At 40.5% G+C, this 72,089-nt stretch overlaps 1 protein-coding gene and 1 non-coding gene across 2 annotated transcripts; both read left to right on the top strand.

The window, feature by feature from the left end:
• The first annotated feature begins 39,103 nt into the window (after positions 1-39,103).
• LOC131250228 (small nucleolar RNA R71) lies at positions 39,104-39,210 on the top strand. The gene has a single exon (XR_009173154.1). It is a non-coding gene; the product is annotated as a small nucleolar RNA R71 (small nucleolar RNA).
• Positions 39,211-58,933: 19,723 nt separating this feature from the next.
• Positions 58,934-65,458, top strand: LOC131249645 ((S)-coclaurine N-methyltransferase-like). Its single transcript, XM_058250432.1, has 7 exons — positions 58,934-59,013; positions 61,321-61,545; positions 61,966-62,065; positions 62,544-62,654; positions 62,745-62,846; positions 64,201-64,259; positions 65,242-65,458. Exons 1-7 carry the CDS (start codon positions 58,934-58,936, stop codon positions 65,456-65,458), a joined length of 894 nt encoding a protein of 297 aa, XP_058106415.1.
• Positions 65,459-72,089: the final 6,631 nt, after the last annotated feature.

The following is a 72,089-nucleotide window of genomic DNA, read 5'->3' as shown; positions in this document are numbered from 1 at the left end:
GAGTTTGAGTCGAAGTTTCCTTAACTAGTCGGGCAGGAGCTTAGACGAGTTGAAGTAGACCTTAGAATAGTCGAAGATCACGCCAGTTCACTTTAAAAATTTGATTCTCTTCAATCTTGACTTGGTTTCCTTGGATCTTTGGTATGTGAATTCTTCATTCTTGGTCTTTTAAGATCCAATCTTTGGCTTGGTGATTCTTGAGCGTTAAATCCATGCTCTTAGCATCCTTTTCAATCCAAGCTCTTAAATTCACCTTACAACACAAACATGATTAAAATAGAACATTAAGCATTATCATGTTCATAAAACCAAGTAATAAATGAGGGATAATATGCAATATCTGACCCTCAATACAATCACCAACCAGCATTTTGCTAGTCCCAAGCAAAATATGCATAAAATAAACCTCAATGCTCAATGTTCAAAACCTCTTTCAGAAAATAATCTTTTGTGCAATCAAGTATGAATCTGTAAGATCAAGACAATAAGGTGAGATTTTAAAAATCAAGAATCGAATCACCTAGCAATTAATCAAATAGGTCCATTATCAGTTAAGTCAGAGTACAGTTCGCATATCAAGTTTTTAAATGTGTGCAGTGAAGATCAACTTACTTTCCATAAGGATACTATCATTACATCATGTTAGCTATGCTTACCATATCGAGATTAGTTGAGAACTTAAGTACTGATTCCAAACTTATCCCCTTTTTCTTATTTTTCTAATTTTTGATTTTATATTAACAGTCAATTTTTATTCATTCTTTTACAAACCTTGCATTATTTTTGCGTTCTTTTCCAGTCTTTTCACCATATGTTTCAAACAAGAAACAAAAGCATTTGATTCGGGAATTTCATTCACTTAAGGATTAACAAAAGAAGATGAAGAAAACAATCACATATTATTAATTCATTCCAAGCTCTTTTACATCCTTTTTTCTCCTTTGATTCCAAAATAGAATATCCATGAATTGTAATGTAATGTACAACAAATGTGACATATAATATCTAGCAGCATTGCACGTAAGAGCATCATGCACTAGGATGAAGCACTATGCGCTGGTGGCTACTGTGCACTAGGCATTTTGTGCGCTTAGCACTATTTTGTGCTGAGACTCATTGTGTGCTAACAACGTTGGGTGCCGTACAACACCTGCTCCGCACAATAGGTGCAGACCCTACCTCTCTCTTCCCATGATCTGCTCCTTCTCTTGAACTGGACGTTAATGACCCCTTTAGAGGGATCATGGGGTATTTATAGCCCTTTCACACGTGTGATCATGCCACGGTCATTGTGCCGGACCTCTGGTTTGTCGATTCCCCTCTGTGCGGCTTTCACTGCGCGGACCCTGTTGCACGGACCCTTTTGTGCGGACCCTTTGCACGGACCCTGTTGTGTGGATCCCATTGTGCAGATCCCATTGTGTGAATCGTATTGTGTGGATCCTATTGTTTTTTGGCACACAAGACCTTTTTGTGCGCACAACACTCTGCACTCAACAAAAATGTGGTGTTTCTCTCTCTTTTGTTATGCCTCAACAGATGCCCCCTTGATCCTGCATTTTTTATCTACAAAATAAAAATGTGAGATCAATATTTTAATTATTCCAAATAAGTTTACTTTTTTTCTTCATTATGCGCTCTATACAATCTTAGCACGCAACAAATTTGTGGGCAATGACTGGCACACATTGATTTGCACACAACAATTTACGCATAACGATTTGCGCACAACGACTTTCGCACAATAGGACATGCATCAACCTATAAATACAACATCAACACTTGTCTCCTTCTCTTCATTCTCCACCCACCCCAACCTTTTTGTGCGTCAACCCATCCTGCGCACAACAGGACTTTGTGCGTAATGCTCCTCTGCGCACAACAGGACTTTACGCGCAACAGCAGGTAGGGCACAACGCCATGCACTCAACAACCTATACGCAATCATCTGCGCGCAACAGCCTGTGCCTAAATGACTTAGGATTTTTTAGAACTTCTTTGATTTTATCCTTCTTTTCTTTTAATCTTCTAAGACTTAACAGACTTTTATCCTTATTTTAACTTATTCACTGACTCCTATGTAGATTCTTGATGGCTAGCTATAAAAGACCTCTCACCTCCCCAAGTACTGCTGGACCCTTTGACTCGCAACCGGCTAAGTCCCATGGTCGGAAAAGACCCAGATCTGCTAAAGGTTACTCCACCTTCTTTAAGGAACCGACTCCCATCATCATTAATTTCGCCGATTGTAACCAGCACCTGTCTGATCATATTCGCACAGTTGTCCTAATGAGAGAGATAAAGGGACCTCCTACTAAAGGATAGGAATCCAATTGGGAGAACTAGTTGAAGTCCACTGCCAATTTTTGAACAAATGACACTCGTCTATCTACCGTCGAAGCATCTCCTGCTGCCGCAATTTCAAAGAAAGCGAGAGAAATGAGTAGAAATGAAGCTTTCCAAGAAAAGATCCGGGAGCATAACAAGAGGCGTTTCAAGAAGGCCTGGGATTCAATCAAGTCAAATCCTGACGTGATCAAATTCCGTAACCCCTACAAGGATGAGACTATTACCATCCCTTTACTTCTCCAGCGCCATCGGTCCATAATCTAGAGTAAACTAACCGATTATATGACACAAAATAGACTCCTGTACGTGTCAAATTGGGTGATCAAGGAGCCGCAACTTCTTGAAGGTTACCTCACAGAGAAAGGCTTAGTCCAGAAGACAGGACAAATAACATACATGCATTTCCTCACCCCATGTTTGTAATGCCCTGAAATTCAGGGGTCGAGCATAACTCAGCTCCCAAGTTCCAAAACATCACTTATGCAACATATTTAATGATGGATGTATGTTGACTGTATTAGTGCATAAAACATGGAGTAGATTAAGCCAAAACACAGATATGATTCAGGGATAAGTGAATAAAGCAAGCGGAAGACTTATAGTAAAATATGTGTACAAGTGTAAACCCCTGAATTATATATACAAGCGAGATCGTGTGAAAGTGTTAATTAACAAAATTATAAGTATCAATTTACATCATTTCAGTTCCCAAAAATAATCCCATGATCCCGCACATCAGACCGAGGCTCGCTAGAACCCGTCTGAAAACTGCATATAGGAGAAGGCAGCCTCGTCATCATCCAGCTCCCGCTCTGCCTCAGAAGTCGCATCCACATCTGCAACATCAGAACCTAAGACAGAGTCTGGTGGGTGTTTAACACCGCCCCAGAAACGTGGGAGTGAGTGATCAACTCAGTGGAACAATAAGGCACTGGTTAACATGTTATCAGTTCAATCAAACAGTAATGATAAAGCAGGACAATTAAATAAATCCTAAGTACTCTTGTTAATGCAAGGATGAATGCAATATGATGCGTGCCCTCACGCGTACACCCTCAGCGTCTTCATCTTACGTTACGCATGACATCGCCTCAAAGTGCGCCACATCTACAGAGCACATGCAAATGCGGTGCATGGATATGATTACCAAGTTGTTATTAGTCCTTTTCACACAGCCGGATTGGGAAGCTAAGATACCTTCCTCATGTCACCATCCAAACAGTGATCCATACTAGGGTCGTCAATCCTAGACATCTCATACGATCATATATTTGAGGTCGTAGCAAAGGGCTCGTCACCAATCAATGCACGCCTTTCATGCCTTTACTACCACAATTCGGCTCGTCACCTCCTTGCGGTATCCAGGTATGCTCGAGGTCACTACAAAGGGCTCGTCACCAATCAATGTAGGCCGATAGCACGAATATAGTGTCCCATACCACCATAATCGGCTCACGAGTTTAATTGCTCACTGGTCACTACAGGGAGGCTCGTCACCCCAGCGTAGGCCGACAGCTCGACCACAGTGTCCCATACCACCATGTCCGGCTCATGAGTCTTAACGGATCAAGGTACCATGGTTATTAGTATTTCACTGGTAAGTTCGGTACCCTAGATTCAAGCAGTAGCGTCCATACATGGTTAACATACAACGGATAATCGGGTTACTTGACGAACTCGACTAGCACGAGCGCACGTTGGGTTGAACGACATAGAGTGCGCAAACACTCCGCGTGGCCAAACCACTGCCGCCAACTCTAATACGGCTCGGGTTCGTCTAATACGTCCTACGTGGCGAAAGCAATCTCAACCACGAATATAGGGTCAATTACCGATTTCCTGGACTAAGGCATAGTCCCAAACATCTTACACTACTACAGATAATCATATGGAATGTAAAACAGTAATGGAACAATAACTCAAATCATGGTACATACTCATCTGAAGAATATCAACTTAACATAAATGTAAGCATAGGAGATGCTTGAATTTAAATAACTTGGAATGTAACTTGCATAAAGGAAATCATGCGCATCAATAGGAGTGTTGAGAATCACTTCTCAATGCCCGCAATAAGTGTAATAAGTTACACTTAGATCATTCATGCATTTCTACAAACACTTAGCATACATGGAAACAACATACATGACGTATGTTGGAATACATGCACTTAGACAATTCCTTTTACCAAGGAGTTGTCATACATGCATCTAGCATACATACATGACAAATAATCATGGCAAACATAAGTGCATATTTTATACGTATACGGTACTTTATAAATACACATAGAATACACAAATCTCAATATAGCACATGCATATCAGGAAAGCAACGTAAACACAACATTTGACATGTGAAATCTCATCCATAACAAGAATAAATCACTAATTGGGATTGAAAGCCTTGAAAACCATAACCTATACACTTAAAGTCCGCACCTTAAGCAAGGAAAGAACCACCGAACTGATTTAGACGAGTTGTCTTCGTCAACGGCGAGAGAATACCCTAAAATAAGGATAGAAATAAGATACAACAACATCAAAACTAATCTAAGCTCTAACACAGGTTAGGGTTAGGTTAACTTACCCCAAAAGAACTTAGAATCGTCAGAAGAACGATTCAAAGTGAAGGTTCAAAGATGAAGAAGAACAAGGAAGAAACCAAGATGATTCACCAACTTATCTCTCTCACTTTCTCTCTCTTTTCCACTCTCTTTCCAAGCTATGGTTAGAGAAAATCGTATGGAAAAGAGAGCTAGGGTTTAAGGACTATAAATAGGCCTATTTTGATGAAAATAACCCCAGGGTCAAGGTATACTTAGGTTATAACCAAAGTAAGCCTTTCTCGATCCAACGAAGCACTTCTGGTGGGCCTATAACCACGAAAGGTCGGACTTAAGCTCATTGATCATGGATCTAGGTCAGACTGAGTTTTCATACCGACCGGCTCTTCAGATCAGCCGTGGCGGACCACACTCAATTCAACGGTCATGGAAACTCGATCAGGTCCACAAGCACTAGGATATGCCTGGGCCAACTATCCTGATCAGAGGGTGAAATTGGGTCAAAATCCAACGGTCAGATAGCTTAAAATCGTCGCGCAAGCGACACGACTCAGATTTCAATAAAAGCTTAATAAATTCCAACCGTTTTCACACTCTTCACTCCGAGCTCAAGCAAATCGACCCAGAACGTCACATGGACTTGATTTTCGAGGAGATGGTCAAGCCCAACTCGGTGACCGCAACAGCCTAAGATCATCGCCATCGGACTTTCGACGCGCAGTCCAAGTCCGATCCAGATCTTCCAAAAATTCTCCAGAACAACTGGATTTAGCGATGGATCCCAGGTTTCAGAGTAACGTAGCGCTCACTAATCTACACGTTTAGAGCCATGCAAATACAATTTAAAGTGATTGATGCGGATTTCACAAGCAATCGAGTAAAGCGCTAATTACCCCAAAAACAACTACTTAAGGAAAGATTAGCACAAAAATTCCAAGGTCGTTACAATCTACCCCCCTTAAAGAAAATTTCATCCTCGAAATTCATACCTTCATATAATCCTCAAGGATCAGAGGGTAGGTCTTTTTGACCTCAGCCTCAGATTCCCAAGTAGCCTCTTCCACACCATGATGCGTCCATAACACCTTCACAAGAGGGATAACCTTGTTACACAATACCTGCTCCTTCCTGTCGAGAATACGCGTCGGTCGCAGTACATAAGTGGCATCCTCACTCAACTGCACTTACTCCCAACTGATAATATGCGAAGGATCAGGAACGTACTTCTTCAGCATAGAAACATGAAATACGTTATGCACGCCCGCAAGAGGTGTGGGCAAAGCAAGGCGGTATGCTACCGCTCCCACTCGATCCAGAACTTGAAATGGACCAATAAATCTCGGCGTCAGCTTCCCCTTCTTACCGAACCGCAAAACTCCCTTCATAGGAGAGACCTTCAGAAAAACATGATCTCCCACTACAAACTCAAGCGGTCGATGCCTCGTATCAGCATAACTCTTCTGCCTACTCTGTGCTGTCAAAAGTCGACGTCGAATGATGTCAACCTTCTCAGAAGTCACCTGCACCAACTCTGGGCCAAGCAAACTACGCTCACCAATTTCTGCCCAACAGTGTGGTGCTCTGCACGGGCGACCATACAATGCCTCATAGGGAGCCATGCCGATACTCGCCTGGAAACTATTATTATACGCGAACTCTGCATACTGAAGACAATCATCCCAACTGTCTTTGAAATCCAAAACACAAGCTCGCAACATATCTTCCAAGACTTGATTCACGCGCTCCGTCTGCCCATCTGCTTGCGGATGAAACGCGGTGCTGAACTTCAGTTTCACACCCATTGCTTCCTGAATACGAGTCCAGAAGATAGATGTAAAACGCATGTCTCTATTAGACACAATCTCCAGGGGAACTCCATGCAGACGTACTATCTCCTTGATATACAACCTAGCCAACTCGTCTGCAGAGTAAGTAACTTTGATCGGTAAGAAATGCGCCGACTTCGTTAATTGATCGACGATCACCCAAATAGAGTCAAATCCCTTTCTTGTCCTCGGCAACCCAGAAATAAAATCCATAGAGATGAAATCCCATTTCCATTCAGCTATGGGCATGGGCTGCAACAACCTAGGAGGTCGGCGATGCTCTGCCTTGACTTGCTGGCACGTGAGGCAACGAGAAACAAATTCAGCAATCTGGACCTTCATATTGTCCCACCAATAAGACCTCTTCATATCCTGATACATCTTCGTGCTACCTGGATGCATCGCAAGCTTAGAACTATGGGCTAACTCGAGAACCTCACGTCTCAAGTCAGGGATGTCAGGAACACATAACCAGCCACGAAAACGTAGGCTCCCATCAGAACTAACACTCCAGTCGGAGTTCTCATCTGTACCAAACCGCTGCCTCATCTTCACCAAAAGCTCATCATCTGCCTAAGCTGCAACGATCCTCTCGTCGATAACGGGCTGTACACGAATGTGTGCGATAACCTCATACGGCTCAACCACCGTAAGCTTCTGCTCAAAATCGCGCACGAACTCCAACATATCCCACTCTGCTATCATCAGCGGAGCCGCAAACTCAAAAGCCTTCTTGCGACTCAACGCATCTGCCACAAGGTTCGCCTTACCAGGATGGTAAGAAACATCGAACTTGAAGTCCTTCAATGTTTCCATCCATCTGCGCTGCCTCATATTCAAATCACGCTGCGTGAAGATATACTTAAGGCTCTTGTGGTCGCAAAAGAGCTCGAACTCCTCACCATAGAGGTAATGTCTCCAAAGCTTTAATGCGAAGATGACAGCTGCTAATTCCAGGTCGTGCGTAGGGTAATTCTCTTCGTGTTTCCTCAACTGACGTGAAGCATAAGCAATCACCCTGTCCTTCTGCATAAGGACACAACCCAGGCCAACGCGAGAGGCGTTAGTATATATAATATACTTAACCCCTTGCTCTGGCAATACTAGCACAGGGGCGGACGTCAACTTGTCCTTCAGCTCCTGAAAAGCTAACTCCGCCTGCTCACTCCAAACAAACTTCAAATCCTTCCGTGTCACCTACGACAACGGTCCGGCAATCTTCGAGAAGTCCTAAATAAAGCGTCGATAATAGCCTGCAAGACCCGAAAACTCCTCACCTCGATAACCGAACTGGGCTGCACTGCAGCTACCTTGGCAAGGTCGACAGCTATCCCGTCCTTGGACACCACATGTCCCAGGAACTTGACTTCCTCTTTCTAGAAATCATACTTCTTGAACTGTGCGAAGAGCTGATGCTTCCTAAGAGTATCCAAAACTGCTCTTAAGTGCTCCTCGTGCTCTGCCCGGCTCGCCGAATAAACCAAGATGTCATCAATAAAGACAATGACGAATCGGAACAGGAACGGCCGAAACACCCTGTTCATCAGATCCATGAACACGGCCGGTGCGTTCGTCAGACCGAACGACATCACAAGGAACTCATAATGACCGGCCGTCCTAAAGCGGTCTTACGCACGCCCCATCCTTGATGCGCAATCGATGATACCGATCGCAGATCAACCTTCGAGAAGTACCGTGCCCCTTTCAACCGATCAAACAGATCATCAATCCCGGGCAAAGGGTACTTATTCTTCACAGTTACCAAATTCAACCTGCGATAATCAATACACAATCGCAAGGAACCATCCTTCTTCTTCACAAACAAAACAGGTGCTCCCCAAGGAGACACACTGGGCCGAATAAAACCCAATTCCAGCAAACCATCTATCTGCTTCCTCAACTCCTCCATTTCACTCGGAGGCATACGATAGGTGGGTAAAGAAATGGGCGCCGCACCAGGCATAAGATCGATAGCAAAATCAATCTCACGCTGAGGAGGTAATCCAGGAATCGACTCAAACACATCTTCAAACTCCTGAACTACCGGCGTACTAACCAACGCCGATTCGGCCGAACTCTCCAACAGAGAAGAATAAAAATCAATACGAAGAGGGTAACTGACCTGAACTGGAAAAGTAACAGTCTCGCCCTCAGGTCCATGGATCGTCACTGATCTAGCTTCACAATCAATCTCGACTCGCATCCTCGTGAGCCAATCCATACCCATAATAACATTGTAGTGATAAAGCGGTGCGACTAGCAAATCAACACGGATCGATCCACTCCCCAGATCGACCAAACAATCCAAACAACGCTTGCCCAAAGCAGAGGACATCCCCGTAGCGGTAGTAAGCGTCACTCCTTGCATAGGAACAGATCTCAAACCCAAACGCCTAACTGCCGCATAAGAAATAAGAGAAGTAGTGGACCCTGTATCCACTAGCACAGAAATGGGAATACCTTCAATATGCGCTGTCACCTCAAAGGACCTCGGCACCAAGTCAGACATAGGCGCTTCAGCTGAAAGTGCATGAACACGAGCCTGCTGCTGACGATTTGGCGGAGGAACCATGGGCCGCTGAGGTGGCCTGAAACCAGGAACTGCAGGTCTGAAGGATGGATGAGATGGTGCTGATCGAAGAGGGGGAGGAGAAATAACCTGAGGCATCGGACGGCTAACCCTCTGCGGTGGAGTAAAACCACCTGCTCGCATACGGGAGAAGCAGAAACGGTCAAAGTGCCCCACCTTCCCACAATAAGAACATCTAAGATCAGCTCTCATCTGCTGAGCGGGCGGCGCTGAACGCCTAGGACAAGAATCAACTCGCAGCCTCTTGCCGAAGAAAGGTGCACCCTGGAAATCCGGTCGCGGCCTAGGAACCATCGGTGCTCACATGCGGGACGCTCTATCTCTGTCCTGCTCTGCTCGTAAGGACATGCTCACCAGCTCCGCATACGAAGAAATGCTAGCACAGCAAATCTTTGATCGGATCTCAGGTCTCAGTCTCTCAGCGAAACGCCGCATCCTCATCGGCTAATCACCCAGGATCAAAGGAACATACCGCCCCAACTCAGTAAACCGTTTCTCATACTCCGTAACCGACAACCCTCCTTGGCGGAGGCGAAGGAACTCACTCTCCTTCTCATGTCGGTACGTCACCGAGAAATACTTCTCGTGGAAGTGCACCTCAAACGCCTGCCACGACCACACAAAGTCCTCCTCGACAGTGTGAAGAACATTGTCCCACCACAGACTGGCCTCCTTCTCAAACATGAAGGTGGCAAGCTCAACCTGCTCGACCTCAGAGCAGTGCAGCGGTCTCAGCATCTTAGAGATGCGGTCTATCCAATACTCGGCCTCCTTGGGTCTATGAGAACCCGCAAAAGTAGGAGGTCGCAAGCGCTGGAATCGCTCGAATGTGCCGCTGGCACTGACACTGGCATTGGCACTCCTAGATGGAGGCGTAGGTGAAACAGGTGGAGTCGCCCCTACTGACTGAGCAAAGATGCCAGCCATGGAGGAGAGGAACTCCTGCTACTACTGCTGCTGCTGCTGAAACTGCTGCTGCTGCATCAACAACATCATCTGTTCAAACCTATCAGACGGCGAAGCAGACGAAGGTGCATGGCTCGGCTCAGGAACCGAGGGTGTGATTGGAGGAGCCATAGGTGTCGACCCAACACCGGCACGAGATGGACCCACCTGCGGATCTGACTGGCTATCGCTCAAGGGAGGAACCCCAGCAAGCGACTCAATCAGAGAGAGACGGGCCGAAGTCTTCGAACCCTTAGGAGGCATCCCTACATTAAATCAGAGGACGCAACCTGTCAGATTCTAAGTCACATAATCCATCCACACAACAACACAGTACACTACAACTCCAAAGATAAACAACATGCATTCCATTAATTAAAATCGTCGCAATACAAGTAGTGCAGCAATACATGAATCACGACTAGGCAAGCATGAAAACAACAACATCTACAACTTCAAACAACCACAACAACTACAACCACAAACAGCTACAACAACTACAACAACTCTAACTACAAGCCAACAGCGGCTACACATAGAAAGAAAACACAAACAAAGCAAAAGACGGCCACGACGATGCTACTCGTCGGAATCAGGAGATGGAGGCGGAGCACCCTTATCCTGCAAGCAACACAAGATAGACTTCAAAGTCCGAGACATCTTCTTAAACTTATGCTTAACAAAGCCTCGAAGATCAACCATCTCCTGGCGTAAAGCAGCTTGCCCTTCTTCAAGCTGTGTAAGACGGGCATCACTGGCAGTCTGCTCTGTGCCCTGCTCTGGCACCACAGGAGGAGAACTATCACTCAAATCCTGTGCCTCAATCTCTTCCTCGTCTTGCTCTGTTTCTTCCCCAGACTCAGCACCACCCTCAGCATAACTTTCATCATCACCACTCTCAGACTCAGCCTCACCCTCTGAGGCAAGCCGACCAGAACCAACCTCCATCAGCTTAAGAGTCCTCAAATTGATAAAACGAACAGGAACCAGCTTCTCAGCTCCCAGCCTATAGCCAAACTCATGTGCAATCTTACAAATGAGGCGGCCAAATAGAAGCGACTCGGTCCTTCTACTCAAAAGAGCGATGAGAATAATCTGGCGCAGGACGTACGTCGGCACACACAACTTCGCTTCCTGCCTCACCTGATATAGAAAATCCACCATCAGGCGCGTACACTCGCTGCGATTGCTCCACCTTGGATATACATTGAACGTAAAGATGTGGTGAAGCAAACGGAAGTCATCCATCATGAAAGAAGCCAGAAGACTCCTATTCGGCTGCCATTCAACCAGACGACCACACAAGAATAGGGTGCGACGATCCTTCTCGCGCACACTGTCCACATTCTTCTCGCTAGCATGCACTTCACCAAGTGGCACTCTCAGGAGGTGGGATATCAAAGCAACATTGACGATACCCACACGACCACTACCACAAGGAATCTTGAACTGTAGAGGCTCCAGCGAAGGCTCCAGAATGTTGGCATAGAAGGCCCGAACAGTGCTAGCATTCGCGTGATACTCGCCTTCAAATAAGGGACCCCAACCAGCCCCTTCTAGGCGCTCCAATAAGAAGAACTCACCAAAGAGCTGCGGATCAACATGAGCCTCAAAAAGGACTCTACGGCCTTCATAGACTCCATGCGATAACTCCTCCAACAAGGTCCTACTGACAAGAGCTCGAGGATCGAGGTCCCGCTTCGTCTGGAATTCACGCGTGGCGGACGTGCTAGCGGCGGTACCTCTCGGCCTTCGTGCACGGGTTGGGCGGCTCAGCCCGGCTTCATCCACAGGCACTCTCTTCTTCCCCATCAAGGAAAGAAGGGAAGAAATGGAAAAGATGGCCGTCACAATCTCAAAGAGGGCCATGAGAAATGAGAGAAAGAAAGAAATAGGAAGATGGTGAAGCTTCCACGCAACTTTTAGCCAAATAGGAAAAATAAGGACTCAAATGAGAGGGAAAGAAGGAGAAATCAGCAATGAGAAGGAAGATTTGAAGATGGGGTGATGGGTTTGCACGAAAAATGGAGGAAGATGAAGATTTGAGAGGATTTGGAGAGGTTTTGGAAGAAAAGGAAAGCTTGGGAGTAGGTTTTGTGAAGGAAATAGGTAAAAGGAATGGGTTTTAAGGTAAAACCGTAGAGGGGTGGGCCACACTAGGCCTGAGATGCGTCGGCCCGCTGCGGCCCGACCCACTGAGCCCGCTGACCGGCGATCCCTCGCCGAACCGGCGATGGCATCGCTGGTCTCTGGATAGTCTGGCGATGCCTCGCTATTTTGGCGAGGCCCTCCTGGTCCCCCTTGGTCCAAAACACGTGGTTCCCACCCTGGGTCCCACAGAAAATGCCCCGATTGGCCCCTTGCGTAATTTGACGCCTATCGGGTCATTCTGACAGAAATCTAATTCAAATAGCAATTTTTGGAAAGGTTTAAAGATGAAAAAGGGAAGATAGACCGTCTAAACTCATTAATAGAGGGTCTGGGAAAGGTTTCGGGTCGCTGTGTGTGATCAGGTAGGAGTACAGACTCGATCTCGGTGAACGTTTGCAGAAAACCTTCGCCGATAGAAACTACGGAGCACAAACACAAAACGATGATAGACCCGCACCCAAATACACTAAAGTGGCGACAACGTGCGGTGTGTGACCATAACCCAGGTCCGGTTTAATCCAGATCATGCTTTGATACCAACTTGTAACGCCCTGAAATTCGGAGGTCGAGCATAACTCAGCTCCCGAGTTCCAAAACATCACTTATGCAACATATTTAATGATGGATGTATGTTGACTGTATTAGTGCATAAAACATGGAGTAGATTAAGCCAAAACATAGATATGATTCAGGGATAAGTGAATAAAGTAAGCGGAAGACTTATAGTAAAATATGTGTACAAGTGTAAACCCCTGAATTACATATACAAGCTAGATCGTGTGAAAGTGTTAATTAACAAAATTATAAGTATCAATTTACATCATTTCAGTTCCCAAAAATAATCCCATGATCCCGCACATCAGACCGAGGCTCGCTAGAACCCGTCTGAAAACTACATATAAGAGAAGGCAGCCTCGTCATCATCCAGCTCCCGCTCTGCCTCAGAAGTCACATCCACATCTGCAACATCAGAGCCTAAGACAGAGTCTGGTGGGTGTTTAACACTGCCCCAGAAACGTGGGAGTGAGTGATCAACTCAGTGGAACAATAAGGCACTGGTTAACATGTTATCAGTTCAATCAAACAGTAATGATAAAGCAGGACAATTAAATAAATCCTAAGTACTCTTATTAATGCAAGGATGAATGCAATATGATGCGTGCCCTCACGCGTACACCCTCAGCGTCTTCATCTTACGTTACGCATGACATCGCCTCAAAGTGCGCCACATCTACAGAGCACATGCAAATGCGGTGCATGGATATGATTACCAAGTTGTTATTAGTCCTTTTCACACAGCCGGATTGGGAAGCTAAGATACCTTCCTCATGTCACCATCCAAACAGTGATCCATACTAGGGTCGTCAATCCTAGACATCTCATACGATCATATATTTGAGGTCGTAGCAAAGGGCTCGTCACCAATTAATGCACGCCTTTCATGCCTTTACTACCACAATTCGGCTCGTCACCTCCTTGCGGTATCCAGGTATGCTCGAGGTCACTACAAAGGGCTCGTCACCAATCAATGTAGGCCGACAGTACGAATATAGTGTCCCATACCACTATAATCGGCTCACGAGTTTAGTTGCTCACTGGTCACTACGGGGAGGCTCGTCACCCTAGCGTAGGCCGACAGCTCGACCACGGTGTCCCATACCACCATGTCTGGCTCATGAGTCTTAGCGGATCAAGGTACCATGGTTATTAGGATTTCACTGGTAAGTTCGGTACCCTAGATTCAAGCAGTAGCGTCCATACATGGTTAACATACAACAGACAATCGGGTTACTTGAAGAACTCGACTAGCACGAGCGCACGTTGGGTTGAACGACATAGAGTGCGCAAACACTCCGAGTGGCCAAACCACTGCTGCCAACTCTAATACGGCTCGGGTTCGTCTAATACGTCCTACGTGGCGAAAGCAATCTCAACCACGAATATAGGGTCAATTACCGATTTCCTGGACTAAGGCATAGTCCCAAACATCTTACACTACTACAGATAATCATATGGAATGTAAAACAGTAATGCAACAACAACTCAAATCATGGTACACACTCATCTGAAGAATATCAACTTAACATAAATGTAAGCATAGGAGATGCTTGAATTTAAATAACTTGGAATGTAACTTGCATAAAGGAAATCATGCGCATCAATAGGAGTGTTGAGAATCACTTCTCAATGCCCGCAATAAGTGTAATAAGTTACACTTAGATCATTCATGCATTTCTACAAACACTTAGCATACATGGAAACAACATACATGACGTATGTTGGAATACATGCACTTAGACAATTCCTTTTACCAAGGAGTTGTCATACATGCATCTAGCATACATACATGACAAATAATCATGGCAAACATAAGTGCGTATTTTATACGTATACGGTACTTTATAAATACACATAGAATACACAAATCTCAATATAGCACATGCATATCAGGAAAGCAACGTAAACACAACATTTGACATGTGAAATCTCATCCATAACAAGAATAAATCACTAACTGGGATTGAAAGCCTTGAAAACCATAACCTATACACTTAAAGTCCGCACCTTAAGCAAGGAAAGAACCACCGAACTGATTTAGACGAGTTGTCTTCGTCAACGGCGATAGAATACCCTAAAATAAGGATAGAAATGAGATACAACAACATCAAAACTAATCTAAGCTCTAACACAGGTTAGGGTTAGGTTAACTTACCCCAAAAGAACTCAGAATCGTCAGAAGAATGATTCAAAGTGAATGTTCAAAGATGAAGAAGAACAAGGAAGAAACCAAGATGATTCACCAACTTATCTCTCTCACTTTCTCTCTCTTTTCCACTCTCTTTCCAAGCTAGGGTTAAAGAAAATCGTATGGAAAAGAGAGCTAGGGTTTAAGGACTATAAATAGGCCTATTTTGATGAAAATAACCTCAGGGTCAAGGTATACTTAGGTTATAACCAAAGTAAGCCTTTCTCGATCCAACGAAGTACTTCTGGTGGGCCTATAACCACGAAAGGTCGGACTTAAGCTCATTGACCATGGATCTAGGTCAGACTGAGTTTTCATACCGACCGGCTCTTCAGATCAGCCGTGGCGGACCACACTCAATTCAACGATCACGGAAGCTCGATCAGGTCCACAAGCACTAGGATATGCCTGGGCCAACTATCCTGATCAGAGGGTGAAATTGGGTCAGAATCCAATGGTCAGATAGCTTAAAATCGTCGCGTAAGCGACACGACTCAGATTTCAATAAAAGCTTAATAAATTCCAGCCGTTCTCAAACTCTTCACTCCGAGCTCAAGCAAATCGACCCAAAACGTCACATGGGCTTGATTTTCGAGGAGATGGTCAAGCCCAACTCGGTGACCGCAACAGCCTAAGATCATCGCCATCGGACTTTCGACGCGCGGTCCAGGTCTGATCCAGATCTTCCAAAAATTCCCCAGAACAACTGGATTTAGCGATGGATCCTAGGTTTCGGAGTAATGTAGCGCTCACTAATCTACACGTTTAGAGCCATGCAGATACAATTTAAAGTGATTGATGCGGATTTCACAAGCAATCGAGTAAAGCGCTAATTACCCCAAAAACAACTACTTAAGGAAAGATTAGCACAAAAATTCCAAGGTCGTTACAATGTTACTACCCCCACGCTATATACCCCACTCATTTCTTCAAAACGATTCAACAACACTTTCGTGATCGTGACTCCCTGTGGGGTAAAGAAGAATTCAAGAGAGGGGGTCTTTGCACTGATTACTCGTATTACAACACGTGGATGAAGGCGATCTTGAAGAAATATGAAAATGTTCTTGTTGCATCCAAGGTCTATCATGCTATAGAAGCCACTTTGGAGTCCTTTCACAAGGACACGATGATTTATAAGGGCTTTCTAAAGTACCGGTCCTCCACTACAAAGTCTTTCCACCTTCCGGTCGGCGAAGTAAGCATTACTTTTTGGGACCTATATAGGATGGCTGGTTTACCCATTTCTTGATCTTTCCTAGATGAATACATTCCTATGAACGAGGAATTCGCCTATGTCGCCCCCAACAGAACGCCTAAGATTATAGTGCCAACAATCACACTTTTCCGCGAAATGTCTTGTTTCCCTGATGTCCGTAAGATATCACCTATTCAATGGCTTATGCATTTTTCATGGTATTTGCTATAAGTGTTCTAACATTCCCCTTATCTTTCAGATAACATTTGCCCACATACATAAATTGTTAATCCATCTTCCTTCCCTTTTTCAGGTTTCCTGGCAGCCATTGTGCCGAATTGGAAGCCAATCACAAAAAGATAAAGGGCCCAGACGAATTCACCACTGAGACTGAGTTAGTCACTTTCTTGGCTTACTGGTTAAGCTTAGTTGTACTTCCTAGCTTGAAAAGCTCAGACTCTATTTGACCAACCTTATTTGTAGCGGCAGGCGCAATGGCAGAGGGCAAAAAAAATCCCTGGCTCCTCCTGTATTATGCTCATTATATAGAGCTTTTGGACATGTTGCGGCATACTGCTCAAGTCTAGTAATAGGAGTTTCATCTTCTTTCACTCCATGGTACTATTTCTCCGGATGGCTTTGAATTTATTTCCCCTGGACTTATAATGACCTGGAAAAAGCCTATGTCCATCTTGAACATCTACCCCTATGGCATTTTTTGAAGTGAAAGATGATAAAGAAGGGGTATGACTAGATAGTGGATAAAATTGACAACCTGTAATCCATTGACGTCTTTCCTTTCTATTTGGACCACCAGGCTGAAGACAGGGATGTGGAAGATAACAACCTAGAACCCATCGAGAGAACCTTCTTTCTTTATATCTGTTCTTGCAGTCTTCCTCCACGAAAAGGCATAGAATTCTGGAGAGAACCGTACTATCCAAGTCGATTTTCCAGACAATTTGGGTATGATCAAGGTATGCCCCAGGTAGGGGAGGAGGTCACACGCAAACTAAGAAACTACGGAGTCGGCCCCTATAACTGGGCTCTAATATGGAAGCAGCTCTTGACAAGGAATTTTGGCTCCCAATTTCTTCTCCCGAGGTATAATCATCGCGTGATAGCTTCATATTCTTGGATGCAGTGGTGGACGAATCACTACTACTTGGTACGTAGCTGTTTTTCGGTGGATTGGCCTATCTCGGTTCCTCCTCCACACTTGAGAAACTATAGGCCAGAACAAGGAATTGGATATTTTATCCAAAAAGACCATGCTGCTGTTCCTGGACAACTTCGCTGCAAAATTTCCATAGAAGAACCTATCAGAGAAATAAAGCCATCGAATTCTCTAGAAGGATGGATTACTTTTGGCTCTCCTTTAGATTTGTTAAAATGGGGAGAAAGACTGGCTACTCCTCGCGATGAGTTTGAAACTGCGAGTGGTATTCTGCCTTCCCCTACTCCTGAAGGAGAAGATCGGCTTACAGATCTTGCTCCCACCATTCCTCTTACCATAGAACCCATCATCATTACAACTTCTACCACCATTGATCATGTAGCCACTGCAACTACCCCTACCATAGTTCCTCCTGTTGTGAACCGAATTACTATCACTACATCTCCTATAACTCATTCGCGTGCCAAATCATTATCTCCTAAAGTTCTAGCAAACAGGTTCCTTCTTCTACTTGAAGTGTGCGTCTTCTCCCTGTGAAGTCTACTTATAAGGGAAAATAAAGTATATCGGAGGAGGATAGTTCTTTAGAATACTCAGCCAATACTGTAAGCGATGATACCACTTCTTCCACGAGCTTAACCGACGAGGGGGGTGCTTTGCTAAATGAAGATACTGACGTTGAAGTAGATAACAGAGAAGAAGGTGATGTCAGAGCCAAATCTCCACTTCTTGATGCTCCAATCACTTGTCCGGATACTTCTCATCTAATCATAGTGGCTTCTCTAGATGAGGAGTGACTTGACTATGGAGAGTCTGGTTATTCTCCTGGTATAAAATCTTCCTTTCTTTCGATGCCTCATATTCTCCATGTATTGTGGAAACTGCCAATGTAATTGCTCGTGAAACATTGTCATTAAGGGAGATAGAGGTCCAATCATCAGAAATCTAAGCGGAGGTGGAAAACGTACTTCTTCCTCACAACACAAGAGAAATCTTGCCAATAGTCACCGCAACATCTGATTCTTCCATTCACGTTGATAAATCTCCTACTACGTGTCCTCCTCCTATTCAGCCAGTAGCCTGAAGCTTGGAATTCTTCTCTGATCCGGTTGACGTTCTGACTCCAACGACTCTCGACTCAAGCACTGGAGGGGCTCGTGAACTTTCTTTCAATGTTGCTATGACTACAGATGCACCCAGACCTGTAGCACCCGAGGCCTACTCTGTTTAAGCTACTTTCGTTGTTACCCCCAGACAGGGTGTGTATTTTCCTTTTCTTCTTTCCCTTTCTTTATAATGTTATGTATATATCCACCTTCTTTTGAACTCATAATTTTCCTCTTTTTTTAGCCTTGGTTGTGCTAACTCTGAGTTTGTTAGAAGGCTCTAACTCAGTAACTATAGTTTTTTTTATAGACTTTCATTGGAAAAAGGTGTCCCCTCTCATGTTGGGATTCTTCAGAAATTAAATCTTTGTCATCATTAACGCTTTTAAAGACCCAATCCAGTGGCCTCTTTTGGACAGTGCCTTAGCCGTTCTTACCCATTCAGCTTGTCTGGTGCATGTCAATGTTCAGTCCCTTCACGACTCCTTGTCACAGTTTTATGACTCAACCCAAAACTTAGAAGTAGAACGAAGTGTAATTATTACTCTAGAAGTTCTAAATCGTAAAAATGAATTAGTGCTACTCAAGGAGAAGATTTCTCGTTCAGATGATATTCATGCTAATTGTGGCTCTGTGAGTTAGTCTCTTCATGGGAAGTTGAAAGTTTCTGATAGAAATAAGGCAATTATTGATGATCAAATCGCTCTCCTTGAGAGAGAAATTCTGCTACTCTAGGGTCGGAAGGAAGCAGAGGAATTGACTATTCGTCAAATTAAGGAGGAGCTTGAAGCAAATACTTAAGTTGTTGATCTCGAGAAAGATAAACAGATGAAGAATAGGGAAGTTGTTGTTCTTTTGGAATCAGAACTGGATGGCGTTCTTGATCAAGCCAGGATTATTCTTGAAGTCGAGCATACGACTACTGCAGCACAACTTCGGTTGAAGGAAGAATTACAGTGTTACATACTAGCATTAAACATAGTTGAGGATCTATAAGAATTGTATATTTGATATAAATCTCTTGTTTCTTTTCTGATATATAAACAGACCGTGGTGTTTTAAAGTAAGCATGCATTCTTGATAACATAATTATTGATTTTGAAATATATGTTGTTACAATGCAGCTTTATTATCCCTACCTTTTACATTTATGCATTGTACGACGATCCTATATGTGGTGTTCATCTCATTGGGTGGAACTATTTCATTTTTAAAGTTAGTAAGGTTAGTTTGCACACAGTTTAAGCTCTTGAGTAGTGGAGCAATCATAGTATTTTAGACTCAAAAGTAGTTGGAGTCGGGTCTTATGCGAATGGTCTCGCAACTCTCATGAGTTCTCTAGACTTATCGCACTCGGGGAGTTCACAAACCGTGGTCTATCAGAGGAGCACAGTGAAGCTAGTAGAGCCGGAGCTGTGAACTTAATGGGATTTACACAGATGGTTGGCCACAGTAACTCTCTAGAGTTCGAGGGGTGCACAAGGCCACGTTTGGTACCAAGTCCAAGGTCATCAGTCCATCAATGAAGTGGTATTTTTATTGAGAGCCTATCTTCATGAGTTAATACTAAAATCAAACCAAGGACATGGGGGGTCTCATTATACTCACTATTTTTCTTCATCTATAAGTTTGGACCCATTCACAGGAGGGTATTTTCATCCTTATCTATGACGCTATCAGAGAGCTTACAGACGACATTGGTCTTATGCATGACTGGCCATTAAGGACTTCTGGCTTTTGAGGCTTTTAGTCACTGGCTTCGTCCGCTGCCGGCATGGGTATGCATGCGATGTTGCCTATATGGGCTTTTTAGGGCCACTGGCTCCACACTGCTATCCTGGATCATTTGTAGGTCTTACGCATAGTTGGCCATATAGGGCTTGGTTAGGCTACATTAGATGGTGAGTCAATAATTGATATATCGCTATCGCTTACTGTCTTGTTGTTTCCCATAATAATCTGATGATATTTGTTCTTTATATCTAGTGAGCTTGGTGATAATAATCAATTTTGATAGATAACCAATAATGACAGCGATGACTAGGACTTCAACAATAGTGTGGTGCTTGAGAGTTCACCTTTTATTAATCATTTGTGAAGAAAGAATACAAGGTTCTGCCTTTAAAGGCCATTTCACCATTTCATCTGTGATTGCCCCCTTTTGATGTAGAAGAATTATTCTGATAATCTTCTAGGTCAGAATTTCCCCCACTATCAAGGACGATATTTCTTGATGAATCGAGCATTAATCGGTATACTTATGCCTCGCCCATCTTGGTCTGTTACTCTGTAATCTCTATTAGAATAGACTTCAATTATAATATACGGTCCATCCCATTTGGGATCAAATTTGCCTCCTGTTCTTCGAGTGACTACTATCGGCCTTTTTAACATCAAAACCATGTCCCCTTTCTTGAAAGATTGGTGTTTAACCTTTTTATTGAAGGCAACAGGAATCTAGCCTAATATATCTGCAATCGCTACTAAGCTGCCAATCTTTTTTTTATCCAGCAAATCTAACTCTATCAATCATATCCTTACGTTCTCGTCATCTGTAATTGATTGATGCACTGCTACTCTAAGTGAGGTGACTTGCATTTCAATTGGTATGACAGCTTCTACACCATAAACTAACGAGTATGGAGTAGCTTGCGTCGCTGTTCGATGAGTAGTCCTATAGTCCCATAGAGCTTCTTGCAGCTTTTTATCCCAATCAAGCTTATTCCTGGTCACTATTTTCTTTAATATTTTTACAATTGTTTTATTGAACGTCTCTGCCAGCCCATTGGCTGGTGGGTAATAGGGTATCGAGAATGACTGGTGAATATTGAATTTAAGACATAGCTTCTCCATGCCCCTGTTCTTAAAAGGAGTACTGTTGTCCGTGATGATTTTATTCGGGATACCATGGCGGTATATTATTGCGTACCGGATGAAATTAACAACATCTTTCTCCTTAACACTTCTCAGGGCGATTACTTCAGTCCATTTGGAGAAATTGTCCATTGCTGCTAGTATATATACTATTTTCCTCTAGACAACGGTGGGTTTATGGGACCAATAACATCGAGTCCCCACACAGCAAATGGCCAGGAAGTAGCTGACTAATGAAGATCTTCAGGAGGCATATGTATGATATCCCCGTGGATTTGACACTCATGACATCTCGTCGTGTATTCTATGGCATCTTTAAACATTGTCCGCCAATAATATCCCATCCGGTGCACTCAGTGGAACAAATTCCTCCCAGCTGGTGCACTTCACACTCCCCGGAATGTGCCTCTTGCAGCACTTGACCTGCTTCTTCTTCATTCAGTTCACAACCGTACCTCATTATAGGATCTTCTATATAACACCTCATTACACATAATGAATCTTTTTTATCTTTGCTTAATCTGCAGCTTCACCCCTGGATCTTCTGGTAGGATATCGTACTTTAGATAATCAACAAAGGCTGACGCCAGTCTTCTGTTGTCACTTCTAAGAACGATATAGGGAGTGCTTCCACGGTTCCACCAATTATTTTTGTTGAAGGCAAGAATCTCCTTTCTTCAATTATCACTTGTAGGGGCTTCGATCTGGGTAAGATAGTGCTGCTGTTAAGCTAGCCAAGGCATCAGCCTTTGCATTCTCGTATCGTGGCACATGCTTGATTTCAACGTTCTGGAATTGTTCCAACAAACATTGCGCCCTTCGACCATACGACAAAAGTTCTTGTTTCCTTGTTTCAAACTCAGTCATTAACGGATTTATCACCAGCTTAGAATTCCCAAATATTCGCAATGCTTTTATTTTCAGCTCACTTACTATTTCCATTCCAATGATAAGGGCATTATATTTAGCTTCGTTATTTGTGCCCCTAGTGCCCAACGTGAAAGAGTAAGGCAACAATCACCTTGGGAGGTGATAAATACCACTCTAGCACCTGCTCTTTCTTGCTCGGGCAGCTCTATTAAAGAACATCTACCATACATTTGGCAATTCTGTCATCATAACCTACTCATCTGGAAATTCATTGAAGACTACCTCCCTGTCTATCACTGGATGAGCTGCCAGAAAATTTGCTACTGCCTGCCCTTTTACTACTCTTGTCGTTTCATATGTAATCGCGTATTTTGATAATAGTAGCATCCACTTTGCTAATCTTCCTGACAATATCGGTCTTGTCATTAAAAACTTGATGGGGTCCACTCAAGATATCAAGGTTATATCATGGGATAGATAATAGTGTCTTAACTTCTAGATTGTAAATACTAATGTTAAGCATACTTTTTTAATCGGTGTATGATTGCATTTTGCTCTAATTAAAGTTCGTGTCACGCCCCAAACCCGAAAATCGGACTCATAGGAATCCCAATCATCGAATCTGGTGCCGATAGCCTTCGTAGTACCCCATTCTCGACTCCCAGCGTCTATATGCCAGGTTCCGATCCTGGGATCCTACAAAAAGGATTTTCCAACGTGCATTTATCTTGTAAGAAGTATAACCATAAGTTTACCCAAATCACAAAAGCAACATCATCATCATATATTTACTAATATAAACTTTGAATATAATGTTAAAATGGAAATACATATGTCAAAATAAAATTAAAGCTCCAGAAGACCGCTGCACACTCCAAGCTCAACGCCGCTGCGACTAATGCTACCTGCACGCATCTATCGTGCATAAGCTTATAGAAAGCTTAGAGGGTGGTGAAAGTGTGTGCGCAAGATAAGTGCCAAGTACACAAATACAACGTCATAATCATACAATGTCGAAAATACTGGTGAGATCATGAATCATACGATATCAAAGTAAGCAGAAATACTGACAAGTCCATGAGTCATACAATATCAGAGTACACAATACAAATCAACTATGCAAATGAGTAGTCATAAAGAGTCAAGTATCAGATATCGGGGATGCAATGCAATATGTGGTGCGAATGACCATGTAGGAGAGTGAAGTCGGGATGATAGTACGTAGTATCACAGGCTATGGGGTCCATCACAAGGGACTTCTATCCAAACTGGTCCCATACCTAATTTAGATAGTTAGACTCAATGTGTTACTCCTGATCTTAAGTTAGTCGCACGTCCCAATCGAAATCCTAGCCATTGCGAAGGTACACATAACAAATAGTTGTGCACCACCAGCCCAAGTGGATAGTGAATGAATGAATGAATGAGTATGCAACTCCTGCTCCACAAATCAGTACTGTACATGCAAATCGCTGCCCACTAACGTAGAACCATGCAAGTGAAAGAGACCTCACTATCCGCCTGACCAGTAGTCAGCCAATATCTACCCGGCACGTTGATAGCAGAGCCACTCATGAGCTGGTCAAACTTAGCTTAGCTATGCCCCCTACCCTCGGGCGGGTAAGGCCACACCCCTTTCCAACTGACCATGACACAATGGGAGACGCGGCCTCCTGGTATTTGGTATTTGAGTGCTCATATATCCACTCGGTCTCGATGCTGGGGCATCCTCTAGTACTAAGAGGGTTTATAAATTTTCACCTGGGGCTATCTATGGCGACCCGATGCTAGTAATAGATTTTTAGGGTCCCATCTGGCCATTCATGACATGACTATGGAGGCTACGACCCTGATGTCGCTAAGGCATATAGTAATCACAACACACAATGCAAAATGCATGAATCATACAATTCAGTCATGCATTAATCTTACACATACCGTGCGCTCATGTGAGATGATCTCCACTTATCAAGGAGTCGCATAAACCACCGACACTATGACATATGCAATGGTCAATCATATCTCATAACAAACATGCAAATGATGTGTATGGGCATGTATCATGATGCTATGCTGTCACATACTCATAATCGGTATCAATAACGGCATCGACAATCGACCTCAACAATGTGGACATTTAACCAACATTGCCCCTAAGGAATGTCCCACATAGAGCCTAACATATAGTGGACCCATGGCCTTATACAAGGGCCAAATATACAACACCATGGGCCTCACTCAAGAGCTTAATACACATCACGATAGGCTTTTCACATGGGCCTAACATACGTCACAATGGGCTCCATCGCCTAACCCTCAAATGCATCAAAATGGGCCTCATCACATATGTGTCATATACATCACATTGGGCCGTAAACACGGGCTAAATATATATCACAACGTGCCTTAAATATGGGCATTATATTCATCACATTGAGCCTTAAACACGGGCCGAATGCACATCACAATGGGCCTCAAATACAGGCCGCATATACATCACATAGGGCCTCAACAATCGGCCTCGATATCTAGCCTCAACAATCGGAATCAGCCTTGATAATTGATCTTGGCAATTGACCTATACAAGCGGCCTCAACATTAGGAATCAACCTTGATAATCGGTCTCGACAATCGAAATCGACCTCGATAATTGGCCTCGACAATTGAAATAGGAATCGGCCTCAACAATCGACCTCGACAATCAGAATCGGCATCGATAATCGAAATCAGTATCAACAATCGGAATCAAAATCGACCTCAACAATCGGAGTCAGCCTCGATAATCGGCCTTGACAATCGGAATCAGAATCGGCTTCGACAATCAGAATCGGAATCAGCCTCAACAATCAGCCTCGATAATCAGAATCGGTATCGACAATCGAAATCAGCCTAAGGGAAGGTCACAATGTGGACATTTAACCAACATTGCTCCCAAGGAGTGGCCCACATAAACATCATTATATACATTATGGTAAATTCACACATCATATTGGGCCTTGAATACACAACAGGTGGGCCCTGTACCTGAGCCTCAAATACATCACATAGGCCTCTCATATACATCACATTGGGCCTCGCCAAAGGTCACGAACACATCACAGTGGGCCTCCTCACGTGGGCCATATATACAGCAATGTGGGCCTCGCCAAATGGACCACAAATACATCATGATGGGCCTTATATTTGTGTCGCATATACATCACTATGGGCCTTATAACTAGGCCTTAAATACATCACCATGAGCCACAACTCATGGGCCTCAAATATATCACAATGGGCCTCATCACATGGGTCGGGTATATGTCACTTTGGGCCTCAAACATGGCCCTCATGTACATCACAGTGGGCCGCATTAATGGGCCTCATATACATCACAGAGGGCCACATCAATGGGCCTCATATACATCACAGGTGGGCCCCATTACATACTAACAGGTGGGCATCATGGATACATAACACATACCAAAACAGTGGGCCGCTTGCTGGACGTTCAGTCCACCAACGCAGGGGCCACAAGAATGGATGATGGATATAACGCATATCTCATGTGGGCTTCATCAGCTGGAGATGGATGGCATAGATAAAACACAATTATCAAGGTGGGCCCCACCCATTTCTAGCCATTTAATCTCCACTGATTAATGATAGTGGGGCCCACAGGAGTCAGGGATCAAGCTGACATTTGTATTTCCCTACATGCAAGTATGCGTGACCCTATAAATAGATTAGATGGAAAATAAACATCAAGATGGGCCCTAGAAAAGTTTCAATGGTGGACGTCAATGTCTTCATTGCTTCCTGTGGTGTGGCCCAGCGGAGATCCGAATCGGCCTCCTTTTTGGCCTTAGGCCTTAAAATTATCTAGAGAAATGGAGGGATGGTGTGGATTTGATACATACGTCATGGGGTGGCCTATGCAGCATCGTCCAAATGGACAGTGTGTAGGTAAAACACATATACCAAGATGGGTCCCACGTATCAGGGCAGCATGTCCACAAGGTGGGCCCCACGTACTGGAGGCAGCACGGACAGCGAGGGAGAAAAAAAACATACATCATGGAATCCCCACCGTCCATCTTGACACAACACACGTAACAAGGTGGCCTCAGGTCCCAACAGTGGACGGATGGCCTGGATATAGAATATATACACATCAATGTGGGTCCCATTCCCACAAGTGCCACACATGTGGGGTGGGCCCCCGTCCAAATAGATGGACGGCAGGAGAAGTACGTATATCATGGTTAGGCTTTCTAGCATACAACGCTGGAGATGGATGGATGGTGGAGAAACACGTACATCATGTGGGCCTAAAGAACTTCTGACGTTAGCAACAACCACAGCTGCTGGCCCACTAGCAGATGGATGGTATTGATAAAATACTTACCTCATGTGGGATCCACGTAACTTGGACGGTCTGGATGGGTATCAGGTGGCCCACTCATCACGTAGGCCCCATAAAACTTGGTGATGTCACTTCAAACAACCAGTCAATAGCTAATCCTCGTTCGTGCGAGCCCTCATCATTCATCTGGTGGGTCCCACATGTTACAATATGGACCGAACTTTAAGGGAGTGGATGGATGGTGTGAGTGTCACACATGCAGGATGGGACCCTGCAATGGGCCCCACAGCATTAGAGAACATGCTGGACAGTGTGTTGTCTAGCGGTGTATTCCGCCTGAGATTTGAATCTGCCTCATTGGTTTGATGGCGTGGATACACTACATCAAGGTGGGTCCACGTGAGTGTGGCCCACCAGCTTAGAACATCAAGTTGATATTTATGTTTTCAGTTCATCCAGGCTCGTCCAAATGGACAGGCAGCGAGGTGGGGCCCAACATACGGACAGTCTAAATTAGGTGGGCCACATTTCAACACCAAGAGAAAGAAAAAAATAGAGAAAAGGAGAGAGAGATCGGTGGAAATAGGAGGAACCCTGCCACTATGGGCCCCTCTAAACAATACATACATCAAGATGGGTTCCACCACAAGTGGGCCATTAAAATAAAAAAGAATCGATGGATGAACACCCACCTCAAGATCCCTTCTTCCTTCTTCTATCAACACATTCTATAGCTCCAAAGAATGTGATCCAATGGTTGAGATGAGGCCTGGAGGGTGGAGATATGAGGTAGGAAGGTGGGCCATATCGGGCTCTCATCTCCTTGGAAGCCATGAACATCCACTCTCCTTGGTTGCTTGGGAGATGGTGTTTGAAATGAGAGAGAGAGAGAGAGCAGTGATGGATGGATGGAGTGGGTGTTATAAGAAATGGGAATGGAAAGTATGGGTTGGTTTGAATTTGGTGTAAAGGAAGAATGGATGGGGAGAGAGAATGTTGATTTGGGGAAAAAAGAGAATGGGTGCATGTACTTGGGATAGGGTGAGGTGGCATTAGTGTATGGCGGGTGTACTTGACTTGATTAATGTGACGGGTCATAGAGATTTTTTTAAAATTCGCAACACACGGTGTTTCTTCAGAATGAAAGCGGGCCCATATCTCCTAACCCGGGTATCGTCTCAGGTCGTGAGATGCCGCGTTGGAACTGCGGCTATGGTGCGGTCGCAAGGATACAAATATTGAGTCGAGCTGACTCTAATATACAAGACACGACTCAGGATTACGCACAAATGCCGATAACAGTTTACGGGTCACCGAAAATTGACCGGAGGGACCGCGGAGGCCTACAGAATGGTACATGCTAGGATACGGGTCTTACAGTTCATCTTAAATAATAGAGTGCTGCTTCCTTCCCATTTTCATTTACTTGAGCCAACAAGGCTCCTAACGAGTTTTTGGCTGCTGATATATATAAGATGAGAGGTCTTCCTTTTACCGGGGCTGTTAATACTGGAGGATGTTTCAATAGTTCTTTTATCAAATCGAAGGCATTCTGATAAGACTTATCCCATATGAACTCTATTCCTTTCTTCATCAAATGAGAAAATGGCTAACACCTTCCTGCCAAGTTCGAGATAAAACGACGGATATATGCTAACTTGCCTTGCATGCTCTTCAATTCTTTCAATGTCTTCGGGGGTGGCATATCTCGGATAGCTCTAACCTTTTTCGGATCGATCTCGATCCCTCTGTGCCTTACCATAAAACCAAGGAATTTTTCTAATGATACTCCAAATACACACATGCTTGGATTCATCTTTAACTACTTTTTTTTTCTCGATGGAAAACTGAGGTCAAATGCTCACGATGTTCTTCATGATGGTTTGACCTAACCTCCAGATCATCCAAATAACATTCAACATGCTTATGCATCATATCTTGGAACATATCTTACATCGCTCTTTGATACGTTGCCCTCGCATTCTTGAGACCAAATGGCATAATTTTATATCAATATATACCCAAAGGAGTTCTGAAAGCCGTTGCCTCTTCATCTTCAGGTGTCATTCTTATCCAATTGTAACCAGCATAGCCATCCATGAAGGACATAACAACATATTGCGTGGTACTATCCACTAGCAGTTCGGCGATTGGTAATGGGAAATCATCTTTCGAGCATGCCTCATTTAAATCTCTGAAGTCAACACAAACCCTGATCTGCCCATTCTTCTTCTTTACTAGGACTATATTCAATATCCATTTAGGGTATTTAACTTCTCTGATGAATCCAACTTTTATTAATTTGCTTATTTCTTCCTCTATCTTTGGGACCAGATCTGGATGGAATCACCTCTGTGTTTGCTTAATGGGTCTTTTATCTTTAGAGATATTTAACTAATGCATTGTTATTGCCAACTCTAGACCTGGTATTTCTGCATATGTCGAAGCAAAGACATCTTCATTTTCTTTCAAAAGGCTAACATACCGATTAGCTTCTTCTTCTGGCAAACTGGCACTTATAAATGTATTCCTCGGTTCTTCTTCTATTCCCTGATTTATCTCTCTCAAATGTCAATTGTCGGCTGCCCCCCCATCCTCTATCTGCTTTAGAGTTGTCTCAGGCTTTCTAATCATTTTAAGGTCCATTTCTTTTATCTAGTCAACTATTACCATGTTTACTAAAGTTTCTGCGCCCGGTCCTTGGAATTTTTCTCGCTTCTTCTGATTCGCCCCAATCAGAATGTAAATTCCTCTTCCATAATTTAAACTAATGGGTTCTTCATAATTAAAGCCCATTTTCTTCATGATTTTTTAGCTCGCTAGACTATATCTTTCAAGTTCCTTGGGTGTTAATCTTCCATTTCCCACACTACTGTCGACTGCTTCCTCTGTCTTCGCTTCTGAAGGGGCATAGAATTCAATCGGTTTCGGGATTTCGTGCTAGGCTTAACATGAAATCTCTTCGGGATAAGAGGAAACGGTTTAATCCTTTCAGCATACGGGAGTGGTACTGTGTAATTTGACTATAAGATTTTCAATTGTTTTGGTGATAATAACGTCAATGGTGGCTATCCTGGCTGTCGTAAATGCTTTAGTATAAAATAGGACTTCTTTTTCACCTTTTCTATCATGAGCGACTTCGTTTCTTTTAGTTTTACTATTTCCATGTAAAAATTTTCTGGGGTTTTGTTCTCATCATTCTTCTTTTCTTCTTTATTAGCGAATGCAACGTAATAACTTGCATCTGCGAAAAAGGCTTCAGCTTCCTTATACGGTCTCGCATCTGCTAGTACTCTGTGTTGCACCCCATCTTTGCAGTATTTAAAGCACTGATGTAATGTAAAAGGTATGATGCCATACTGATGCATCCATGGTCTCCCCAAGAGGAGATTATATGTCGTTACTGCATTTATGACATGGCAAACAACATTCGTAGTTAACTCTCCTACTTCTAATGTTAATGGTAATCTTACCAAGTGCATGCTGTCCTTCTTGATTAAAACCCTATATCATCATTCCACTAGGGCGCAGGTTTGAGAGTTGTTAACCCAATTCATTCAACATTGTCAACGACAACAAATTTACAGTATAACCATTATCAAGCATTATTTGCTTCACTTGTTTTTCACGGATGTGACCTTCTATCATTAACGGCCTGTTATGTTCTCTGTTGCAAACCAGGTAGTCATCAGGGAAGGAAATGATTGGCATACAATCTTCTCATTCTTCATTCTCCATCTCGGTTAGCAACACTCCCCTTATGTCTTCATCAGATAAGGCTTTAATCAAGCTTTATCGGGAGTATTTTGACAACTTCAGGGCATCGTAGACACTCAACCGGGCCGGAATACCTTTCAAATGGCTTATAATATTCTTCGCCCCCTTTTCCTTTCCCTTTTCGCTGCTATTGTTACTACTGGCGTGATTCTTAACTGTTTCTACTTTCAATTTTTCAATTTCCAAATTCGGTGGGCTAGCCATCTTTTTCCCTGATTGCAAGGTAACCATTGCAACTTTTTCTTTTATTTTTTAATCATTAACCCTTGTCCTTTCTTGATAGTCATCTCGCATGGTGAGCACATTTGTTGTTGCTTTTCAATCCTTTTCTCTCTCTCTCTCTCTCTCTCTCTCTCTCTCTCTTCCAATTATTATTTCCCCCTTGTTTATCATCCTCTGTATGATATGTTAATGTATAACAATTTTCTGTTGGATGCCTTATTATGCGGTGATAATGACAGAAGTTTCTTTCTTTTGTCTTGGATGCTTCTTCACGACGTTTTGACACAGGCAGCTCAATTGTCCCTTCTTTCAACAGCTAATTCATCATAAGAAGTACATCCTCTTTTTCGAATGCAAAACCCTCATGAGAGTTTAACGATTGGAGTTTTTTGTCGTAAAACTTGCCCATGGGGCGATTCGATTCTCTCTCATTTCTGTCCTTTTACCTCTTACTTCTTTTGTATCTTATTTTCTATATTCCCTCGCATCATGACTTCTCTTTTCATGTTCCACTATGTTCGTGATCAATTTCTGGGGTCCTCTTCTGACCAATTCACTATTGAATGCTGGCATTTTCCGAGTCATCAGTTCTAAGGCATGCGTTTTCGTGGCCAAGTCATGGAAAGTCCTGATGTCGGCACTGGTGAGAGCGAATGCCACTCCTATTTCTATAGAGTTTAGGCACATCTTCGCCCGCTATTTTTCCTCTGGCAATTACCTGCAAGAAGCTCCTAAGGTCTTTCATCTATCTATAAATTTTTTAAGCCTCTCTCTCTCTCTCTGTCATACCGAAGTTAACTCTGTGATACTGACATCTCGTTTTGATGAGAAGAAATTTGACATGAACGCCTCTTGCACTTGTTCCCACATCCTTATTGACCCAGGTGCTAAGCCAGAATACCATTTGAATGCTTTATTTGTCAAAGAAGATCCGAACAATCGGAGGCAATATTGCTGCACTGTGGAAAAATTCCCCATATTGGTAATAAAATGCATCAAGTGTTCTTCTGGCTAACCATGCCCATTGAACTTCTGAAAATCTGGATGTTTGAAGTTATTCGGGAACTGAATATCTTCAACTTCTTTTGGGTATGGCGTTCGATATATGAATCTTCTTGTAATCTCACATTCTTTTTCTAACCTAACTGCTTCTTCGATGACTTATCATACCTCTTCTTGTGTCATCACTCTCATCGTAGGGGAAGATTCGTGTGACCCGGTCCTCGACGGCTGTGACCCTTCAGGGTGCTGTTCGCGTTCATTTATGTTTTCGGTCATCGGGGGTGCCGTCATTCATGCCACATTATGTGCCAAGTCCCCAAGGCCTCCCAGAGGTTCCTACATTTCTCCATTAGCACTTTCTGCACTTCTACCATCTCAGCAATGCGATCCTCTGTAGTCGGGGAAGACCCTCGATTTGTTCCGGCCATGTAAATGACAGCTTATCCATTTCCTGACAAGGCGGTAGTTGAGGCCGAATGAGAGTGCATTGATGTTATAGGAGTAGCCGAAAGAGGTGACTCATATGATCTTTGTGTGTTTGTGGGTGGCTAACTGACCGGGGGGACATGGACAGTGGTGATGTAGATTCTGGTGAGCTTGTTAGTAGGGCCTTTCCTTTCTGCTCTCTCGTCCACCGAGAGTTCTTAGTAGGCAAAGCAGGGAAATCTCATATCACTAAAGGGATCACTGGTTGCCTAAGGTAAATTGCTAGCGGAGCAAGTTCGGGATGCTTCTTGGTTATATTTCGCGTTATCGGCCCTCTAGCCCTACTCTGTGGCAAGCCCATTTCTGTTGCAGTGATATTACGGGTCCTTGTCCTTCTGCGAGTGATAACGATCCAGTCATCTCTTTCTTCCTGTGCTACTGGCGAAGCAGTTATGACTGTGGAAAATGCCCATAACTCTGTATGCTTGACTGTCATCGCTTTGCTACATTCAACTTATTTATCAGCATACTCCATGACAAACCCTATCGCAGTGAAGTAGAAAACTGTATTCCTCTTAACAATTTCCATTGATTGGTTGGTTGCGATATCTTTTCTCCTGAGTCCCCTATATTACAAGACTTCGAAAGTTAATATTTAAATTAAGATATATTCTATTTTGGAGATGAAAGGTAGGATGTTCCCACTGAGAGTCGCCATTTTGGCGCCTTAAAGACGCCAAACAGTTGTGATTATCTACCATATAGTCTTTAAGTTAACACTAAGTGAACATAGTATAAAGAGTCCCCACAGAGTCACCATTTGTTTTGAATAAGAAATAAAAGCATTTGATTCGGGAATTTCATTCACTTAAGGATTAACAAAAGAAGATGAAGAAGATAATCACACATTATTAATTCATTCCAAGCTCTTTTACATCCTTTTTACTCCTTTGATTCCAAAATAGAATATCCATGAATTGTAATGTAATGTACGACAAATGTGACTATAATATCTGGCAGCATTGTATGTAAGAGCATCATACAATAGGACGAAGCACTATGCGCTTAGGCTATTGTGCGCTGGGCATTGTTGTGCGCTGGGCACTGTTGTGCGCTAGGACTCGTTGTGCGCCAACAACATTGCGTGCCGCACAACACCTACTCCGCACAATGGATGCGGACCCTACCTCTCTCTTCCCACAATTTGCTCCTTCTCTTGAACTGGATACTAATGACCCCTTTAGAGGGGTCATGGGGTATTTATAGCCCTTTCACATGTGCGATCATGCCACGTGGTCATTATGCGGGACTTCTAGTGCGTCGATTCCCCTCTGTGTAGTTTTCACTGCGCAGAGCCTGTTACGCGAACCCTTTTGTGCAGACCCTGTTGTGTTGTGCGAATCCTGTTGTGCGAATCCTGTTGTTTTTTGGTGCACAATACTTTTTTATGCGCATAATGGTTTGCAGACAACACTTTGCACTCAACGAAAGTGTGGTGTTACTCTCTCTTTTTTATGCCTCAACACCATACATGACCTTTTTGTTGATCTCACTATTTTTTTAACTGGTTCTTTCCATCTTTTAAGGCGGATAAAATTCTCCAGACTTGATTCTCACCATTTATCAACGATTCACATCTAACAATCAGAAATTCTAACATTATTCATAGAAAACAATTTGAATGTGTCTTGTGATTTAGATTAACATAATATTCAAACTTCCTCTTAATCAATTGAGTGCAAGGACCGTAAGTGATAGGCTACTTAGTTGATCAAACTCTAATAATTAAAAATTCGCTTCCTATCTTATCTTCATACTCAAAACAGTCTTAAATACACAACTTATTGCTTTCTAAACAGATAAACATTGAAATTTTTTCAAAAATTTTGTAAATTTTGCTCAAAACTGAGAAAACACTGATTAGTTTACCTAATCTCCCATCCCTAACCTAAAATCTACATTGTCCTCAATGTAAAAGAAATAAGCAGGATTTACAAAAGAGACAACGTAATTGAAGGAGAAGAGATGGAAAGATAGTACCTGATGAAGGAATTTTGAGGCTTTTTCCCAAGGATCTCAACGTGAAGGTGGGTTAGTGTGAAAATTAAACAACTGAAGAGGAAACTATCCTAAACAAACGGAAAGCAAACTATCCTAAAACAGTGCAAACAAACTATCTTATTCCTAAATTCTATGAAAGAAATAAACCTAACTATACCTCCATCAGATTAGGAGATCAATCCTGGTATATAGGATCAGTCAGAGGTATGGACATGTCCTCTGAATCAAATTTCTCAACAGATGGCTTTAATCGATGTCCATTTACTTTGAATTCATTTCCATTGTTCGAATTCTTTATCTCAATAGCCCCATGACGGTAAACATTGGTAATAGTGAAGGGGTCAGTCCAATGAAATCGGAGTTTGCTCGGAAAGAGATGCAATCGAGAATTGTACAAGAGGACTTTCTGACTTAGTGTGAACGATTTTCGAAGAATGTATTGGCCATGAAACACCTTCATCCTGTCCTTGTAAATTTTTGAGTTCTTGTACGCGTCATTCTGGATTTCTTCTAATTCATTCAACTGAAGTTTGCATAATGAGACAACGTTGTCTAAATTAAAATTTAAATTTTTGATTGCCCAGTAGACTCTATGTTCCAACTCCACAGGCAGGTGACAAGCCTTCCCATAGACAAGTCTAAAGGGTGACATCACAATAGAGGTCTTAAATGCGGTATGGTAAGCCCTTAAGGCATCGGTCAATCTGATTGACCAATCCTTATGTCAAGGTTAACCGTCTTTTTCAAGATGTGTTTAATTTTTCTATTGGAAATCTCAGCTTGTCCACTTATTTGTGTATGGTATGGAGTGCTCACTTTGTGGGAGATGCCATATTTCTTCATTAAGTTTGCAAATGGCCTATTACAAAAATGTGAACCTCCATCATTAATGATGGCTCAAGGCGTCCCAAACCGCGAAAGGATGTATTCTTTTAAGGATCTAATGACTATTTGATGATCATTGTTCCACCACGAGATCACTTTAACCCATTTAGTGACATAGTCTATGGTGAGAAAAATATATAAATTTCTAAAAGATTAGGGGAATGATCCCATGAAATCGATGCCCTTGCAATTAAATGCTTCAATGATCAGAATGGGGTTCAAAGGCATCATGTTTTGACAAGACAAAGCTCCTAATTTTTGACAACGCTCACAAGCTTTCAAAACTCATGAGTGTCCTTAAACATAGTGGGCCAGTAAAAGCTGCACTGCAGAATTTTGGCCATGGTCTTTTTGGCAGAAGAGTGACCACCACAGGCCTGATAATGACAAAAGGAGATGACACCTTGGTGTTCATTGTTTGGCACACATCTCCTTAAGATTTGGTCTGGGCAATATTTAAATAGATATAGATCATCCCAGAAGAATTTGCAACCTCGGTGAAGAATTTTTCTTATCTTGCATAGTCCAATGTGTCAGTGTGAAACTATAGCAAGATAATTAGTAATATCGGCAAACCAAGGTGAATGAGAGAATTTAAATAGTTATTCGTCAGGGAACATGTTATTTATATGTGTCGTCTCAAGGAAATCAGAGAGATCAAGGTGGGAAAGATGGTCAGTCACTACGTTCTCTACTCCCTTTTTATCTTTTATTTCTAAATCAAATTCTTGGAGTAGGAGGATCCATCTTATCAGGCGGGGTTTAGCATCATTCTTAGAAAGAAGATACTTAAGAGCCACATGATCTATGTAAATGATGATCTTGGATCCAATTAAGTAGGACCTAAATTTGTCCAAAGTGAACACTACTATAAAGAGTTCCTTTTCCATAGTAGAGTAGTTCATTTCGGCAGGATTTAGAGTTCTACTTACGTAATGAAAAATGTATGGCTTTTTTTCTTTTCTCTGGCCTAAAATCGCCCTAAGAACATAGTCAGACGCGTCGTACATAAGTTCCAAAGGAAGGCTCTAGTCAAGTCGCTGCATGATAGGTGCAGTGGTTAACATGCCCTTGAGTTTAGTAAAAACTTCCTGACATTGCTCAGTCCACTCATATGGTGCATCGTTTTGAAGTAGATTATATAGAAGACGAGATTACATAGAAGACGAGAGAGGTGACTAAAGTCCTTTATGAATCTTCTATAAAAACTGTTGTGTCCTAGGAAGGATCGTACATCTCGTATGTTCTTGGGTGGAGGTAAGTTAGAGATAAGATCAATCTTTTCCTTATCTACCTAAATTCCCCTAGACGAGATGATACGTCCAAGGACAATTCCCTTACGAACCATAAAATGACACTTCTCCTAATTCAGTACCAATTTTTTTCCTCACATCACTTCAGCACACATTTAAGATTCTCCAAACAATCGCTGAAGGATGGACCAAAGACAAAGAAGTCACCCATGAAGACCTCTAAATATTATCCACCATGTCAGAAAAAATACTCATCTGCATCGCTGAAAAGTGGCAGGGGCATTACACAGTCCGAATGGCATCCTTTGGTAAGCAAAGGTGCCAAAAGGACATGTAAACGTGGTCTTTTCTTAGTCTTCAAGGGCTATCTCAATCTGATTGTAGCCTAAATATCCATCAAGGAAATAATAGTATGAGTGACCAGCTAGCCTTTCCAAAATTTTATCAATGAAGGGCAATGGAAAGTGATCATTCCTTGTGACGGTATTTAATTTCCTATAGTCAATGCACATTCTCCAACCAATAGTAACTCTAGTTGGCATGAGTTCATTGTTGGCATTGGCTATGATGGTGATTCCGGACTTCTTAGGAACCACCTGAGTTGGACTCACCCATTGACTATTGGATATCAGGTATATGATACCTACAACCAATAGTTTAAGTACCTCGACTTTAACCACTTCCTTCATGTTTGGATTTAATCTATGTTGTGGTTGCCAAGAGGTCTTCGCATTATCTTCTAGATAAATGCGATGAATATAAATCGAAGGGTCAATTCCCTTGAGGTCCGTAATCGACCATCCAAGGCCTTCCTTATGCTCAATGAGAGTAGAAATGAGCATACTCTCTTGTTTTTACTCAAGATGGGAAGAAATTACCACCGGATATGTCTCATCTTGACCTAAATAAACATATTTCAAATAAGAGGGCAAAGGTTTTAAGTCAGGCTTTGGTGCCTTGAGGTTAGACGGTAGAGGCACTACATCAGTTTGGGGCAATTCTTCAAATTGCGGCCTCCACTAGTTAACTACAAGTACTGGCATGGTATCAAGCATACCACCCCCCTCCCTAATCATATCATCATTAAAATCATGGGAGTGGGCTAGACATGTCTCTATAGGGTCAAAGGATTATGTCAAAAGTGTTCTATCTTCCACAAAAGAGTCAATCATGTTAATGTCGTGGAAATCTTCATCTTCCTCTAACTGTTTGCCCATTTTGAAAAAGATATACAACTCCAATATTATATTTCTAAAAGACAAACTCATGACTCCGTTCCTACAATTAATTATTGCATTTGATGTGGCAAGGAATGGACGACCAAGAATGACTGGAATTTGAGTGCTCATGTCTATGATGGGTTGAGTTTCCAAGACAATAAAATCTACCGGGTAGTAGAATTTATCAACCTGGACCAACACATCCTCAATTATCTCTCTCGGCACTCGAGCTGAACAATCAGCAAGTTGTGATGTGGTCTGGGTGAGTTTTAATTCACATAGACCCAGTTGTTCGTAGATCGAGTATGGGATCAGATTTACCCTTGCTCCTAAATCAAGAAATGTGTGCTCAATGCAGTAATTCCCAATTACACAAGCAATGGTTGGGCTACCGGGATCTTTTTATTTCTGTAGCACATCTTGCTTTAGGATGGTACTCACTTTTTTAGTTAAAAAGATTTTCTTTTGAATATTTTGCTGTCTTTTGGTCATACACAAGTCTTTCAAAAATTTATCAAATGAAAGTATTTGTTTAACCACATCTAGTATTAGGATGTTGACCTTCACTTATTTCAGAACCTCTAGAATGTCCTAAGAATTAGATAGAGGTTTTGGTGCAATTAACCATTGGAGGAATGGTGCAATTGGCTTGCCTTGAAGTTCCGATTCTAACACTTGTGAAGTGTTGCTAGGTCTATCAGTTTCATCTACTTCTGGGTCCTTAGACTCCTCAGCCCTTACCAGAATAAAATTTTCAATTATTTTCCCACTCTTAATAGTGGTGATAGCTTAGCTTGCTCCATTTAATTTGAAGAGCTTGGATCACTTATTTCGTATTGCGGTTTAAGATTGGGGAAATGTTGAGCAGGAAGCATCCCCCTCTCTATAACCATAACATGTGAATCCATCTTTTGTATAAATTTTGTAAGTTCTTGTATTGCTTGGGTAAGCTCCTGAGTTTGTGTTGAATTTTGAACCGGTTCTTCTTGAGGTTTCCCTTAATTTGGAATTTGATTAGGGAATCCTTGAGGAGTTGCAGTTTGTCCATTCTTTAAACTAAATTTTGGATGATTTCTCCAACTAGGATTATATGAATTAGAGATGGGTCCATTGAAAGGTCTTTAGGTACCTCTTAAAAATCTAGTATTATTGGACAATTTTCAGTTGTGTGAATGTTGCAAGCACAAATACCGCAAACAATTTCCTTAGCCTTATCCTTCTTTAGTTTCATGGGTTCGAATTTCCTTATGAGATTAGCCACTTTAGCATTGATGTCATCATCCTCTTTCAGAAGGTATATTCCACCTCTCTCCTTTGATTGAGTGGGCCTAGAGGTGGTGCTCGATTTTGGGGAGACATCCCATGATTGTGCTTTTTCAGCAAGTCTGTCCAAATAATCCCACACATCATTGACATTTTTATTCATGAATTCCCCATTGCACATTGTCTCAACCAATTGGCACATGGAAGATGTCAGTCCATCATAGAAAAAGTGTGTAACGCGACACTTTTCAAAACCGTGTTGTGGGCATGAACTGACAAGATCCTTGAACTACTCCCAACATTGAAAGAATGTTTCATCTTCCTTTTGGGTTAAGTTCATGATTGAATTTCTGAGGGTATTCATTTTTGGTGTGGGAAAATTTTCTTTATGAATTCCCTTTTCATATCATTCCATCTACCAATAGATCGAGGACGTAGTGAATGCAGCCACATCTTGGCTTTCTTTTTCAAAGAAAAGGGAAAGAGTTTCAGCTTAACCGTGTCATCAGACACATTAGGAAAATATAAAGTGGTTATGATCTCATCAAACTCTTTCAAGTGTAAATATAGATTTTCATATTCAAGCCCATAAAATTTTGAAAGGAGTTGGATCACCCCTAGTTGATGCCCATATGTCCTGTATTTTTTAGAAAAACCATGCATAAGGGCGTGCTCACCCTCGCCGGTTGAGGCGGGGGGTGCTTGATGCACCTCATTCTCATCCTGGACTTCCTCAACCTTAGGTTGAGGTGGACTTGGAGGTTGATTGGCCGGTTGATTAATAGCCATAACTTCAATTAACTTTTTGGATCTCGAGTAGTGTCTAATCCTGTGATGGATAGGTAACCCCTCAATCAATCCTCCTTCACTCAAGAGACGTCGAGTGTTATCACGGACCCACTTGGGCATGAAACACTCTCAGCCCTCAATTTCAAACTCTAACCTAAACCTAAAAGAAAGAAGGGAAATAGAAATCTAGAATTGGAAAGAGAGAGAGAGGAGAGAGAGAGAGGAGAGAGAGAGAGAGAGGAGAGAGAGAGAATTAGAAAGAAGTTACCAAATTAGAAGGTTCTATGTTAGGATCCTATAAAAGAAAAAGGAAAGTCAATTAGCTTTTAAAAGAAAGAAATAAGAAACCTAGGTTTCTAAAAACATAAAATAGAAAGTTTCTAAACTAAAATTAGAATTAGATTTAAGAAAAATAGAAAAGGAAAGTTTCTAAAAAAGTTAGTTTCTAAAATAAATTAGGAAAGTTTCTAAACCTAGAAATAGAAAGCAAAGTTAATTTCTAAAATAATTCAGAAAATGATAATCCTAAAAATAGAAAATTGAAAAATCCTAATCTTAAACTAATTCCAAAACTAGTTAATCTCAGAAAAACACAACTGTTACTCCCCAACAACGGTGTCAAAAACTTGTTCACAACCCCAAGTGTAGGGTCACGATACAGTAATAATCTCGGTGAGACCGAGGTCAAATCCACAGTGATTAATCTCGTGTGTATTCTGAAAGTAACTAGAACTAGAACTTAGAAGAAGATATGAATCTAAATCTAAATTAATTGAGAGAGTAATTGTGATTAAAGTGATTAAAACTAACAAATTCAAAAGTGGTAACTAGGGTTTCTAAGGATCCACTTGTATAGATCAGGGATATCTATGCTTAATTCAAGGACACAACTAGAATCAGAGTCCCATCTTATCCAATAGGAAGATATCTCAGTAAAACCAAATCTAAACTTTCTTTGACCTATTTCTCAATGGATGAGAGTTGTGAGAACTGGAAGTGATTCCATCATAAAACCATGCCCAGGAGACAATGGCTCATAATAGAACATACCAATCTCATAACCAAACATAAGAGAATCATGAAGATTAGACGGTATTCTGTCATCCAACCATGTCTAAGGGACGATGGTGAACAACAAGATTTCCTAATTTCACAATCTCATTATATAAAAAGAACATACTCAAAGCAATCGCAGATCTATTGTAATTTCAGTCACAACAAATCATTAAAAACTGAAAGTATTTCTTAAATATCAAACTAGAATCAAAGATAGTTTAACTGAAACATGAATCAAAGCAATAGAAAACATCCCATCACGCTACAAGCTTCACATCTTAGACCTAGCTAAGAGATTTAGCCAATCATAGACATGATTGGAACTAAAACCCTAGAAGAAAACATGAAAAATGACTAAGGAAGAGGAAGAGAACTCTTGGCGACTGCTTCTCCATACTTTTGTTCCACTCCTCAAACCCTAAAAAATACGTAGGGATGCCCTGGGGACTCCTATTTATAGTTGTTTATCACCTCCTTTCGCATCGACTTGGAAAAATCTGGAAACTGCCTCAAATTTACGTAGTCTATGTAAAACCTTCGTAACTCTCAACTAGTCGAGGACTGCCTTCGACTAGTCAAGGGTTACCTTCGACTAGTCGAGGATGATGGGATTTTAAAATCTGATGTTACTAGAGTTTGATTCGAAGTTTCCTCGACTAGTTGAGTAGGAGCTTAGACGAGTCCAAGCAGACCTTAGAATAGTCAAAGATCTTGCCAATTCACTTTAAAACTTCGATTATCTTCATTCTTGACTTGGTTTCCTTGGGTCTTTGGCATGTGAATTCTTCATTCTTAGTCTTTTAAGATCCAATCTTTAACTTAGTGATTCTTAAGCGTTAAATCCATGCTTTTAGCATCCTTTTCATGCAAGCTCTTAAATTCACCTTGCAACACAAACATGATTAAAATAGAACATTAAGCATTAACATGTTCATAAAACCAAGTAATAAATGGGGGGATAATATGCAATATTTAACCCTCAACACCTTTCCATCACTTCCCTTTTCTTTTCATTGCCTCTTTTGTATTATATGCTTAATTCTTTTACATTGAGGACAATGTAGATTTTTCGATTGGGGATGGGGGATTAGGTAACCTAATCAGTGTTTTCTCAGTTTTGAGCAAAAAAATTCAAAATTTTTAATATTTTAAGTTGAAATCTGTTTGGGAAGAGATGAATTGTGTACTTAAGAATGCTTTGAGTATGATAAGATAGAGATTGAATCTTGAATTACTGGAATCTAATCATCTAAGTAACTTATCACCTATGTGCTTGCACTCAATTGATTAAGAGGTTGTTTGAATATCATGTTAATCTAAATCACAGAACACATTCAATTTGTTTTCTGTAAGACATGTTAGAGGTTCTGATTATTAGTATGTCAATCATTGATAGATGATGAGAATCGAGTCTGGAGAATTTTATCCACCTTAAAAGAAGAAAAGAACCAGTTAAAAAAAAAGGAGATCGACAAAGAGGTCATGAAAAAGAATGAAAAGAATGAAAATTTTGGAAAAGAATGCAAAAATAAAAAGAATGAATAAAAATTGACTGTCGATATAAAATAAAAAACTGGTAAAAGAAAGAAAATGGGATGAGTTTGGAATCAGTACTTGAGTTTCAAATATGTCTTGAAGTGATGAGCATAGCTAACATGATGAATTAATAGTATTCATACGTGAAATAAATTGACTTTCACTAAGCACATTGAAAAACTTGATATACAAATTATGCTTCGATGGACAAAGAACTTATTTGATTGGTTGCTTATGTGATTGGGTTCTAGGTTTTCAAATCCTCACTTTCGTATCTTATTTATACCCATTCATACTTGAGTGCACAAAAGATTGTTTTATGAAAACGTTTCTGACATTAAGCATTGAGATTTATTTTGCACATTCTTTGCTCGGGACTAGCAAAATGTTGGTTAGGAATTATATTGAGGGTCAAATATTGCATATTGGACCTCATTTATATCTTGGTTTTATGAACATGATACAACTTAATGTCCTATTTTATTCATGTTTGTGTTGCAATAAGAGCTTAGACTGGAAAAGGTGCTAAAAGCATGGATTTGACAATCAAAGATCGCCAAGGCAAAGAATGGATCTTATGAGACAAAGATTGAATATTTTAAGGTCCCAAGATTCAAGAAAACTAAGTGGAGAAGGAACGAAGCTGAAAGAACAAGTGCAGAATACACATTGACTGTGTCATTAAGCACCATTCGATGACATTGAGGACACATTCGATGACATCAAACACATGTCGATGACATCGAATTTATAAAGAAAAATTGAGTTGGTCGCTTGACAAATTGAAGACATTTTTCGATGACTCGAGAACTTATTTGATGACTCGAAGCTTTGCTCGATGACATCGAAGGCATGCTCAATGACATCGAATTTTCGGTGGAATTTTGACAAAACTTATTAGACATATTAGGCACCATTTTTTATTACTTGAAGCACTCCTCGATGACATCAAAGATCTACTCGATGACCTCAAAGGTCTCTTCGATGACATCGAATTTATTGAAGAAATTGGATTAACTCTCTAGACTTTTTTAAACACATTATTGATTCTTCGAACAATGCTCGATGACATCGAAGGTAGGTTCGATGACATAGAAGGTCATAGAGTCCGGATGAAGTTACAAAAGTGCTGAAAATGCACATACAAAAGACACCTTTGATAACATCGAAGCCTGTTCGATGTCATCGAATGAATCGTGTGAAGTTACGAAGAGTTACGCAAAGTAAGTAAATTTGAGGCGGTTTCTGGATTTTTTCAAAGAGGTGCGAAATGAGGTATTGCTCAACTATAAATAGGACTCTCAAGGGCATCCCTAGGCATCTATCAATTAATCAAATTAGTCTAGGATTTGGAGGAGTGAAGCACAAGGGTAGAGAGTCATCGCCAAGTATTTTTCTTCTTTCCTCCTCAGTTTTTCATGCTTTCTTCTAGGGTTTTAGATCCAATCATAACTATGATTGGCTAAACCTCTTAGCTAGGACTAAGTGGTGAAGCCTGTAGCATGATGGGATGTTTTCTATTACTTTGATTCATGTTTATATTGAACTCTCTTTTATTCTAATTTGATATTTAAGAAATACTTTCAGTTTTTAATGGTTTATTGTGACTCAAATTACAATAGATCTGCAATAGCTTTGATTATGTTCTTTTCATGTATTGAAATTGTGAAATTAAGAAATCCTATTGTTTACCATCATCCCTTGGGCATGGTTGGATGATGGAATCCCTTCTAATCCTCATGATTCTCTTATATTTGGTTATGAGATTGGTATATCCTATTGTAGCCATGCACTCCTGGGCATGGTTTTGTGATGGAATCACTTCCAATTCTCACAACTCTCATCTATTGAGAATTAAGTCAAAGGAAGTTAATATTTGGTTTTACTGAGATATCTTTCAATTGGATAAGTTAGGACTACGATTCCAGTTGTGTCCTTAAATCAAGCATAGATCTCCCTAATTGCTTTAAGTGGATCCTTGGAAACCCTAGTTGCCACCTTTGAATTTCTTATATTTTAGTTAAAAAATTCACAATTACTCTCTCTACATTTCAGATTTAGGTTTACATTTTTATTTAATTCTATTTCCAGTTGCTTTTAGAATACTCACGAGATTAGTCCCTGTGGATTCGACCTCGGTCTCACCAAGATTATTACTACATCGCGACCCTACAATTGGGGTTATGAATAGTAGTACCTGAAGAAAGGGGATTGAAGCTTTTCCAAGGTTCTTAATGTGAAGATTGGTTAGCAAAAAGACTCAAACAAACTGAAATTAAACTATCCTAATCTTAAATCCTACTTAAATAATAAAATCTAACTAGACCTCCATAAGACCTCTAAATATTTCCCCACCATGTCAGAAAATATACTTAACATGCATCGCTAAAAAGTGGCGGGGGCATTACATGGTCCAAATGGCATCTTTTGGTAAGCAAAGGTGCCAAAGGGCCATGTGAAAGTGGTCTTTTCTTGATCTTCAAGAGCTATCTCTATCTGATTGTACCCCGAATATCCATCAAGGAAGCAATAGTAAGAGTGACCAGCTAGCCTTTTCAAGATTTGATCAATGAAGGGCAAAAGAAAGTGGTCCTTCCGCGAGATGGTATTCAACTTTCTATAGTCAATGCACATTCTCCAACTAGTAGTACTCTAGTTGGCATGAGTTCATTGCCGGCATTGGCTACGATGGTGATTCCAGACTTCTTAGGAAGCACTCGAGTTGGACTCACCTAATGGCTATCAGATATGGGGTATATGATACCCACATCCAACAACTTAAGTACCTCGGCCTTAACCACTTCCTTTATGTTTGGATTTAATCAGCATTGTGGTTGCCAGGAAGTCTTCGCATTATCCTCAAGATGAATGTGGTGAGTACAAATCAAAGGGTCAATTTCTTTGAGGTCCGCAATCGACCATCCAATGGCTCCTTTATACTCAATGAGAGTAGAGATAAGGATACTCTCTTATTCTTACTTAAGGTAGGAAGAAATCACTACTGAGTATGTCTCATCTTGACATAAATAGACATATTTAAGATTAGAGGGCAAAGGTTTTAGGTCAAGCTTCGACACTTTGAGGCTAGACGGTAGAGACACTACATTAGTTTGGGGTAATTCTTCAAATGGTGACCTCCACCTGTTAACTTCAAGTACCGACGTAGCATCAAGCATGACATATATCTCCTTAATCGTGTCATCATCCAAATCAGGGAAGTGGGCCATGCAAGTCCCTAGAGTGTCAGAGTATAGAGTCAATAGTGCTCTATCTTCCATGAAAGAATCATCATCATCCTCTGACTATTTTCTCATATTAAAAAAGATGTTGACCTTCAATGTCATATTTTCGAAAGATAGATTCATAATCTCATTCTTACAATTAATGATAGCATTTGATGTAGCAAGGAATGGGTGACCAAGAATGACGGGTATCTGAGTGCTTACATCCACGATGGGTTAAGTATCTAGAACAATAAAATCTATTGAGTAATAGAATTTCTAGTATCAACCTGGACCACCACATCCTCTATCATCCCTCTCAGTACACGAACTGATCGATCAATAAGTTGTAACATGGTCCGGGTAGGTTTTAATTCACCAAGACCCAGTTATTCATAAATTGAGTAAGGAATTAGATTTACACTCGCCCCCAAGTCAAGAAGTGCATGCTCAATCCGGTAATTCCCAATTACATAAGTGATGGTTGGGCTACCGGGGTCTTTGTATTTTTGTGGCATATCTTGCTTGAGGATGGTACTCACTTTTTCTATCAAAAAGATTTTCTTTTGTATGCTTTGCCATTTGTTTGTAGTGCATAGGTCTTTCAAAAATTTGGCATATGAAGGGATTTATTTAACGGCATCTAGTAGAGGGATGTTGACCTTCACTTGTTTAAGCACATCTAGAATATCCTGAGAATTAGATAGAAGTTTTGGTGCAATCAACCGTTGAGGGAATGGTGCAATCGGCTTACTTTGAGGTTCTAGTCCTAACTGATGTGGAGTAATGATAAGTCTATCATTCTTATCTTCTACGGGGTCCTTAAGCTTTTTAACCCTTACCGAAATAGATTTGTCAATTGTCTTTCCACTCCTAAGAGTGGTGATAAACTTGGTTTGCTCCATTTGATTTGAAGAGCTTGGGTCACTAATTTCACATTGTGGTTTGGATTGGGGAGAGGTTGGGCTGGAACTATCCCTTTCTCCTCACTCACTAAGTGTGAGTCAATCCTTTGAATGGATGACGCAAACGTTCCCATTGTCGTTGAGATATCCTGGAATGCTTATACCATATTTTGTTTGAATAGCTCTTGGTTTTGCATGAATTTTTTAACCGCATCCTCTTGAGGCCTCTTCTAATTTAAAAATTCAGTAAGGGCCTCTTGTAGGTTAGCCGTTTGTCCATTCCTCCAACTGAAATTTGGATGGTTTCTCCAGTTAGAATTATATGTATTTGAGGTGGGTCCTCTGAAAGGTCTTTGGTTGTTGTTCACGGCATTCGATTGCTCATTCAATATCTATTGAAAAGCAAGAATTGTTAGGCAATTCTCAGTTGTATGTATATTACAAGCACAAATACCACAAACAACTTCCGCAACCATATCAGATTTGATAAGTTCTACCTTCTTAAGTTCCATGGCCTCAACTTTTCTTGTGAGATTGGCCACTCTTGCACTCATATCATCTTCCTCTTTTAGAACATTAATTCCTCCCATTTCCTTTGATTGAGTAGGCTTAGAAGTGGTGAGTCTTGGAGAGGTGTCCCATGATTGTGCATTTTATGTCAATTGATAAAGGTAATCCCATGCATCATCGGCCTCTTTGTTCATGAATTCACCATTATACATCATCTCTACGAAATGGCACATTGGTGAAGTCAATCCATTATAGAAAAAGCTTATTGTTCACCATACTTTGTAGCCATGATGTAGACATGAATTCGTGAGATCTTTGAACCTTTCCCAACATTGGAAGAAGGCCTCTTCCTCTTTTTGGGTAAAGTTCATGATTGCCTTACTTAAAGTGTTAGTTTTATGAAACAGGAAAAACTTTTTAAGAAATTCTCGGGTCATCTTGGCCCATGTGTCAATGAATCTTAGCTTTAAGGAGTGCATCCACGTCTTAACCTTGTCTTTCAATAAAAAAGAAAATAATTTAAGTCGCACTGTGACCTCAGATACGTTTGGAAAGTGTAATGTAGCAACTATCTCATCAAACTCCTTGATGTGCAAATATGGACTTTTAAAATCTAGTCCATGAAACTTAGGAAGGAATTATATCACTCCAGATTTGATATTCACGTTTCCTGCATTAAGTGGAAAGACCATGCAGGAAGGTGTACTCACCCCCACCGGTTGTAAATAATCGTGTAAAGTACGAGGCGGGGTGCAGTATGCACATCATTTTCATCTTGAACTTCCTCAACTGGTGGTTGAGGTTGAGGTTGATTTGCATCCATCATTTCAATTAACTGAGAGGATCTCAAGTGGTGGTTAATCTTTTGATGGATAGGCAACCCTTCAACTAATCCTCCTTCACTCAAGAGACATTGAGTGTTCTCACGAACCCACTTGAGTATAAAATACGCACAACCCTCAAGTAACTAAATAATTAAACTTAAAAAGAAAACTAGAAAAACTAAAAAAAATAAGAGATCTAGAAAAAATAAGAGAGAGGGTTGGAATAAAATTACCGAATAAGAGTTACTATGTTGGGAATCCTACAAAACAGAAAACAATGTTAGTTTCTAAAAATAATTTTAGAAAAAATCCTAACCTAAAAACATAGCAGAAAAATAAATCTTAATCTTAACCTAATCCTAATACCAATTAATTCTAGAAAAATGTAGCTATAGTCCCCGGCAATGGTGCTAAAAACTTGTTCACAACCCGAAGTGTAGGGTTGCGATGTAATAATAACTCGTGAGAATGAGGTCGAATCCACAGGGACTAAACTTGTACGTATTCTGAAAAGAACTAGAACTAAAACTAGAAAAAGATCTAAATCAAAATTCTAGAATAAAAGAGAGTAATTGTGAATATTGTTTAAACTATCAATTAAAGGTAGGAACTAGGGTGTCAAGGATCTACTTGTAACTATTAAGATGCTACCTTGCTTGATTTAATAAACACAATTGAAATTAGAGTCTTATCTTATCCAATTGGAAGATAAAACAATTTAAATCAAATATGAACTTTTCATTGACCTAATTCTCAATGGAGGAGAATCGTGAAGATTGGAAGGGACCCTACCATGCCCAGAAGACGATGGTGAACAATGGGATTTACCAATCTCACTATCTCAAAACAGGAAAAGAAGATATCAAAAGCTATCACAGCATCTATTGTAATTTGAGTTACAATAAATCATTGAAAACTGAAAATATACCTTTAATATCAAACTAAAAATCACTGAAGTTCAATAAGAACAAGAATCAAAGCAAAATAAATATCCCAACACGCTACAAGCTTTACCGCTTAGCCCTATTTATGAAGTTTAGCCAACCAAAGACATGATTGAAACCAAATCTCTTAAACAAACCATGAAAAATAAACTAGGGAAGAAGAAAAATTCTTTGGTGGCTACTCCACTCCTTTGTTATGCTCCTTGAGACCTTACTAAACCCTAGAAGATGCTTTGGACATCCTAGGGAGTCCTATTTACAGTTATAGAACTCCAACTTTCGCACCTAGTTGGAAAATTCTAGAAACCACCTCAAATTTATGCGCTCTTCGCAGTTTGCTAAATTAAACTTCACTCTGCACAGTTTTTCAAAATATACTTCACTTTGCACAGCTAAAATAGACTCTGAATTTTAGAATATGCTTTTTCAAGATAATTTCAGGAATATGTTTGTTTTTAAGACAATTTCAGGATTCCTTTTCTTCACTTCAAATATTTGATTCACTTCATTCCTCACTTAGTTTTCTTGGATCTTTGGCATGTGAATTCTTCGTTAATAACTTTTAAATCTCCAAATCTTCATTTAGTAATCTTTTGAGCACAAATCTTCCTTTTGACATCAAGTGCACCTTAAGCTCTTGAAATCACATCGCACATGAAAACATGTATAATTAAATTGATTAAGCACTATTGTGTTTATAAAACCAAGGTATAAATAGGGAGAAATATGCAATATTTCATACTCAACACACCCCCCAACCAGCATTTTTCTAGTCTCAAGGAAAACATACATGAAGTGATCTTCAATTCTCAATGTTCAAAGTTCTTCAAGAAAACAATCATTTGTGTAAACAAGTATGAATGAGTATAATCCAAAGAAGTGAGAGTGAAAATTTATAAACCTAGAGCCAAATCAAACGAGCAATCAATCAAATAGATTCTTCATCAATCAATCTAGTGCATAAGTTCATATATCAAGTTTTCCCAATGTGCTTAGTGAATTTCAATTTACCTTCCATGAAAGTATACTATCATTACATAATATTAGCCATGATCATCGCCTCAAGATTAATTGAATAATCAAGTACTGATTTTGAACTTATCCTCTTTTCCTTCTTTTTCTAGTTTTTGATTTTATATTGACGGTCTCTTTTTATTTATTCATTCTTTTCAGAATTTACATTCTTTTACAGTCTTTTCATTCTTTTCCAGTCTTTTCATCATATATAACCTTTTTGTCGATCTCAGTATTTTTTTTAATTGGTTCTTTTCATCTTTTAAGGTGGATAAAATTCTGCAAACTTAATTCACAATCATTTATCAATGCTTCACATACTAACAATCGGATATTCTAGCATAATTCACAGAAAGTAACTTGAATGTGTCTTGTGACTTAGATTAACATGATATTCAAATTTCCTCTTAATCAATTGAGTGCAAGAACAGTAGGTGATAGACTACTTAGTTGATCAAACTCCAACAATTCAAAATTCAATCTCAATCTTACCATCATAGTCAAAACATTATTTACATACACAATTTATCATTTTCCAAACAGATTTCAACTCGAAACATTGAAAATTTAATATATATATATATATATATATATATATATATATATATATATATATATATATTGCTCAGAACTAAGAAAACATTGATTAGTTTACCTAATCCAATAAACATGTCAAGAAGTCAAACAATATAGTATAAATCCATGTATAGGGTTTGGAAAACAGAATCGTAATGAAAAAAACTCTTTTGATGACGGTGAGGAGTTCATGCTCGAGGTGGTGGCCCTCGATCACAAATATTGTGAAAAATCCCTGTATAGGGTTTAGAAAAGGAAAAAAAAGGATTTAAAGTGCTAGAAAATAGTGAGAGAGAGAGAGAGAGAGTGCTTTTTAGAAAACAAATAGGGCTTTTATTTTAAGACCTTTTAACGTTTATTAGACTGTTTGCATTAGAAACAGCCTAGAACCATTCCTAAACCAAAAATAGAGCCATTCCACATCATCAATTTTGGTGTATTGAAGGCCAAATATGGCTCCCTGGCCAAAGCCTTTTTCACCTCGACCACGCATTTGAAGGCCAACAACATACAGTCCATTCATGGAGATCTGCTAGAAAAACTTTCATCGCATGTCATAAGAAATGTAGTGTAGAAAGTATAAGAATAGATATGAAGACACAAAATATCGTACTCACCTTCGAAAGTTAGAGTCTGGACATGTGTGCAAGATCTCAACCGTTCATATATGGTGATTCCAATAGTGAAAGTTCATTAGGTGTATGATTTAAAAATTGGTTTTAGGTACTTGTTATGATAGATGTTTTGTATGAGATATAAATATTGTTTATAAGGTTTAGCTAAGGTTACACAAGAAATTCTTTTCTAGCTTTTTTGGAACTAGAATATTGCTAGGATTGTAATCTTTTGAGAATTAGTGTTCTCGATAGGGGATGTGTAATACACAAAATGCAAAACTATGTAAATCCGTTGTGTTTTCTATATTTGGTTTTGATGTAAAGTGGGTCACAGACACTTTCATGGCAAAGATGGACTAGAGATAGTCCGATCGAAGGAGAAAATGATCCGAACCATCAAAACCTTAAGTCAGTCAGATCTCACAAATCGGGATGAATTTTTTGACATATTATATATGATTTTGGGTAGGAGAATTCTGTTTAATTTAGTTTTTGCTGTAAATTGCAAGTTTTAGTTCGAGTATAGCTTTTGATCCTTTGAGTTGTAGAATAATGTGGTTGGGCTAAATTGGACACTTATTATTTTTGACTGAAAATCATGAAGTGTAATAGGAATAGAGGCTGTCTATGAATAAAAATTTTACTATTTATAGTAAGTCACGCTTTTTGGATGTTTGAGTTGGAGTCTAAGTGTAAAACTCCATCTTAGGTTTGAGCTCCTTATTTAAAGAGTAGTAATTTTTTTTTTTAATCATCAATCAAGTTATTTTGAATTTATTACGAATTATTCCTGCTTTTATCCCTCGTGGATTCAAGGAAGTTCTATGATCCATGAATTCAAAGTAATTATCCCTTGAGGAAGATGGTAATTGACCTCATCACGTCCCTCCATAAGCCAAGTGGTATCAGAGCAATGACTTCCCTCGGGCCGATGGCAACTAACAATGGAATGGACCAAAATCCTGTGGACGGTGATCTAAGAATTCATTATTTATCGAAAAGAATGGAAGCTTTTTATCAAAAGAGTCAGTTGACCATGGAAGGATTGCAGGCAACCCTCGACCTTATTGCGGATGCTCTAATTCTACCATGAGCCCAAGGTGATGCTCAGCCACCCGTGATCATGGTACGACATAACCCCATTTTCCATAGAATGTTTCCAGAGGTAAATCGCGAGGCTATCCCAGATAAGTGAAGCTCTAACAACGAGGATGTTAGTGGCGTTGTTGCCTGACGGCCAGTTCGTAGAGACAATCAACTAGATTGTGCTTAAAGAGGCTATCGAGGTAAAGTCAAACTTCCCATTTTTAATGTCTTATTGCATATAAAGACTTCCTCGATTTGTTAGCCGAATAAAGTTATATTTTGATTATATGGGTGTGACAGAATAAAAGAAAGTGAAGTTGGTTGCATTCAAATTGAAATCTGGTGCTTCTGTATGGTAGGAGTAATTACAACTCTCACGTACCTGACAAAACAAGGCACCCATCCGATCATGGCCATGGATGAGACGTCTTCTTCGATCACAATTCCTCCCCAATAATTGTGAGCAGGTGTTGTTCCAGAAATACCAAAATTTCTAATAGGGAATCAGACTGTCACGCCCCAAACTCAAAAATCAGACTCATAAAATTCTCGATCGCTGAATCCGACGCCGACAACCTCCTTAGTATGCCATTCTCGACTCCTGGCACCCGTATACCAGGTTCCAATCCTAGGATCCTATAAGGAGGATTTTCATCATAAGTTTTTTTCATAAGAAGCATAACCCACAAACAACAACCAACAACATCACCACATATCCACTATAATCAGAAACTTTGAGTGCAATGCATAAGGGAAATACAATGGCGATATCAAAGGCTCCAGAAACTCAGTGGCACACTCCTGACTCAATGTTGCTCTGGCGTCCTAGCGTCACCTGCACGCAATGATCATGCATAAGCTTATAAAAATCTTCAAGGATGGTGTAAGTGTGTGCTAGGTATGTGCTAAGTATGCAATATTAGATTAATGCGGAAACATACTGGTAAGTCCATAAATACTGTCAGTCGTACCAAGGCTATGTGATTCAAGGCATGAATGCTGTCGGCCATACTAAGGCCATGCGATGTAAGGCATGAATGTTATCGGCCATACTGAGGCTATGCGATGCAAGGCCTACATGGCCAATGTCATATGCAAGGTGCAATCACAAGCACACCAGTCATCAGCTGGATCTACATATCAGTATAGTTCCTCTCTGGACAATCATTAGGGTCTAGTACACTCAAAACCAGCTTGCTGCCCCATCTAAGCGCGTAACTGGGTTAGTGGAAGAGACCTCACTATACGCCTACAAATATCGGGCCCGACTCATCGATAGCGAACCCATTCCTCAAGCTAGATCAGACTCATCCTAGTCATTGCCCCCTCACTTGGGTGGGTAAGGCCATAACCCCTTCCAACCGACCATGACATAGTGGGAGACACGGCCATCTGATATTTGGCCCTCATGTGCTCATTCATCCACTCGGTCTAGATATTGGAGCATCCTCCTAGTCCAATAAGGGTTTGGGGACTTTCACCCTGGGACATCTATGGCAGCCCTATGCTAGAACAAGTATTTTCGGTATCCAATCCTGCCACCCATGCTATGCCGCGGAGTCTACGGCCTTAATGTCACTAGGGCGTACAAAAATCATGTCACACAAATGCAAGATGCATGAGTCACATTCCAGTCATGCATCAATCCTGCACGTACCATTCGCTCATATAGGGCAACTCCGTCTATTAGGGAGTCTCAAAAATAATCCGCCCAATGGCACGTGCTATGATCAATTACTCCTCATATCAAGCATACATATGATGCGTATGGGCATGAATCATGAAGTTATACTAAGCATGATCTACGGTGTGTGTGTGTATATATATATATATATATATATATATATATATATATATATATATATATATATATTGGCGGCCTAGATGCCATACTACATCAAGGATGGACCTCATAGGGTGAATCATACAACAGTGGGAGTCAAGATGATGATCCTAAGTATATTAAGTGGGCTTCCTCACCCACTTTATCACATGGTAAGTTGGGCTTTCTTATGTGGCCTGATACAAACAAGGTGAGTCTATAAGTTATGGTGATTCCTACAAGGGTGGTGGAGAGCACTAGCATGAATGGGGGCCCAATGGTTTGGGTTAGCCCACTAGGGTAAGATGGGTAACACTTATGGGGCCCCAATGATTTAAGATAGCCCAAATAGGTAAGATGGCCATGGGCTTAACAACGGGCCCTAGGGAGATGTACAATGGGGATATTTAACCACCGTTTACAATGTGGACATTTAACCACCATTACTCCCAAGGTGTGGCCCATTTGGAACCTAGAATCTAACTACAATGGGGCCCACGACCCTAATACTAGCTAGAAAATGAATGGGCTACATAAATATTATCACATACATTATGGTGGAGTCATACATCATAATTAAGCCACACTTAAGGGCCTCATATACATCACGATGGGCCTCACACAAGGGCCTCATATACATCACCATGGGCCTCACACAAGGGCCTCATATACATCATATTGGGCCTCACCACTTGGGCCTCATATACATCACAATGGGCCTCATAAACATCACAATGGGCCTCATCATAAGGGAGGATATACATCACAATGAGCCTCATACACGGGCCTCATATACATCACAATGGGCCTTATACACGGGCCTCACATACATCACAATGGGCCTCACACAAGGGCCTTATATACATCATATTGACCTCACCACATGGGCCTCACATACATCATAATGGGCCTCATCATAAGGGCCTTATATACATCACAATAGGCCTCATACACGTGCAGCAAATGGGCCCTACCCACTAAAGAGTGTGGATAAAATATATCAGGTGGGTCCACATGTGTGTGGACGGTGTGGATTACAACACATCCATCTAGGTGGGCCCAGCGGATGGACAATGTGGCCATCACATAGAAGGTGGGTCCCACGTGTGTGGCCCACCATCTGATCAGATGGAAGGCAAGGATAAAACACGTATATATCAGGGTGGGGTCCATGGCTGCAGGATGGCTTGGATTAAACACATACACATGTGGTTCCCACCGTCCAGACAGTTGGATGGTGTGGACAATAAATACATACATAACGGTGGGTCCCACCATCCCTACTGGATGGTGTGGATGCCACGCATGCAAGGTGGCCCTGCAAATGGACGGCGTGGGTTAGAATACATACATCAGGGCCCCATGGATGCATGGTGTGGATTTAACACATATCACGGTGGGTTTCCACCGTCCAGATAGCTGGACGGTGTGGATATAAAATATATACATCACGTGGGGTCCACGTGTATAGACAGTGTAGATAAAGCACTACATCATGTGGGTCCCACCAGTCCACTGGACGGTGTGGATACACACATATCATCAAGGCAGGCCCCACCGTCCGCTGCTGGATGGTGGGAATACAACAGATACATCAAGGTGGGTCCACACGTGTGGCCCACCAGCATAGGATACAAGCTAATATTTGTGTTTTCTCTATGGTCCGAGCCAGTCCAAAACGGACAGCAATGGTGAGCCCTGGACATGGCAGCGAAGTGGGCCCCTCTTTGGGACAACAATGTGGTCCACTAAATGGATAGCGTGAATAAAATACTTGCATCATGGTGGGCCACAAACAAGGAAGAGAGAGAGAGAGACAGAGAGAGAGAGAGAGATGTGTGATGGAGGGCTCCACCACTATGAGCCCTCCCTTAGAGATATAATACATACATCATCTTGGGTCCGAATAGGATCCATACCATCAACCAGTAGGCCCCACTTGGCCCATCACTAAAATTACAATCTAATCCTACAAAACACCCACTGATTCCACTTCTTCGTGGTTCCTTGGGATGCTAAGCTCCTTGACTTCTTCTTTGATGGAGGATGATGAAGATTGAAGGGTTAAGATGAGAGATTTGGGGTAGGGAGTGGTTCACAAACTTGGCTATCCTTGGAGCTTCTCTTACTTGGACGATTGCTCTCTTTGGTTGCTTGGAAATGGTAGAGAGAATGAGAGGGAAAGGGGATATGATGGGATGAAAAGGGATGAGTTGTGTAAGAGAGGGATGGGTGTGTGTAAGAGAGAGTTAACTTTGGGGATGGCTTGTGTAAGAGAGGGATGGGTGGAGTGATGGGTTGTACTTGACTTGCACTTGATTGATTGATGTGATAGATTGGGTAGAGATTCTCTCGGGATTTGTAATGTGCGACATTTTCCTCAAAATAAATGCGGGCCCACTACTCTATCTTGGGTATCGCATTGCTATGTGAGACACGGCGTTGGAACCGCGGTGACAGTATGATTGTTAGGGTACAAGTTTTGAGTCGATTCTACTCAGATCTATGGGATGCAACTTAGGGATGCGCGTAAATGGTATCTATAGGTCACGGATCACCGGAATTCGATGGAGAGGGTTGCGGGAGTCTAAGGAATTGTACGGACTAGGATACGAGCCTTACACAAACCATCACAGATTACACCGAAGAATTCCAGCAGTTGGCGAGGCCGAATGATTTATCGAAAATCGAATCGTAGAAGGTAGCATGGTTCATAAGCGATTTACGACAGAAAATTCAGGACTGAGTTCAGATGCACCTAGTCAGGACTGTGGATGAAGCAGTTTAATTGGCAGGTATGGCAGAAACACAGTTTGCAAGAGTCCCTACTCGGCCTTATCCTTTAACTCTAACCTCCATGATAGGTTCCACGCATGATTCAAAACTGGCTAAAGGAAATGAACCAGTAAGAGGGCATCTTCAACCTCTTATAATCGAAAACTGTAATAAGAGGATCGGTCCATTTAAGCCTCAATGTGTAGCGCCCAAAGCAGCGGGTCCTAGTAAGATTCCAAATCCTTATGGTCAACCAAGGCAAGACCATTGTTACCAATGTGACTAACCAAGCAACTTATCTAACACCTACCCTCAACGCCCCACAACCCACTTGGCCATTGACGAAGGGGGCACTGAAGGTGAGGTGATAGAAAAGTCCCCAAATTTGATGAGGATGAACAAACCACTGAAGGAGTTAGTGATAAAGAATGGTTGGCCGAGGATCGTGGTGAATCCTTAGTCGTGAGGTAATTATTGTACACTTCAATGAAGGAGGTACGTCATCAATGGTGCAATATATTCCGCACGCAGTATACCATCAACGACAAGATCTATGATGTAATCCTAAATAGTAGTAGTAGCGAGAACATTGTCTCAAAGGTAATGGTGGATAGGTTGCGGCTACCTATGATAAAGCGTCATTCCCCTTACTCGATTAGCTAGATAAAAAAGGTGAATGAGAGCAATCTAACTGAACAATGCACCTTCTCATTTTCAATTGGTAGGAATTATAAAGATCAAGTACTTTATGACATGGTCGACATGGAAGCATGTCATATGTTATTTGGTCGATCATGGCAATTGGATTATAATATGACCCACCAAGGGCAGGACAATGTCTACATCTTCATTAAAGATGGTCGTAAGACAATCCTTACCCCTAAAGCACCAAAGAACCACCTTAAAGGTTCTAAAGTGGAGGGGAGTTCCCTCCTTACCATTTGCGATTTTGTGAAGGAAATCAAGGAAACCGGCTAGGTGTATGCTGTGGTGGTAAAGGGTGAAGAATTGGAGCCCTTAGACATTCCTCCAATTTTAAGGTTGTTGCTAAATGAATTTTTAAAAAAAATCTTACCCGACGAGTTACCTGATAGATTGTCCTGCCCCACATATGAGACATCTAACATCACATAGACCTCATCCTTAGAGATGACTTCCCCAACCGCCCTTACTATTGGATGAGTCTGTAAGAGTATGAGATACTTCATGGGCAAGTGGAGGAATTGATCTATAAGGGTCTTCTTAGAGAGCATGAGCCCATGCATTATGTTAGCTTTATTAACACCAAAGAAAGATGTGAGCTGGTGTATGTGTGTGTCAAAAACAAGGCAATTAATAAGATTATCATTAAATATTAGTTCTCGATACTGCAGTTGGATGACATGCTTGATATGTTAAAAGGTACAAAAGTGTTCTCTAAACTAGATCTGAGGAGCGAGTAATATCAAATTCATATCTGGCTCGATGATGAGTGGAAAACGATATTTAAGAGCAAGGAAGGGTTGTATAAGTGGCTGGTCATGCCCTTCAGTCTATTGAATGCATGAAGCACTTTTATACATCTGATGAATCAAGTGTTAAAGCCGTTCATTAGCTGGTTATGCTAGTAAATTTTGATGATATCCTGATATATATAGCCAGGGTGAGACGGAGCACATGGAACATCTCAGAAAAGTGTTATAGGTCTGGGTAGTTAACAAGTTATACCTCAACTTAAAGAAGAACAATTTTTTAACGAATAGATTTTTGTTCTTAGAATTTTTTGTGACAACCATGGGCATCCTTGTGGACAATGAAAGGGTGTGAGCCATCAAGGAATGGTCGATTCTGTCAAGCATTCATAAAGTGAGGAGTTTTCACGGGTTAATGACATTATATCATCGATTCGTGTGAAATTTCAGCACTATAGTCGCACCCATTATAGATTGCATGAAAAAATGGTTGTTTCAGTGGACCAATAATGCTGATAAGAGTTTTGCTGAAATCAAGCATCGATTGTCTACAACACCAATCTTGGTTCTTTCCAGTTTTAATAAGTTGCTTCAGGTTGAGTATGATGCCTCATATGTTGAAATTGGAGGAGTGTTATCATAGGAAGACAGGCCAGTAGCCTTCTACAACGAGAAGCTCAGCAAAGCTTGAAAGAAATGGTTGACATATGAGCTTCACTTATACGCAGTTGTTCAAGCGCTACAACATTAATGGCATTATCTAATTCAGAGAGAGTTTGTTCTCTACATTAACCATTAAGCCTAAAAGTTTATTAATAGTGAGTCTAATGTAAACCATGTGCATGCTAGATGGGTCACATTTTTGTAGGAATTCATGTTCATTTTGAAGCATAAGTTAGGGCAATAGAACAAGGTGGATAATGCACTTAGTCGCTATGCATCACTACTAGTTACGATGAGCAATGAAGTGGTTGGCTTCAACTATCTCAAGGAGTTGTATGCTGAAGATGAGGACTTCAAGGATGCATGGATGAGGTGCTAAGAGGGTTATCCCATTGACTTACATATGTAGATAATTTCCTCTTTAAAGCGAATCAATTGTGTATCTCCTAAAGTTCACTGATGGAACAGATTATCTAAGAGATACATGGAGGTAGCCTTGGTGGACACCTTAGGCTAGACAAGACATGGGCTTTTGTAAAGGAACAATATTACTAGCCACAATTGGCACATGACGTGGGTAAAGCGGTGCAGCGCTCTCATGTTTATCAGACCTCAAAGGGACAGTCTCAGAATACAGTCTCTACACCCTGTTACCTGTGCCTAGCGACCATTGGGAGGACCTATCTATGGACTTCATGCTTGGTCTCCCACAAACATAGTGCAACATGGATTCAGTGTTCGTGGTGGTAAACCGTTTCTCAAAGATGGCGCACTTTTTCCCATGTAAGAAGATCCTCAATACAATACACATTGCAAATCTATTTTTCAGAGAGGTCATGCGTCTATAAGAGGTTCTCAAGACTAATACTTCTGACCATGACATGAAGTTCAATAGTCACTTTTGGTTGAGTTTGTGGAATCAATTCAGTACATGACTTTAGTTTAGTAGTGCTTACCACACGTAGACCAATGAGCAGACTGGAGTTGTGAATTGCACATTGAGAAACCTCCTCCGATGTATTTCAGGTGCTAAGATGAAGCAGTGTGATTTAACCTTATCTTAAATAGAATTTCCATTCAAAAATATGGTGAACTACTCGACAGGGAAGTCCCTATTTCAGATTGTTTATGGTTGAGTACCCCCGCCCCACACACTTGACTTGGTCCCTTTGCCCAAGCTTCCGGGCATGAGCATTACAACAAAACATATGGTGGACCAAATCATGGGTATTCATGTGGATATGCAAGCCAAGTTACAAGCTTTGAACGGCAAGTACAAGGAGCAAGCCGATAAGCATCGGCGGCAAAAAGTGTTCGAGATGGGCGACAATGTTATGATTTATCTACACAAGGAGAGATTTCCGACTGGGAACTACAATAATTTGAAGGATAAAAATATTGGAATGATACTGATCCTCTGAAAGATCAATGGCAATGCTTACATTGTTAGTCTTTCGGATGACATGGAGATCTCGCGTACTTTCAATATTGCGGACCTGAATGAGTATCATGAACTGAAGCTAGACGAGAACTCGAAGTCGAGTTCTTTTGAAGTAGAGGGGACTTATGTAGAGCGGGTCGCAAACACTTTCATGGCAAAGATGGACCAGAGAAGGCTTGATCAGAGGTGGAAATAAGATGGACCGTGATCAGAACCTTAAATCAGTCGTATCTCGCAAACTGGGATGATTTTTTCGACATATTATATACGATTTTGGGTAGGAGGACCTACTTAAGCCAACCATCTTTCTACACCAGGTTGGCCACGTTGGATTTATGAGATTCCATCAGATTGACGATCAAAAGTCTCGTTTAGTTTCATTTTTACTATAAATAGTAAGTTTTAGTTCGAGTATAACTATTGATCCTTTGAATGGTAAAAGTCGTGCCCAACATGAAAAGGGCTTAGAAAAGTTAGGAGAATAACATGGTTAGGTCAAATTGGATACTTATTATTTTGCCTGAAAACCATGCAGTCTAGTAGGAATAGAGGTCGTCTATAAATAGTAAGTTTACTACTTATAGTAAGTCATGTTTTTCAGGTGTTTGATATGGAGGTCTAAAACTCTGTCCTAGGTTTGAGCTCCTTATTTAAAGAGTTGTACTTTATTTTTTTATTTTATTTTTTTAATTTTAAATTATCAATCAAGTTATTTCGAATTTATTTGGAATTATTCTTGCTTTTATCCCTTGTGGATTCTATGAAGAGTCTAAAGAACTTCGTGGATTTAGAGTAATTATCCCCTGAAGAAGATGATGATTGACCACATCACGTCCCTGCGCCGGGTTTTCTTTGTTACATCTGTTCATTTTTTCATAATATTCCATCATTTACTTGTATTGGTATATTAAGCTGTTTCAGGCTGATATAGTCGATCATTCATCAACAGCACTGATACCAATTGGACTGATGTGTAACAGTTTCAACTGATACTTCTAAGTTTAAACAATGAAACCCCACATGCACGAAGACATGTACATGCACAGCTTAAAGGAGGATACCGTCCAACTGTTTCGAACGTAATGAGAAGGTTGGCGTGATGAATGTCCTGTGTCCATCACACCTATGGGGCATTTGTGTTTTGCTCCTGAGAGATGACTCAATTACGAATAGCATACTAATAGCTGGTTCCTTGCAAACTTAGAAAAAATGACACAGATAACTTTTTCATGGTGCAGCGGCGGTTACTACAAGGATAAGTCAGTTACATTGGATGATGCGGAGGAAGCAATGTTGGAGCTTTACTGCAGAAGGGCACAAATAGAGGATGGTCAGAGCATCCTGGACCTTGGATGTGGGTTGGGCCCAATTATTCTCCATATTGCAAAGAAATATAGGAATTGCAATGTTATGGGAGTTACGATATCGTCCTCTGATAAAGAGCTGATAGAAGAGAAGTGTAGGTAAGTTTTGTTGCAGAGAGTTACTGCTTACAATTTAACATACACTTCATAAAGGTTGTATATGAAGACCAAATTGCAATTTGATGGCTTACTTTCTCGTTTGTGGAACGTAATTGTGTTTCGATCAGTTCTGCTTGTTGGAGCTAATTACCGCAATTCAATTCAATAATTCCACTTGATCAAACTAATTATTGCAATTCAATTCAGTAGTTCATCCAAATGCACCCTAAGTGGCTCTATGGAATTTTGATTGCGATGGTAATTGATGAAATGTGTGGTTCTTGATTTAACCTACATTGCATTAGTAAAAGGACAAAAATCTTTCCTTGAAAATGGTTTGCAAGTGCCAAACACAAACAGCCCAGAAATGCCTCATTTAAACCTTTTTAATTGCAACTGCCTTCCACTTTCTTCCCACAGGTGCCTTAAGTTGTGCAATGTGGAGATCATCGTCGCCGACATAACCAAATTTGAAACAAATGCAACCTTTGATCGTGTAATACTCATTCAGGTGCTTGAGGTACTCTCTCTCTCTCTCTCTCTCTCTCTCTCTCTCTCTCTCTCTCTCTCTCTCTCTCTCTCTCTCTCTCTCATATTTTCCGAAGAGATATGCTAAGATGGTTGATTCATGACACTTGCAATATCCACACCATTCATCAGGAACATCCCATCATGATTATTCTCATGCCCTAGACTAGGCTGGTCCATTCATCAAGTGGAATACATGTGCACGAGAAAAATGGATAGTTTTTTTATAAAAAAAAAAGAAAAAAGAAAAAAAAAAAAACCTGCCCAACAGCCTATGCAAAATGTTTATCCATGGCCCACCTAATGAATAGTCCTACTTCACTTTTAGCCCTGGCCACCTTCCGACAGGACTCATCTGATGCATGGCCAGAGTATCATCACACCTGTGGCTTAATATTACATGTGCATCAAATTGCCTCTTCAATCTTTAATTATGTAAATTGCCTTAGATTTTCTCCTTTCCGTAACAGCAAATGAAGAACTATCAACAAGTTTTGAAGTTGATATCGAAATGGCTGAAGAATGATGGCTATATCTTCGTGGATCATTTGTGTCATAAAACATTTCCTTCCCACAATAAGGTATCACAATCAAAACACTTGATCTGTCCATTCAAATTACTGCCTTTTCATGAGGTGAATTGATCATGCAGCCTCCTGGGCCTGTTACAGGCAATTAGCGAAGATGATTGGTTCGCAAAGTACATCTTCCCAAGGATATTTCCTTATGATGCAGCAACAATTCTGTCAGCTTCCTCACTTCTTTATTTCCAGGTGAGTCAAGATAATCCAACCACATATACGAAATTAAGGGAAAAAATCCACTGGTAATGTTAATCTCCAAGTTATGAAGCACTCAATATCCATACATGTGGCATAGGCGTAATAGATCCAAACCATTTTGCCATCTCAGGCTACTGAAAATAAGACAATTTGGATAATCCTAGCTACTGTCTCGACAAATTTTGTGGATTATGATTGGGCATTTAGAAGAATGTCCAAAAGTCAGTATCCAATGAGCAATCCTCTGTTGAACCAACATCTAGGATCTTCCTAACAGTTTGAATTTTTGCACATTGCCCCTTCACGGTGGGGCCCAACAAATGAGCTGCATGAATGCTTCAACCATGCGTACGTTGATTACTTAATAACTACTTAGATATTAAAATTTTAACACTAGACCCTCCACCTTATACAGATACTCAGGGAAGGTTCTTCCTAACAGTAGAGCCTTCTCTGAGTTTAGATTCTTCTATTAAGTGCCCATTTGGACAAAGCATAAGAGTTGAAGTTAATGTAATTCTACAATTCTAAATATTTTATAGGTTGTTGGGTTGACAATTGAATTTCAAGCTTTCTATACAATTAGGTTTTTGTAATTATTTTTAAAACTGATTCATCATGAAATCCTAGCTGATTATAGCTAGGATACTCCAACAGAGGAGATTTAGACTGTCCACGATGTGAGTTTCACATTTGATTGCTCATCTATCTTAAAAATCACTTTAACTTGTTTGACAATGACAAACCAATCACTGCTATTAAAATGGATAGTGCGTATTGACTATATAAATGGATAGTGCAGATTGATCTAATAATTGATTGGATCGTCCATTAAGAGGGCCCAATTCTGATTTCCCACCCTCACAAAAATCATTCCAATCCGAAAATCTTAGCCATCTAATCAACGAAGATGAAATAGATGGTCGGTATTTACTATACTAGGAAAGGAGCATCAGTAATATTGGCAGTCCGCAGCCAAAAGATCACTTTGATAGGATGATCCTAAACAATCTGACCAATTGCTTGAACAATGGATGGTGAATATTGGTTATAAGGGAGAAGGTAATATCATTAGCCTGAACTATCCATCCTCTGATTAACAGAAACTTAGAAAAATGTTTTTTTTTTTTTTCTGGCTTTATTCACAATCCCAGTCTTTCATATATATTTTTTTCCTTTTTCTATCCCACAAGCTTTTTTTTTATTTTTTAATCTTATTATTCTACTGATTGCAATTTGCTGACACTGGTGAACCAACTTTCATTAGAATTATCAAAAGGAAAAAATACAATTTGGCCTCAATTATCGAATATTTTTCTACCAAACTAACCTTTTTAATTTGTAGGATGATGTTGAGGTTGTGGACCATTGGCTTTTAAACGGAAACCATTACGCACTTTCAAGGTACGGAGGAAATCGGAAGAGTAGAAATCACTGAAAAGCCTTAATTTCGACTTTCAAGGTGCCCAAAAATCTTATTAGAGTTGCTTGTTGTCACAAACCCTTGGCTGGGTAAAATGTGCTATATAGAACCATCCTTGTAATTACCTTCTTGGTTTTTGTACCCTTTTGCTGCCGGTATGAGTACCAGCTAATGTTAGCTACCCATACCAACAGCTGTCAACTAATATTATTTCTATTCAAAGGATTCAAAGAGCCATGAAAAAGATTAAAGACATTAAGAAAAATATGTTTTCAACAACTTTTATCAAGCCAGTTCTCTATGCATTTGGACAATTCTTAAGATCCTGTTTGGTACATCTAAGATGAGTTTATCTCATTTTAGTTAATAATAACTATGGATTAAAGTTGTTGGTTACCAAGATTATTTTTAAGGGTTCGTTTGGTTGCAACAACCAAATGCATCCTAATCCTTACCAAGAAAACGTCAAATACATAATTACAATTAACTAAAATGAGATGAACTCATTTCTAGGCGTCTACCAAACAGGCCCTGAAGGAGTTTTTGGGCACGCGAAGTCCAAGTCGAGACTATTTACTGAAGTTAAACTCTGAAAATTCATCTTCCTTTTTCATTTGCTAGGTGGCCCAGTTTAGTAGTCAGTGGGCCACCCAAAAATGCGGTCACCAGGGATTACTGCTGTTCCTATATAATATGATGCCTTGAGGATACCCAAGGTCGTTAAGTTCTATGCAATTGAATGCTCCCATACCCAAAAATGTGATTTTAACTGTTTGTGTGTAATCCATGGTGGGATCTCCAAGTCATCAAATCAGTATGATTCCTTAACATGGGCCATCAATTGTGGGGTCTAGAGGATGACCACTTCGGATTATGAAGCATATGCCCCGACAAGACAATCTGTCGATTGCTTTCTCATTACATAGAAACTAAACGACTCATCTTTGGCTGGGTGATTTGCAGTAGAGAGTGGCTAAAGAGAATGGATGAGAATGCTGATGTGCTGAAAGGTATAATAAAAGAAGCGTTGGGAAGTGAGGAAGCTGCTACAAAATGGGCTTATTATTGGAGAAGCTTCTTCATGTGGGGTTTCGAACAATTCTCATACAACGATGGTCAGGAATGGATGATTTCGCACATTTTATTCAAGAAGCCATGTATCCATTCTCACTTCCGATGAATGTGGTTTGTTATGTGAGTGTGAGTTATTTTATTTACAATGAATATGGTTTGTCATGTGAGAGAGTTTGGGTCCTTACTCATGCCTTAGTGGTAGACTGATAGGAGTTTAACACGAGGTCATGGGTTCTACTAGCCATTGTGGTGAAAATCCACCGTTGTGTGGGTGTGTGTGGGGTGCGATTGCTTGTGTAAAAAAATAAATAAATAAAAATGTGAGAGATTTCATGAATAAGCTGTAAAACATTTTCAGTTTTCTAACAAGAATTGAACATTATACAGTGCTCCGGCTGAGAGATTGAAGATTACTATTCCAGTTCTCAGTTCCCACAAGTGGGCTCCAAACAATTGATGTTATGGGCACCACTGTGAACAGTTCATGCACCAAAAATCTCCAAGATGGGAATATCTTAGACCTTTTTACTTGTAGTTGGTTGTTTTGAGTGTGAAAAGGTACAGTAAGATGCTACAGCCTCAGCTAAGAGTAGGATCCATCCCCTATTAGCCCCATGGCTTGCCTTAGATGAATTTTTTCCAAAAGAATGAAATGTCTTTTGCTTTCATACTAACATTTGTGGAAAATTAACCACCTAACTTTCACTATGTGGCAAAAGTTGTACGGGGTTCCAAACACGTTCAAAGAGGGGTTATCACCGACCAAACCTTCAGGAAGCCAAGGAAGTGTCTTTATTCTTATGTGGATGGCACATTCTTGAATTCTTGATTCGCACCCTCGTGGTGTTGCTGGTAGATTAGAGACTACGTGATGGAAATCTATTGAGTGCATGTCTATTCCACAGAGACGACAAGAATATATACACGATCTGGGAAATCTTGGAAAATCTTAAGATATTTACATGCCTATGCAGATCGTCTGTTTCCTGCGAGCTGGAATTTCCTGTGCTCCGGAATTTAATTGGGCCACGCCATTTGCGCTGACATCAACCCACAATTTTATAAGAATAAAGAAATGTTTACGAATTACTGCTTTGCAATGAATGTTGCATTCCACTACCTCATTCAATGACGCATCTTAGTTGCGACCCACGACCAGTGATGTCGGGGACCCTGACAGTGGCCCATCTCAATGTATGTGTTGTAGTATATCTATGCCATCCATCCGTTTTTCTAGATTATTTTAGCACATTGCCCCAAAAACGAAGCAATACAAATTTCAAGTGGAACACACGGCAAGAAACAATGGTCATTGAAAGGCCACCATTGAAAACTTCCTAGTGACCGCGGTAATGTTTATTTTGAAATTGTGTAGATTATCTACCATGACGCATGCGGAAACTTGGCAGAGCTATAGAATTATGGCTAAGTCTTGGAGAGGATGATTAGAACTAATTTAAAAATCTAAAATTAAAATCTAATTGTTTACTTAAACAATTTAACAATTTAAACAAATTAGTCAAAATAATACTAAGGCTTCCAAGTCAAAGTGGGTTCAATCACATAAACTATAAAAGATATTCCAAATAAGCAACTACTCTATATATAATGAAGTTGTGTATGCTTTGCAAGTTAAGTTCCCAGCATACAATCAAATTCATGCATTAATATAATTTAACTAATCAACCACATAAGCATGAATAAAATTGCGCTCAAATGATAATCAAAAATACAAACACAAGCCTGTATAGCAGTTCGGTTTTCCTACTCCACTCCTGATGGACGTACTCTCTTCAAGTGTACTGGTATTCACTCTCGAAAATTTTAAATTAGGTTCACCTCTAGCCTATACAAGCATACACTCCCACTGAAGGAATCCATTTTCACCCATGTCGGTGGCTCCCGTAAAAGACTTTAGTTGATTTTCTATCAACTAATTAACAACCATAAGCAATCCTAATCCAAGGCCTTATGTGCACTCCCTCGGATGCTCCCACGGAGAAGAACACATACACCCCCATGTCCAGTGAATTCAACCATATACAAGAGCCTAAGTCCTATACAAGAACCTAACAAATATACACTCCCATCGGAGGCCTATACAAGGACTTACACATATACTTATCTGTGTTAGCGGTGATATAGTCCTACACAAGAACAAATGCGATTTTAGGTCACAAACTCTATACTCAATCCTACACAAGGAAAGATTATGTGGACTCTTACAATTAACAACTTTTCGAATTGAGCCCCGTTTGTGGTATATTCCTTGATATGCTTCTTCAATGCTCTCTCTTGCATGAATTGGCTTATCAATTGCTCCCCCGATTGTTGATACCGATGTTTTGGCTCTTATGAACATTCGCCTTGCATGTGACGTGCTAATGAGGTGACTAAGGCAAGAGAGGTGGTAGAATCTTATACAACTTATGAAAATATTGTAAACCTAGGGGATTCACCTATACGAGTGTTCTAGAGAGTTTAAACAATAATTTGACTATAGGCAATGTGTCTAATCTCTAGAATGGTAAGAGTTCACCCAATACTTTGAATAAGAGCATGAAATGCTCATTATAGTAAATAATCACAAGAATATTGGCGTAAAACTCTCTGGATTAGGGTATGGTATGAGTGAAAAAATACGTAATCTCTAATTAAGCCAAAAACCTATCTAAAATTTCAAGAACCGAATGCCCTATATAAAGGAATCGAGTTCTAACGGTTAAAAAATGGACAAAAAAGGGCTCTCTCGATCGATTAAGCGATGCCTTCGATCAATTGAACCCCCCTTAAATGGGATCAAATACCAATTCGATGGCATCGAGAAACTCCATAAAATAAGCACTTAATTGCTGGACATTTTCAGGCACCTTCAATCGATCGAGCCCTGAGTTTGATCAATCAAACCCCTAATCTATGATTAATCAAAGGTTTGCTCGAGACACATCAATGGCTTGTCGATGGGATCGAGAACCACTTAAAAACAGTTGTTTTTGGGGCATGTGTTTTACAACAGCTTTACATCTCTTTTAGCATGACTTATCATGTTCCAATTTGGCTCTTAAGACTATGTGATGATCAAACAAGATTTACCTATAAAGGTTGGATCATCTGAAGGCTAAACTTATTTTAGGGTTAAGGTTAGAGTCATAAAGGCACCTCATTTACATATTCTTCAATCATTGATGCTCCATGTCCTCTTGTGTCTTTGGTTTTCATCTTTCAAGGGCTCAATTAACTACATGACAAACGGACTCACGTGATTGACAAAACGGGTGTACAAATAAGTGTACTAACAATCTCCCCCTTTGTCAATTACGTGACAAAAAACTAACTTAGACCTTATCAAGATCCATACCAATGACAAACCAAAACAATTCAAATATTACATGTCTAATATTATAATGAATTATAAATTATAATATGGGACTCGAGACATGTAAACTCTTCCATTGCTCCCCATAATCGCTCCTCCTATCTTCATCAATTCCCAACAATAACAAACCAACACTACAAAATAGAATTCAACTTGTTTTATTGGGACTTGATCTTTCTCCACATTTTTGTCAGTATTTGATAAAGGGACAATTATACAAATATACCAATTAAGCACAAAAAATGAAAAGCTCTATAAATCATAAATTTTTCAATAAACATATAATAACAAAAGAATATAAAGGTGCATATTACATTAAAAACAAGGATTATGCTTATTATGATCATTCAAAAGATATGTCATTTGAAATATAAATGACGAATGACAGTCTAGCATTAAACATATGATATTAAAATCAAGTAACTTTAATGTTAAACTATCAATAACAATAAGGCTATAATCCTCTAGTTTAACTATTAAGCACAAAATGAGCCTCTAATCCTTAGATTTTCCAATTCAGTTCAACAATGACGCGTAATTCCTCTTTTTAACTATTCAGCCCTGATAGACCTTATAAGGTCACCTATCTCTTTTTACAATTCACTTGGGTGTGAATTTTTTAGGACATGAACTATGTTTGGGGATGGGAAATGATTCTCCTAAATCTACATGAACTATGTTTGGGGATGGGAAATGATTCTCCTAAATCTATCTCTCTTAGATGAATTCCTAGTTAGAAATATATGTTTGGTGGCAATTTAACTACATGAGTCCTTCCATTATTATCATTGACCTTGATTAGCATTTTTTTTCAACTTTTCATTAAGGAGGGCAATTAGTTTCAACAATACCTTCATACGGTCGGTCATTTTAGGAAGGGTTGGAAACTCTCTTCTTTTCTGATAATCCTTTAGGGATATATGCCCATTTCTTGATGATGAAATATTTACCAGTTCGATTTGTGACTGAGGTGGATTGGACCCCCTTTTAAATCAAACATTTAAATTTGAAATGCCCAATATCTCCACAAGCATGACACACATGAGAGGCTCTCTATTTACTTTATGAAGCATACGAGGCCTTTTGGATTACTGGAGGGATAGAGGAAACAATATTCATATTAGGTTCAATTCCTCGATTGTCCCCAAAAGGTTTACCCATACTAAAAGATTTACTAATTAGTTAATTTCCATGGGTAACCTTGATTTTCCCCTCATAGGTAGACATAATTCAAAAGCTCTTATTGGATCAACTCTACGTAATTATGCCCTTCAAGAGCTATCCGCTCTGATACCAATTGAAATTATTTGGATTGTCTACCATGGCACGTGTAAAAGCTTGGCGGAGTTATAAAATTATGGCTAAGTCTAGGGGGGGTGATTATGATCAATTAAAATTTTTTATCTAAGTAATTTACCAATTAAACTAATAAGAAAAATTAACACTAAGGCTTCCAAGCCAAAGTAGGTCTCACATACACTACAAAGATATGCCAATTAGGCAACTAATTTATAAAGGATAGTGAGCTTGTGTGTGCTTATAAGTTAAGTACCCACCATACAATCTGATTCAATCATTCATTTGATCTAACTAATTGCATAAGCATGAATAGAATTGTGCTAAATGACAATCACAAACACAAGCATTTATAATGGTTCGGTTTTCTTATTCCACTCCCAATAGATACACTCTCCTCGAGTGTATCGGTATTCACTATCTTAGGTTCACCCTTAATCTTTACAAGTGTGCACTCCCTCCAGAGGCCTACACAAGGTCTTACAAACATACTCTCCAGTCAGAGGCTGACATAAGGATTTGACATACGTGGACTCCCATCGGAGTACTACACAAGGACTTACATACATGCTCACTCGTGTTGGTGGCAATACGGTCCTACACAAGAACCTACACGAGTTTAGATCACATGCTTTGTACTCAATCCTACACAAGGAGAGAGTATGTGGACTCTTACAATTGAAAACTTGTCGAATTGAGCTCATTTGTAGCGTCTTCTTAAGATGCTTCATTGATGCTCTCCCGTGCTTTAATTAGCTTCTCTTATGCTCTCTCGTTCTTTGAAGCCAGTCTTCTTCTGTTTCCTTGAATCAGCTACCTTGCACTTGATGCTCCAATGAGGCTACCAAGATAATGGAAGGTGGTTAGTTGAATCTCCTATAACTAAAGGCTTAGTTGGGTAAACAAATATTAGCATGATCCAATACCTTTATGCCCCTAAAAAAGTTTTAATGGTCAATGATTATGGTTTCTTGTAATATGGTCAACATGAGATTTGGATTAGCTTCATTTTTTGGCCCGTTTCCTAAATTGAGTTGGCAAAAAGGATAGATTGTTCACTCCCCAAGTGCAGGGTTATGATGTAGTAATAAACTCGGTAAGACCGAGGTCGAATCCACAGGGACTGAAACCTGTACGTAATCTGAAACTAAATAGAACTAGAATTAGACTAAGATGTAATCTAAATTGAATGACAATTGAGGAATAATTATGGAATAATTGATCTAAAACTTGTGAAAATTCAAAGAAAAGGAACTAGGGATTCAGAGGATCCACTTGTAGAGATCAGGGAATCTTATGCCAGTATCACAAATTATGGAAATTTACTGAACTGCCATTGATATAGGTTTTAAGAGATGAAAGGTGTATGAATTAGAATGGATTCCATCACCAAACCATGCCCAGGAGACAAAGCAAACAAAAGAATTAATCTAATTACCAATCAACCAACATGCCATGAAAGTCAGGAAGGGTTACCGTCATCCAACCATGCCCAGGAGACGATGGTAAACAACAGGGCTTCCTGACGTCATAAATATCAAAAGGAAAAAGAAATACTTAAAGCCATTGCAGACCCATTGTAATTTCAGTCACAACAGACCATTAAAGACTAAAAACATTCCCTTAATTAAACCCAAATCAACATCATTTCAGTCTAAACAAATGCACAAGCAAAGAGGCATCCCATCACGCTACAAGCTTCACCTCTTATCCCTAGCTAAGAGGTTTAGCCACGCATGGATGGGCTAGATCTCATCAGAAATTTGAGAAGAAAAGCATAACAAAAAGAAAAACAAACAAAAAACCTTCTTTCTTCTCTCCCTGTCTTTCTCTCTCTCCTATCAGATCTCCAGCCGTCTGCCCAAGCCCAAGCTCCCTCAATCCCCGATGCCCCCTAGCCGTCAGTTCTCTCTCTTTTTATAGCTTCAAAGGAGACGGTGGCTGGAAGTGCGTAAGAAGCTCTTACGCACTCCCTGTTGCAGCAGGAGATAGTTGCTTATGATGAAATTCTCCGGGGCCCATTCTAGAGCTCAGACAGGAGATCCACTCCATTCATCAACTTCTC

The sequence above is a fragment of the Magnolia sinica genome, chromosome 6 (genome assembly GCF_029962835.1).
Source record: "Magnolia sinica isolate HGM2019 chromosome 6, MsV1, whole genome shotgun sequence".
Lineage (NCBI taxonomy): Eukaryota > Viridiplantae > Streptophyta > Magnoliopsida > Magnoliales > Magnoliaceae > Magnolia > Magnolia sinica.
This window is presented reverse-complemented; position numbering and strand designations above follow the sequence as displayed.

Excerpts from the sequence above, each read along its gene's own strand:
- LOC131249645 (XM_058250432.1), top strand. The coding sequence starts at position 58,934 with ATGAGCAATGAAGTGGTTGGCTTCAACTATCTCAAGGAGTTGTATGCT. Across the intron at positions 62,847-64,200 it reads CCTCACTTCTTTATTTCCAG|GATGATGTTGAGGTTGTGGA; the intron begins GTGAGTCAAGAT and ends TTTAATTTGTAG. Across the intron at positions 64,260-65,241 it reads AACCATTACGCACTTTCAAG|TAGAGAGTGGCTAAAGAGAA; the intron begins GTACGGAGGAAA and ends GGTGATTTGCAG.